This window comes from Thunnus albacares, chromosome 7 (genome assembly GCF_914725855.1).
Source record: "Thunnus albacares chromosome 7, fThuAlb1.1, whole genome shotgun sequence".
Taxonomy (NCBI): Eukaryota; Metazoa; Chordata; class Actinopteri; order Scombriformes; family Scombridae; genus Thunnus; species Thunnus albacares.
This window is the reverse complement of record NC_058112.1, coordinates 26423675-26495763: the sequence shown is the minus strand read 5'-3', so window position 1 is coordinate 26495763 and position 72089 is coordinate 26423675. Positions and strand designations below refer to the sequence as shown.

The following is a 72089-nucleotide window of genomic DNA, read 5'->3' as shown; positions in this document are numbered from 1 at the left end:
ATTGTTATTAAGAGTGGCGTATGGTTTACTTAAACCATCAAAGAAAGTTCTTACATTGATTGCAGCCTTGTATCTAAGGCCTGTGGGTGTACATTTTTACTGTTCTCACTTGTATGTATGACACTACACTCAGAAAACCAAGCGACAAGCTAGAGCACTTGGAATCTCAAATGAATAGTTCTTGCTTATCGCTCAGTCATATCATCAGGTAGGCTATAGGGTTTGGGGGCTGTGATGTGTATTAGTATCCTCTCCACTGAGAAGATACTATCAGATAAAAACAAAAGGATTATGAACAATTTTATACTTTAACGTTACTGATGAGAGAAAATAGTAAAGGGTGTAAATTGAAGGAAGGAATATTGCTCTCAGTATGCGTTGCTGCTGCAATTTACAGAGGGCACTAATTTGGCCTGAGGATATTACAACACACCAATAAACATTGTTGAGAGATAAATACCCACACGCTGCTGAATTAAGCTCCCAGCATGCTTTACAGATTCAGTGTTTTAATGTGGTGGGAGTGCACATTATTTTGTGGGTATTCCTGTTTAAGTGCTGTAGCTTACACTGCTCACTTTTTGGTGTGGCTGTAAACTCCACAGTCCCATTGAATGATGATGTTAGATTCAAACTAGATTCTATAGGAAGCTTGAAATCCCTTATCTCATGTATATTATATAGAGCTCCGCCAATACTGGAGTTTTGAGTCCAAGATCAATAAAAATTTGACTGTAAATGTGTGATCATAATACTGATAAAGATCTCTTAAATTTGGTTGTTATCAAAATAAATTGTGGCCCAAATACAAGTGTGTGTGACAAAGACAAAAACAACATGAAGGGTCTTAGTGAGGTGCGAGAGCCACTTCAGTGCTTCTCAGCACAGATTCAACAAGTCTCTGCAACTCTACTGGAGGGATTATCATTTTGTGTTATCAGATAATCAGTTGGCTTAAAATGTATTGACTGTGAAGGCATTTTGTAAACAATTCACATGATCGTTGTACTCATCAGACCATTCAGTGTTCCCTTGCCGCTTGAATGGAAGCACCTGAATTTTGTATTTGTCTCCACTCTTACAGGATATTCAGGTTTTTTTTGATGGTGCGGGTGTATGCTCTATCTTGACTGAAAATACATAAACTCTAAAAACCTGACTGATAAGAAATAAAATGAGAACTGCAAAATTGTTTTGTATTGTATACATTTTCTTCATATTCTGTATTTTATACAACTTGATGCAAAGTGTTGTGGACACTACTTTTGTCTATACTATTGAGGACGGTCAAACTTTCAATGATACAGAGCAGCAACCAACAATTGTTTACATAATCGTCTTGCTTAAGTGATGATTTCTTCTATAAAATCTCAGAAAATAGTGAAAGAGTCAATCAAGTCCAAGCTGACATATTAAAACTATTTTTTTCTGACAAACAGTCAGAAAAAAACTCAATGATGTTCAATTAACTATCAAAGAAGACACTAAACCAGCAAATATTTGCATTTGAAATGCTGGAGCCAGTGATGTTTCTGCATTTTTCCTTTAAAAATTACTTAAATGATTATCAGTGTTAATGAATCATTTTCTGTTGACTGACTAATTGATTAATCTATTAATTTTCAGCTCTATGCCACTGATTAGAAAATGAGAAATGTTATACATCTTGTATGACTGTGGGGCAGCTCTACAAAATATCTATGCCAAAAAGACGTCTTTTACAAATGTACACGTTGACATAGTTTGTATTTAATACAGTATAGCTTGATTCAATAGTCATACAAATGATACAGTAATAGGTTATAACAGAACAAATATAAAATTAATGTAGATAACTGTATATCCTGGGCAATCGTATGAAAACAGTTGTTGAATACCATAGAAAAATAAAATAGGGCACATTCTGCGTCCATCATTGAAAGGAAAAACAATTCTAAAATCAGAGTGCATGAGGATGGCAGACTTAAAAAATGCTTCACTACAAGCAAATTCAATATGAATTTTGTAGCAAAGAACAAATTTTTTTTTTTCACCCGGCAATAACATAATGCAAAGTATGACAGACAGACACTCAGATTTTGTACATGTACTCTATAATAATGGCAAGATACTGGGACCAGATGAAAGCACTGATTACAACCACAGTCTGTAGAACTTAAAAGTAACACAATAATATTGAAAATATACTTCAGACATAATTTCTGACTCTCACGTGCCCAAGAAGGACTTTATAGGGTGTAGGCACAGATTTGTGCATGCTCCATCAGCTATTTCTGCTATTCTATCATGAATTTCTGGTTTCCCTGTAAAATCCTCTTGATTTGTCCAATAAAGCTCTATGCAGAAGTTTACAGTAAGTCAAATGTCACTAAATGTTTTATATTCAAGCATTACTAAATTTAACAATAACAATCAAGTTATCCCAGCATCACATGTAGACCTACAGAATTACTATTAAGTTTTATTTGTCATCCCAACCTAACGCCATAAGGACTAATCTCAGCACATTGGGAATAGTTATTTAAAAGTGCTATAACATGATTTGTGTAAAAAAAAAAAAAAAAAAAGAAGTATTGCACTACTTATGAGGTCTTAACTGATGACTTACACAGATGTACGCTTCAATGGCATAGTCACTGCAGCAAGGACTGCTCTAAACAGGTGTGTGCACATGTGTGTGGGTGGGGGCTTAGCAATACATTCGCACAATCACTAAAGCATGATGGCACTGCTAGTGAGCAAAGGCGGACGCAGACACTAGTCACAGTCTGTACTGCAGGTCAGGAAATCTCAATATTAGGTGAGATGTAAGGCCTGGGTTTCAGTGGATACATGTGGAAAAATAAAACAAAAGAATTCACATGGAAAGTGATTTGATGAGTGATCACAGAGGAGATGTATTGGCCATTTGGGAGTTTATAGCCTGATCATTTGGGATGTGCTTTACCTCTCCTTACCGCCATTCAGTGGTATTTACTGAGGCAGAGGACAATGCATCATGCGAGCTCAAAGAACTTCTTTGCAACTAAATAAGTCAAGTAGCAGTTTCACCTCCTCGTGTTCAGTAGGACACTCCTGAGATGATGCAAAACTAGCTCGTACCATCTACTTGACATACACCTTGTGCTAAGAATGAACTGCAGTGTACTGAATACTTACTGGACACAGTAGGTGTAAAAACAATCCTATCACAGTGGTGATCACACTTCTTATCTGGAATAAAAATGGTGCACTTATTTAAAAAGGAATATTTCACCCCTCCATGTCAGTTGAAACTCCAATAAATAGAATTTATTGCAGCAAGTTTGGCACCACAGTTCCATCTGAGCTCATTTCAATACTTTTGAAAACATCTGAAGTTAGTTTAGCTCATGTCATAACTCATGTGGGGCAGTCATTGGGCCACTAACCATTTGGATTACTCTACAGCAGATATTAAGAGAAAGGTAAAGTGACTTTTTGGAGCATTTAGACCATGTTAAGTTAATGAGAATTCGACTGAAATGCAGGTAAAAGTTCAATTCAATATTTTGCTGCCATTACCTTCAATAGAGTTTCAACTGACATATGATGAGTAGATGATTTTTTGGGGGGATGAACTACTCTCTTATGGTCCCTAAACCATTGGTTTAAAGTGGAAAATAAAACAAAGTTATTGAACATTACCTCGATCACTTCACCTAATGTGCCTGACCATAGACCACAAAACTGCACAACACTGGAGCACTTTGTTCACTCTACCACCTATTTTCTGGAGATATGTTCAGCAAAAACAAAATGTCACAATGTTGGCGGCCAGGATGCTATCACATTGAAACTTCGTAATGTCAACACTCAAGCCTTTCTTGTCACTGCCTTGTCTTGGTCTGGCGTGCCAATGAAGAATGGCCTAGTTTCAAAAGACAGCCACTGTAAGGAAGTTTCTTTCCTGGGCTCACTAATTGGTCACACAACACGGCTTGGGGTTAACAGGTTGACTGCAGAAATCTCAGGGCTCATGGATTGGTTTGGGAAGTCAGGAATGAAGCTCACTGATTGGCTGGGAGCAGACCCTGCCTTTGGGCATGCTCCAAAATGGCATTGTAGCAGAAGTAGTACTGGTCTGGGGTTTGAATGCTGAAGGCCCTCTGTGTTCTCATGCGCCGCACCGTCTGGCATACATTTAGTGAGCCAACGTCCTGTAGCTGGGACAGACAGATGTCCAGGGCACAGAAGGTACCTACAAAGAACAAATGACACTTTTTAAAAGAGGGATTGACAATGATGCGCAGTTATTACCATCCTGTAAAAACTCTGTGTTAAATGTTAACTGACCCTTGAAGGTCATAATGTAATTTCAAAACTGGATATCAATGATAAAAAAATAGTTTTGGAGAGTTACAATCTCAGGACCTCACCTGTTCTCCCAATCCCTGCACTACAGTGGACCACCATTGGGGGTCCCTGTGGGTGTCCTGACCACTGAAGTCCCAAAGCCTTCACCATTTTCCTCTGCTGTCTCTTCACAGCTCCCAGGAAGTCAATGAGAGTCACTGCTGAGGTGGGAACACCGTAGTCAGGCCAGCTGAGGTACTGGAAATGACTCACTTGTCTCTGTTCACATGTCTGAATGGATAAAAAGAATATTTTGACAGTTACATGCTTGTTGTACATTACTCATAACTTTGAAAAAAATGGATTCTGCTCAGGAAATATGGCTTGATTGCACATTTAAGGTTTTAAATGTGGAAACAAGTATATTCAAGCAGTGTAGGTGTATTGGCCATTGAATCTACAGTATGCATGATGTGGAGTCACAGCAGAATATAGCTCAAACCTAAGTTATATTTATAACATCAGCCTCTCTTGCGGGGCCCTTGACATGCTGACCCTTGCCTACAAAAACTGGCTTCTAGGATGTCGAGTGTCATTTGTCTGGTATGGAGGGAGTCAGAGCTAAGGTGGGAGGTGTTACCAATCAGATACAGTCTACCAGTTAGACTGGTTGTGCAACCAAATTTGCCTCTATGCAAGTGCAAGTCATGGAAAAGAAGGTTTTGACTGTTGTTTGTGCCAACACACCGCAAATCAGGTTAGTGTATTTGGCCTTCATGGAGTCACTGAGTGAATCCTAGAGATGGCATGGCCTGCGAACTCCAGTTCTGGTGGGGGGGCTTCAACACTGAGTAATGCCGGAGACACCTATAGGGGTAATTTAGAGGGACAGCCGGCCAGGTAGGCTTTGTTCAGGTGCAAAGGTTGCTACTTGCAGTCTTGACCAAGGATGTCTGTGCCTGTTGTGGTGGCAATGCATGAAACTCTTCATGAAAACAAGCAGTGAAGGAAGACGTTAGGTTGAAGACAAAGACCTTTGTTGATCTTGGGGACTCAAAAGCTTCTGTGATTGAGGAAGCAAAAAAAACTCAGGGCATGGGAGGTATTCGAGGAGGCAACAGAGAAAGACTTTTGGTTGGTCTCAGACATTTTCTTACTAATTCTGTTTGTGATTTTCATGGACCACTTATCTTGGCGAAGACATTTATGCAGTTCTGTTGGCTTCACTGTACCTTCCAGCACATGCTTACGTGGTTTACAGCCAAAGTGGATGACAGTGGCATGACAGTTAGCACCTCCAAGTCTGGTGGTGGTATGGTACCATGGTACTCTGCTAGAAAACAGCAGATTGCACCTCTTGGGTTGGGAGAAAGTTGCTTTCCCAAGTCAAGGATTTCTTGTTCATGACTGAGGGAAAAATGGGGAATGAGATACAGACGTGGATTGGTGTGGCATTGGGAGTGATACTATGGCAGGCAGCAAAGCATGCTGGCGAGGCTCCTAAATCTACATTCCACATATCACATATTGCCCAGAGTGTTTGGTAGTGACCAAAAGAATGAGAATTACTTCAGCTTTCAATTGCTGGAAGTCCCTATTCAGCCGTAGGAACAGGGTGAGAAGCTCTATATCGAAATGGAGCTTGGCATAGACCAGCTGTTCCTTTGTGTTAAAAAGGAGTCAGTTGAGGTGGTTTAGGTTGCCCTGGATTATCACATAATCAGGATGCCTCATAGACTCCTCCCTATAGAGGTACTCTGGGCTTGTCCAGCTGGTAGGAGACTCTGGGGCAGACCCCACCGTGCTAGAGGATTACATATCCCAGCTGGCCTAAAAATGACTCAGGATCCCCCAAAATGAGCTAGAGGACTTGGATGAGGAGAGGCTATATTGCTAGGCCGGTCTCCACCGTGACCCAAATAAAGAGGAAAAATAAAAGGAAAATAAAGATGGATATCTTACTATCGGAATTTGTGGGCCAGAACTTATATTGAAAATATCTTTGGCGTTACTATGCATGCATGTATTTTATTTGCTCCCCAAGTTGTTCACTGACAAACTGCTGCTACATGAAAAACCTCCCCGGTATGTATTCCTGCTGTGGTCCATGGCTGTACCTCAGTGTTGTGCAGTTCAAGCGTGGTGTGGTTGTAATGGGTGTGGTGGTCCACCCTTTGGTTCACCACTGCCATATGGCCATAGACCTCCTGTCCCCCTTCCTCCAAAGGCCAATACTGTCCACACTTCCTCCGACTGCCCTCATCTGTCCTGCAGCACAGTAACACAATACACTTTTATAAAAACGAATTTTAGTCTCACAATTGCCAACTGGTACCTTTTTTGGCTCAAGAACTATGCACTGACTATGCCTTTGTCAATTTACCTGGTTGTCATGACGATAACAAGCACGTTTTGTTCCCAAACCATTCTCCAGAAATCACCATAGGTCTTTTCCAGTGGTCCTAGACAGTGCAACAAGAGATTCAGAGCAAACTTGACTTTCTTTTTTCAGTGAATTTAGTCAGTGATTAAATGAAATGGAGCATATCCATTTGATTGCAACCTAATGAGCTACACTCATACTTAACAATAATTAAGACAGGGTATTGAGAAAACTAACCCCCTTCCCTTTTCACAGCTCTTCATCTACTGTGAATGACTTTTACATATTCTTTAATCACAAAATTGACCTAATCACGGTGTGATTGTTTCTAGTCACTCTTTTGTATGCACCTGCAGTAACCTGGAGTCCACCAGCTTATTCTGTCAGTTTGAGACAGTCTCCCTAGATATCTTCAGCAAATTAGAGCATGTCATAAAACCAACATCCTGCCAATTTGACCACCCGTCTCCTGCAAAACTCATTTAGGAGCTCGTTCTGATAATAGAACCCTGTTCTGCCGACTGTCATTTATTTACCTGTCTCCCTTATTGCATTTTGCCATCTGTTATTAATTAAACTTCTGTTTAATGACTCAGCGGAATGCTGATGTCCTAAACAATCAATCAAAATGAACTTATAAATCTCATAAAAAGGCACTCAGGCATTTAAAGCCCTACACGTTCATGATAATTTTCTGTGGAAGAAAAGCACACTATGTTTCACACATCATCATCTCTGAATGCTCTAAATTTAACACTGGTATACCACAAGGCTCGGTGTTTGGCCTATTGTCATTTTTTTTTAATTCATATGCTACATCTTGTTTAGATTTTGTGCTGCTATGATGTCAGTGTACACAGCTATGCTCAGAATGCCCAGTCACACAAGATGTGTTAAGTTCCAGCAATTTAATGCCAAATAACTGAGATGTTGGCCCTACATCACAAACAGTACTGAGCTGCATATGTTACTTTAAATATCAGGAATTTTGCGATCAATTAGAGTCCATAGCTAAAAATAGTACCTTGGTTACATTTAATCATAATTTTAGATACAATTTAAATTAAATAATTGAGTAATTGAAATCATTTTTCTGTGTGCAGTTGAACAAATTATTAGAAAAAAACTCTTCTTTCAATATATAATGCAATTCAATACTCCCTGTAAATACAGCCTGAAAAATGATTATCAAGTTGAATCTCTGCCTTTCTGACAAAGTCTCAAAGAATATAAGCTTCATGAATTATTAGATGTAGGAAGATCTACCTATTCAAATGGTGAGGTTTGGAAAAAATGTACTGACAATGGAAAAATAACCTTAAATTAAACCTTACCTTACCTTAAACCTTAACTAAAGCTTATTCCATTTGACTGCAATGTAATGATCATCGACAACCAATATGAACCATTAACTTACAAGGGCATGAACATGGGTTAGCAGTAATACTAACAGTAATCCAGAGAGCATCAGCGAAAATATCTGACATACCTTGAGTACCAATGTATGCATTCTTCTGTTTGTAGCCATCCATGAAGCTCGCATTGATGTAGTCTGACCTCTGTAGGAACAACAAAGTTTTGTCACAATGATGGACTGAGGCTGTGCAGTATTTCTAGTATATCCAATGTCAGTTCAAGAAAACACTTCTATTGCCAACTGCCAGCTAGCTGATGAACTAGTGTGGCAGCCTGTTAAATTTTGAAGCTTGTCATGTTTCTTGGCAGCTGAGAGTGACCAGTCTTTTTCTTTGATATGAATGACACCTGTAATATGCTTACTTTAAAAAAAAAATCACCAACCTCATTCCTTCTGGATTTCAAACGAACTCTTGTTTGATCAAGGCACAGCACATCTCCATAGCGATTCCTCTCCTGATTGTAGGCTGCTCTGTAAACAATTAAAACCAAAGATTATTAGTGACACTTCTTCTGCTTGAAGTGTGGGTCAACAATATTTATTCGGATGAACAAAAGTAGCCTAAGCCATGACAGCTGTTTTAAGACGTGTATATGTAAATAATATGATTTTGTTTCATGGGGAAATAAGTGAACCAATCCATTGCTTTAATGAAATGTATAATGTGTAATAATTCCTTTTTTGAGGTAGTAAACCCATCCCATGATGTGTCTGATGTTATAAACTCACTGTGCACAGTGGAAGGTTCCAGGTGGAGGTTCTTTTCTGAGCTCCTCATATTCCTGATGGATGCCTGAACGCTGGAGCCTGCCGAGGTGTGTCAGCAGCTCCTGCGGGCGCATGGACTCAGGTCCCGGGACGTGAATGGAAGTATCTTCCACGGGTATTCCCACCAGCTCGTCCACTGGATCCACCCTGCCGTTCTGGCCCGCCAGTAGCTGCTGGTTCCAGCTGTAAGCATCCAGAGGTAGCAGGCCGCCAAGGTGCTGAGGGAGACAGTCTCTGGGGAGGTGTTGGCGCAGCTCGACCATTTTTACCATCTGAACCTGGAGTTAGAAGAGACGGGGGTTGACAGGACCCAATAAAGACAGAGTTAAAGGATAGGTTCGTGTTTTTACACAACTGTCTTACTACAATACTAACATACCATTATGTACATGGAAATGAGTCTCGGTTGCTGTAACAAATCTTACTGTCTGTACTGATCCTGAAGCTATTCTCTTAGACTATACTACACTAAGAGATGAGGGACAAAATCTGCAGCCCTCTTTTCATGTAAAAATACATTCCAAAGTTCAGCTGGAGCTAATATGACGCTTCACTAGTCTCAGTAAGCTAAATCAAGTCAGTATCTTCTAAAATTAAAGTCTGTTTGTATGTTTTTACAGAATAAAGTTCCTCGCTGAGCTGTGGAAGGAAGGATACATTCTGGTAGTCACGTCTAAATTTGGTGATGTTACCGTGGCTTTACTACTCAAGATGTGCTCAGAGTGAACTTCTTTTCTCTTTGCGGAGTCAGGACACTAATATTTTGGTAACAACTTTCTCTGACTCTGACTCATATATATATTTTTTTACATGTGACATCTCAGAGCACTCTATTCTTGCTTGCCTTAGTAATCTTGAAACACAGTTTACAGTAGAGAGTCAGGTGATATTTACAGCCTCTAAAGAAATCCATACTAATGAATTTTCTTTGGGGACAGTAGTGTTGTAGGGTGATCGACCCAAAGGGCTCAAGCATGCAGCAGGGTGGATTAGTGGTTAGAGAGAACCCTCTAATCAAATGATCACTTGCAACAATCAATGACAAAGACTTGCCTGCTCACTTACTGCATGCCACTCCAGATAAACTAAATGTATTTTCTCAAATCTCTTAGTAAAGTATAATCATGAACAATGAGAAGGCAGAGCTAAAGAGCAGATGTGAGAAATCAAAGTATTAGAAAATGAGCACCAAGCTCCTTCATTTACCCTCTCCCTAAGTTTCTCCTTGAGAAGCAGACTGAGCAGGTTGTAGGGCACTCGAAACCAAACAGGGGCCCCGACAATCAACACCTTCTTCAGCCTGGCAGGGAACGCCCCCTGGTGGAGAGAGACAGCACACATTTTAACAAACTGTAAGTCTGTCAACTGATTTTGACTGAGGATAATTCAGTTCCTACAGTCAATGTTTAGATCGATATGTAGACACAATATAAATGCCGCTGATGCGGATGTGGCCACAGAGGTGTCTGTGTTATTGACTCCAAATGACATACTACTGAGCCCTTAAAGCACAAATCACTTAGATGTGGGCGTACACGAAAGTAACTGACAAAATAAGCAATATTTTACAGCTATGGTGCATGTATTACATCTTTTTTATGCTTGTCAAACCATTCAGTGAGCCATTTGTTTTGCCCTTCGGACAGGCGTTAAAATCCTTGAAGACACCAACTGCATTTTAATCAATGTGCTTCTGCACAGGGTGAAGGAAATAACTCAGCAGTTATGCATCAACCTTGTCCTGGAGAGAAATGAATGATTTTCAACAGTGGCTGAAAATTCAACTTCAAACCCAAGAACAATACATAGAAGTGTTAACAGTGGGTCTGTCTGTATCTAATCCTGTCTTGACTACATTTACTCTACCTGTACAATAACATTTCCTGCATGTGTGCAAAATGCAGCCTTGTAATTCCAACCTTAAGCAAGTTGAGGATCTTCTTGCTCAGGTCAAGCTCAAAGTTTGTGTAGTTGGAGCCTGCCATGTCGTAGATGAACACCAAGCCATTCCTCTGGGTCTCAAAGCTGTGGACAACAAAACATGTCAGGGAACAACTAATGTACACAGGCAAGTTTTGTCAAACACAGCAGATTAGGGCTGCAACTACTATTTTCATTATCTAGTATTCCCCTAATTATTCTCTTAACTAATAGATTAATCAATTAATTGGTCTATGAAATGTCAGAAAATAATAAAAAATACCAATTTTCTAAAGCCCAATGTCTTCAAATTGCTTGCAGTCTAAAGATATTCAGTTTATTGACACATAAGACAAGAAAACAGTAAATTTGCACATTTCACAAGCTGGAATCAGAGAATATTTGGCATTGTTGCTTGAAAATGGACTGAAACTATGGATTGATTATTAAAACAGTTGCAGATTAATGTTCAGCTGATTTATTAATTCAGCTCTACTTGATTTGTCAAATATTTAAATTACTGGATTAGCCAAAAAAATTGTCGTTTCTCAACTGAATTTCCAGAATATTTTGCATATAATGATTTAAAACCATCTATACAAAGACCATCCTGTTGTACATATGGAGATGTTAGAGTAGTTGTAGTTGAATCAATTATAGTCACATTGTTTTAGTTTTACAGCGGATAGACAGTATTTTGCAATGAACAGCTTCAAATTCAGTATAGTTGCCACATGGAACTGCAAAGTGTCTGAAATTACTACCTTGTAAAAGTCGAATATGCTATGAGTTGTAGGAGTCCCTCAAGGACAACTGACCTACTAAGAAATAAACTGGGTGATGTATTTGGTTTCTGATAAAAGTAAAATTCTGTACCAGCCTCCGATACTAAAGCAAGATATATCAATCTAGCAAAGAATTGATGTCCTGTATTGACAACAGTTCAACAATGATTTTAAACAAAATGTAGCTATTTTATCACAACTTCTTTTCTATTGAGGCTATTCATCATTTATGGAGTCCTCACCTCTCTACGGCCCGATCCAGGAGGTAGAATAGGGCCTGAAGCACTACATGGTTGCCTGTCTTGTTGGGGTGATGAAGTTTGGCCGTGTACAAGGCAATGGAGGCCCCTGAAGGGTCCCGTACACTCTGCAATACACAACAACAACAACAACAGGTTACATCAGCATTCAACCTAGTGTGACAAGTTTATCCCCTTTTTCACCACCAACTCTCATTTCCTTTGACTAAACTGTGGAATATTGGGGTAATTCCCTGCCAGGCTTCACATAGCTATTAATAAACCTCTCATTATATCCATGAAATACGTCTGTACAGAAGGTTTTGCAAGTTGACTGAGTGGTGCTGTAATGTGGTGCTATAAGCCACTTCAAGGAGTGAACTGGGGGCTGGTTTTAAGCGTGACAACAAGGCTGCCAAATGGAAGCTGTGCAAAAATGAAGAATGAACAATGACCACAGGGGGGCACTTAAGTTCATATACTGGTTACTGGCATGATGCCAAAAAAGGGGCTGTCAACATTTCAGCAGGAGGAGCGATTCTTGTCAATAATGATGCTGCCTCTTACGGCTCCTTTCTTTCCCCCCCGAGAGGGACACAGAACATATTTTTCTAGTCAAATGTGATCAGTGTTAAAGCTACAGTGTGTCATGAGAACCAAAGATACACCGGAACCGTCCTTTGTAAGCAAATAAGCCTGTGTTCTCGGCCATGGGAGCTAAAAATACCTCAGACAGGATATGAAGCCTGCTGCTGAGGCTGGAGAACTCCGACGTCAGACAAGAGGATGTGCAGCATCAATGCCACTGTGGCACGTCAGTGGGGAAGGAAGAAGGGAAACGCAGGAGAATGGGAATGTGTGTGTGTGCAAGCTGGAAGGGGGGCATCTTTTATGGTTGTGATTTGGCTGACAAAAGGCTAAATTTATCTGGCTCAGGAAAGCCACTTGGCTTGAGCATTTGTCAGTAAGTTACACCCGAAAGGGCCATTAATTCCTTAATTACAAGAGCTTGCTTTTAGAATTCATACCCTAAACCTTCTTGTCAATGAAAAGTGGCCACTTTAGGACATTACTGACTGATTGATCTTCAAGTTAAGCTACTTCCTTGACAGGTCTAGAAAATCCTAAAATGCAGTTTATAATGCAATTTCTGAGAGGTGACAAGTGAGGAACAGAGAAAAAAAAAAAAGGACAAACATTCAATGCAAGACAATAGCAAATATTTTTCAGGCTTTGTCACTTCCTGAGTAATTTTATTAAAAAACAGAAGAATCTGACAATATTTTTTTTTTTGACTTGTCACAGAGGAGCTTGTCAATATATAATATGAAATAACATATCTCAGTTTGGACTTGGGAGACTACAAATTCATAACAGAAATCCTGCATTTACAAAGTGTCTGAATAGAGTCTGACAGACCTGAGCATTCACCAGGCAGGAAGAGTTTAACAAAAAGATGTGACTGGTTGCATTATGGGAAAGTGTTTTTGGAGCCAAAAGCCAGAAATTTTTTTTTTTTTTTTCCCTTCACCCCAGACTTTATGGAAGTGTAATACTGAATCACTAGAGGACTCTTTTAATTGTTTGGTCAATAAATGTTGAACATGGTGAAAATTGCTTGTCACAATTTCAACATGCCCGAGCTGGCATGTTGAAACAGTTTGTTTTGTCTGACCAACAGTCAGAACACAGAAATATTCAGTTTACAATCAAAAAGACCATGAAAACCAGCAAAAGTTCTTATTTCAGAAGTTGGAACCAGATCATTTTTGGCATTTAAACTTAAACAATTATTCGATTATCAAAATTACTACTGATTAGATCACAAAAAATAATATAGTTTATAAGCAACAGTTAAAGATGGGATTTCAAACTGAGATGGTCCATAAACCTGCAGTCAGTTTTTCTACAACTTGACATTAGGCCTGACCTTTCATTAAAGAGCTATGCTAAATGTAGAGGAAATTACTGTGAAGGCACACGGGCATATAGCACACAGATACTCTCTTACCAACACAGTGAACTTTCCACTCAGCAGCTCAGAGCGCAGAGGTTCCTCCTGTGGCTGAAGTCTGACGATTCCTTCTTTAAGGCGCGTTTCCTGAAGAAAACAGATCACAGCAGGTGAAGTCAGGACTTTGGAGTAACTATAGCAGGCGTCACTTTGAGCTGAATTCGTCTCTGTGAACAATAGAATTACATGCCTGACTTTCCTGCCAGGAGGATCCCTCTCTGCAAGGTTTCCATTCCCTTTTTCCCCCCCCTCTAAGGAGGCTGTGTGGGAGTTTCTTGAACTTATTGTGAAGCCAAGCTGGGGAGGTGTGATTTCCATTTGCTATTTTATTTACTTTTTATTTTAATACTGTGGAGTTGTGGGAGATTTAACTGTGATTGAGGCCTATATTGACCAGTGAAAAGTGGTCACACTGGAATGAGTCTAACCCATCTGGGAGAATAGTCTTAAAGCCATAAGAATGTTATTTATACTGATTTTAATAAAGGGTTTAGTTTTTACTGAAGCTTTTCCTTGACCTGAACCCTGTCTAGAGCTGAAACAATTAGTCAATCGATAACAATAAGATAAGGTCGAACTTTATTGATCCCTGGAGGGAAATTCAGAATTACAAAAGCACAAGAAACCTCTGTACAGCTGAGGAGAACCGCAGGGTCTGAGTGACTCTTTTCACATACACGCACTCATTTTATCCATTGTTAATATAAAACTAGAAGCTTTAACACTATAGATAACAGGCATAAAAACAAACACAAGCAAAAGCATTTGTATTTTAAATATGAAAGTGTTAAGAGTGAAACAAATGCATTTAAGAATGACTCAGAAACTGTTTTTTCTTGCTAAGCTATTAAACGCAACATTCAAAGATGAGCCTGATGCAAAACAAGAAGCAATTAACAGCTGAATTACATGTTTTGCCCTGAGAAGAAAAGAAAAACAATATTTACACCTATAAAGAATGCCTCATTAATAAAAACATCTACAGTATGTAATAAAATGACTAATTCAGAATCCATAGAAACACTTGTAAACTCAGCTTCAAAAAAAACTTTCCTTCCTTCTTTTTTTTTTTTACGTGTTATAAAACTTTCTTGGAAATAGGCACAGTTTTCAGTTATCAAACAGCTTTTTGGCATACATCCAGCTCTGTTGTGTTCAGTTCTTAAAATTGTGCTGAAATAAGGAGAAGTAGAGTGTTCTGTCTCAAAAAATGCACCGTCATCACTGAAACAGAACCTTATTTTGTTTTAAATTTTGTGGTTTATCAAAAGTACTGAGATTCTTTGAAATACGTAAACTACTCTCGAGGCAGTTACAGTAGATGGTGAGATACAAAAACTCATGATTTTTTTTTTTTTTTTTTCATGCCAAGCTCTACTCGCACACTTTGAATGCCAGCTCGGTCCTGTTTGTGTGTCCCCCCCCACCCCAACCAAACAAGTATTGCACTGGAAACTTTCCCCCCTTACTTGGTCCTGACAAATTACTTGTACCCAGCCTCTGTCCTGGTGCTGACGCAGCATTAAACCGAGTTAAATGAACTGTGGCGTAGCAGGGGGAGACTAATCCGTCTCAAAGTCACATTCGAGGCATTTATAAATGAGTCGCGTTTATGCAGGCCAACTATTCATTGCTGAAATAAGAACCCACCTTGGTGATTGAAGTGACTTCACTAAAAAGGTAGGAGGTAAAATCCTGCCATGTCTTGAAGCTATTCAGGTCATTAGAGTCTGAGCGAGACGTCTGGGAACTTTCCGTTTTGCTGCTGTGGATAAAACCGGAGCAGATCTAAGCAGATAAATCCTATTTTGTAATTTACAGCAGAATAGACCATTTAGGGACAAAATGAGACATAATCCTCAACTCCCTGGTAGTTTTTAATGTGTCTCGGAGGAGAAGGTGTTGATTATGTTATTATCTTATTTTCAGATCGTAAAGTAAATGAGATCTGCGGGCCTATCCGCTGGCCTTGCCCTGGAGGTTTCATCTTGATCATCATTTCATCATCAACAAGGTCACCAACTGTTTTTCAGTGATATCTGACATCTTTTCTCTGCTATGTTGGATAATGCTCTCTCCGGAGTGAGAAACCAAGCAGCCTAAACAGAGAGGAGGGGCTTTGCAGAGTTAAACATGAATAAAAACATACAGAAAAGCCACTTTTGTTTATGTACTATATCATTATGGCTAATTAAAAAACACTTTCTGTGAAAATAGGATTTGAACATTTTCTAAAGCCATCCATTCTCACATATCTGAGGGGACATGACTCCTCTGATTAGAAGTACGTTTTTAACTCGAGCCTGCTTCACTCTACAGTTCTCCTCCGGGAATAGGTTGAGAACAAACCAAAGAAACAGGAAACAAAAAGCAGAAGATCAGCAATACTCATTAGATATGTACCTCAAATGCTAAAAAAAAAAAAAAAAAAAAAAAAAAAACCTCTCCCAAAAATAAATAACCTCACATTACAGGGAAACCAGATGACAACTCTTTTATTTGATTTAATAAAGCACAAATTCTATTATTGTGTTTAATATTGGGTTACATCTAGGCTCAACATGCCGTTCCCAGTCAAAGTCTGTTGTGTTCTGCATTTACTCTAACCTCATAACTTCAACCATACCAACCAATGTTCTATTCTGATGACAACATAACACTTTTTTCGTGAAAAGCTTGAAGCTTTCTTGGAAAGCTGAATAAGCCTGCATGCTGCTTCTTGAAACATCCCCCTGGTGTATAATTCAGTGTGTGACTTGGTGTGTGTGTGTGTGTGTGTGTGTGTGTGTGTGTGTGTGTGTGTGTGTGTGTGTGTGTGTGTCTGGCCTCAGGTTTTTCGTGCATCTGCTTAGTCCATCTCTTACTTGGCTTGAGCTTCTGAAGAAATTCAATGAAAAAGGCCTTGTGTTGCTGTGCTGTGGGTGTGGTGAAGACGCTCTGCAATGAACTCTACCTTTCTACCTCTGAATCAACTGTCATCTGTGTTGTTTGACTGCCTTTTGTCCGTGTCTCTGTTTTTGGTTTTGAAAAAGGTGTTATAACATTTTTTTAAATATTGAATTTGGTGTATTTGGCATTGAAAATATAGGATTATATTTTTTTGATGTATATTTTATGATGTCCTGATTTTATTTTTTTGTCCATCTGAAAGTTTTAGAAAGTGTGTGTGTGTGCGTGCGTGAGAGAGAAGCAACTGCTGACTTTGCAGTTGTGTCATAATCTTACAAACAACAAGCTTAAATAATACGACTGGTTCTGTGGAAATAATTGGCAGATGTGCAGTATAATGAGCTAGAAAAGGAGCGATAGATGAGAAATAGTGTTCCAATGTGGGTGTAGATTCTTTCAATAATGTTAGATAAAAAAAAATGTTTAGACTGATGTGGTAGATATGTCTCTAAATTTAGATTTCTGAAAAACTGGAAACTATGTTTTCACCAAAACAACCTGACCTTGAGAACATTCAGTGGAACTAAAAAGAAGAAGAAGAAGAAAAAAAATATCACACTGTCTAATTACAGTGTTACTGTGTTAATTTTCTAACTGCTCAACAATGTTAAAGTTAGCAGCTTTGAATTTTTTTTTACCTTTGTGTAACATGAGCATCACTGTCACCAAGATCTCCCTTTACTGATTAATGAGCTGAGCTGATAAAGTAGTAGTCTTTCAGGAAAAACAGCTGTCTGCAGTGTAAAGTATTACGACAGGCGAGTGTATCTCTGCTTGTTGCTCTGTAACATTTGTAACTTTAGTGTGACGGTGGCCAAATGTGTTTTATACATGAGGTTACTGAAGTTAGAGGATGATTTATAACACCTACTGATGTATGAGTAGTGGTGCTGGGTATCTAACCTCAATACTTGAGTACAAATGAAATGTGCCATTAGCAATAAATATTTAAGAGTAAAATATTTATAGTTGCCATCAAATTCTTAAGCTTGTTTGCTTATTATTTGATCAGATATTTCTTGATTTAAACTTCAGACTGTATTGTATTTCGGCAAAGTTATTTATATTTAACACCCATTAAAAAAAAAAAAAAAAAAAAAAAAAGTTAAAGTAAGTTTATATTCCCTAAACTAAAGGTGAAAAGGTGACTCTGGTATTGTAATGCTACCAAAACTGTAAGAATTCAAACCTTACTGATGAACAAGTTGTTTTCAAGAGATGTGAACTTCCAATATGGCTGCCAGAGGAGGCCACGACACTTAAACGTGCTCCAGTGCTGTGTGTGCAGCTGCAATATGTTTGAAATCTGACTGTTTCCCCTCCCTCTCCTTACCCTGTAGCTGTGGAACAGCTCGATGGCTCGGAGGACGTCAAACTTGCGAGCCATGAGGAACTTGACAGCCAGTTCCCTGGACAGCGGCGACACTCCATGCTGACTGGTCCACTTGTTGATTTCCTCCAGAAACTGCCTGGTAGCCTGAAACAGACACAGATGTGGTCACAAACTTTGTTCTCACAAACTTTGTTCTCTCATAGTTGAAGGGTCAAACAGGAAGGAAGTGAAACTAGGCTTTAAACTTGATACATCCTCCGAGGTGGCCTGGCCTATGGTTGTGTTTAACATGCTGTTGCATATTCTGGAGGGCCCTGCCCACTGTGAGTGCATATACATACACAGAGAAGTACAAAATAAAAATGTTTGACTTGTAATTTGTACAGCCAATGAAAATGCTCAGTTTTACACAAGTTGTTCCTCAGTTTTGCTGATCATCTTGCGTGTTAACCACAGCTATCTTGGGGAAGGTTTTGGCATTTTGTGGAAGCCGTGGAGCGACAAAAAAAATTCCTGTGCATGGTTGAGCTAAAAAGAACAAGAAAGACGAAGGAGTGACGCATGTAAACGGCAGCACTTAGGTAAACTGGGGCGGTTTGGAGATTTTGTTCAGTGCAAGAACACTTCCAGTTTAGAGCCGACACTTTTATTAAGAGGAGTGCAAGAGCATGAGAGGTGAAGAAGATGGAATCCGGCTGAACTGGTGTCTATGACGTGAAGCTGCAATAATGTAAGGGCAACATACGCTTTTAATAGTACTTGGAAGTAAAGCCAGTCATATCTCCTAGTCTAGTTCTGAGACATCAAATAATAAAGTAGTTTATTGGCAATAAAATTGTGCTTTTTGGAAGAATGTCACTGAAATTACAGTTTTCAGGATTCATTTCTCACCTAAGCCTAATTTTGGTTTCGGGTCTTCTTCACAAGTAAGAAGAGGAATAATCATCCATCAAACTATGATGATAGTTTGATCGATGACAGTTGTTTCAGGATGAAGATGCTAATTAGTGAAATCTGGCTGCAACCACAGGTAAGAAACCAAGAAGAGCAAAGCAGAGTATAAAGAGCTAAAAATGACTACTGACATGATGGATTACCAATGATTACATGGCATTAACTACACTACACTTTAAAAGAGAAAAAAAAAATACTAAGAAAACACAAAAACTGAGTGTTTTTTAATTAGTATTTAGTGTGATTAAAGCACAATATTTTTCATTTGTTTCAAGGTTTAAACTTGCATCAGGTATTTACGATACCAAGTGTAGCAATTATTTTTTTTGTCCACTTGGGGGCAGTAGAAATGAACTGTGTACAACCGCAGAGTCCGGAGATAATTAGGGTCATCAATACTAATAAAATACACATAAAATAAGTCATGTGATCTATTGTTAATATGAAAATATATAGCAGCTTTAAACATGCAATAACTGATTTGTGGCCACTAGGGGGCAGTGGGGAAAAGTTGCATTGACAACATTGTCATATCACCATTTAAGCTACTGTGGCACTCTTTTTTTTTTTTTTTAATCATTATGATCATTCATTCAATTGAGTCGTGTTTCTGTCCACCTGATATTCACTATCCTTCATCTCTGTTTTCTGGTCTCTATAAACTCCTGAAAGAATTATCTGCCTCTTTAGCTGCTAAATGCTCCGCTATGTTCAGCAGCTAGTCGCTACCTGTGTCTTTTTACCATTCGGTGCTGTGCAGGTAACGTACAGTGGTTTCAGTGGTTTTTCTCTGAAAACAGATGCCTGCTGCAACTGAAAATGACATATGAAAGCCGTGACAGTGAGCCAAAACAGTAAAGTTGTGGGCTGAACAGCTTAACAATGAGTTTAAACTTGCTATAAAAGCTCCATAAAGCCAGGGGGAGCTGCAGAGTCGAGTGATAATTCTCTCTAGGTTCATCACTACAGCCTTTTTTGTGGCATTAATGTGGTGTCGGAATAATTGGAAAAATTAGTTCCCAACTGGGAAAATTCATGTGTACACCTCAAGTTGGAACAACAACTTGGAAAGTTATCAGAAATTCTGGTACACAACTTGCTGAAAGTTGACATCATATATGCAAGGTGACGAAAGAAAATGGTTGATGGTAAGAAACTTTTTATTAAAACTCGTATTGCTTGTCAATTTTTTGCTCACATGTAATTTGTAATATGGTATTAGGTTGTAACCGTTAGTTGCTGTCTGACTGTCTGATCAATGTGTTATAAATATATAAATACAACACATCTTATTTGTAGCGTCCATGTTGTTTCCACATTACGACTTAAAAGTTCATGAACACACCAAAGTCGGAAGTACGACTTCCCAACTTGGGAAATGGGCATGTAAATGCTGCCTTACATTACACGCCATTTGATATATTGTTATAAAAAAAATATTGATTACAGCTGCTTTAATTAAAAGGAGATTAATAAGAGAAAAGTTGGCTCATTTTCAAAATGTGTCTTCTTTTTAAAAAAACACAATGTTAAGATGCTCTTTGGTTAACTGGTTCAAATCAAATTCATCATGTCATCTGATATCATACACCGCACTTGTAATTTGGAAAGTCTGTTTACCATTAAGGCTTCCACTCATCTTGCAAATAACTTGTGCATTTAGCCAGCAGTCTTTCAGGGGCTTCCTGTCCTCCCCTCTCCCCTTCTACCCTGCCTCAGGCCCCCAAGCACCCCCCCCCTACCCACCCACAGCACCCGCAGAGTTAGCAAGTCAGCACCCAGTGAATCGTCAAAAGGCGACAGAGGAGGCAATGAAAGCTCACACTTTAAACACAGGGTTCCGCTTCTCTGCTCAGGCACAGCGGCGGTGGGGCATGCATGGGAGACAGGAAGTCAAGTTCTGGGATTCCACGGCTCTTTAGGAATACAAAACGATCACTGACGAGCGCTGAGCCTAAAGACAGGATGCCACTGTCTCTCCTCAGGAAAGCCAGTGCTTTCAGAGACAGGAGGGCCTGCAGCTTCTGCTCTGTTCAAAAGCCTTAACATGCAAGGGATGAGGGATGATTGCACCTGACAGGGCTGAGGTCGTTTCATATCCGATTCTCATGGGGGAAAATGTGGAGCAGTGTTTTTCTGAACTCTGAGCCTTACACTGTGTTGAGGATGTGATCTTTGAGGCTTTTAAGCTGATTCCTCCATACTAGCATAATTCCTCCATACTGACTTAAAAAAAGAAAAAAAAACACAACTGATGAGAAAATGTTTTAGTAAACTGAACTACGAACCAAATGTGACAGCATTATTATGACCTATGAAGCATTAACATGCCACAGTAATTCTAATTAAAACCCTTAATTGTCTCAGTCCAGTTTCACTATACCAACTTCCACTTAATTTATGGACTTAGATGCAACTGAAGCTTGCACTGAGAATGAAGAAAATTATCATCAAACCAAGACAGCCACAAGGAAAATTTCAAATCAACATCAATAGCTAAACTCTCATGTGAAGAACTGCTAAATGATTGAATGGATTATATCTTTCCCTTTTATTAGTTCTTCATTAGATTCTTGAATGTTTGCACAAGTGTTTTTTTATTAAAACTATGTTAAAGATTAGGCTTTAGGAATGTCAATGTCGGCCTACCAGACAATCCATCCAACTATTGGATGGATTGTCATGACATTTTATACAAGCATTCATGGTCTCCAGAGGATGGAATACTAATCTTGACTTTGGTGACCCCTTCACTATTCCTCTAGCACACTCTCATAATCTACTAAATGGATAGCTACAAAATTATGTACAGATGTTCACGGTTCACAGACGATGTATCTATCTAATGACTTCCTGATCCTGAGTTTTCTTCTAGCACCACCACGAGACCTTGAAATGAAATTAAGTGGAATTAAATTTACCAAAAGAACTGTGAAATCTTTTCATCTGATGTGATAAAAAATTCAGTTTGTCTAATACTTTGGTTTCATGACTAAATACCTACAACACTAAGAGATTCCCATCAGCCCGATCTCTACATCGTGTTCAGCGGTAATTAGCAACATGCTAATACGCTAAACTAAAATGGCAAACATGGTAAAACCTTATACCCGCTAAACATTAAGCTGTCATTGTGAGCATTTTAAAGCTGCTACCGCGGGTGTAGAGGCTTAGACTTGTTTACATGTATAAGCAGTGCAATAGATGCATATTTATCAGGTGCGATTAAGTGGAAATCACTGAGAAGATGTTGACGGTTGATGACATTGGGAGCCGAACTTGGACTTAAATCTTCTGCCCTGCTTGGCCAATTGGATCAAGCCGGACCGATACAGACTGTGCAGGCTTAGAGCTATGATTTGCCTTCTTTATTGCAAGAAAAAGACTAAGTAAGACAAACCTGTGATGTCAACAAGATATAAAATTTGGAGCTACTTCACAGAATGTTTGTTTTTTGTATTTGGTGAAACTGTAAAAAGCATCTGTGAGAGCCATCGGGGATTTTCTGAGGATAATGTATATTCTCTTTCAGTACAAATCTTTGTGAGCATTATAAAACATCCTATGCTCTTGAAAGAAAGCATCCCAACCACTGTTTCTGTCACTACTTAAGATTTATTTACAGTCATAAAAAAAATAACTGGACTGCACTTTACCACAAGAGTAACACATCTGACTTTTCAAAGCTGTGGTTTCATCTTTTAACAGAAAGTTCACAAGTCCCATCTAATGCGAATTGTCTGCTCTCTGTTGTTGCAGTATGAAGCGTTAATCCTTTGCTGTTCGCCAAAGATAACTTCCTGTCAGATTGCTGTCAGGTACACTCGGGTTTCCAAGATTTCAATGGCCTGACAGCTGCTCTTTCTCTCTTAGCCTTTTAAGGAGAGCCTGCCAACTCCAGGCAGTGACCCTCTGTTCCTGGAGAAGCCAGTCTTGTTTGGTTTTTCTGTACTAGGGGCCATATCCGCAAGAGTGGAATTTGAGGATGGACCAGTTTGTTTTCATGATAGCACACCGGACTGCGGTGGAAGACTCACTGCGGAGGAGTGACTTATTCAATTCCTGGTGGATGCATAAATATTTGCCTGACTCGTTCCAGTTCTGATACGGGAGGAGACGTTTCCTTGAAGTTCCTGATTATTCATCTTAAAACACTTAAATGTGGCCAACACTGTCTGACATGAATCTAAATAGACTAAGCAGTTCTTGCAAATACACTTTCTATCTGACCATCAACTCCCCCCCCACCCACCCACCCCACAAGTTCAGTTTTCTGTAAATCTTCAGTCTGTTATTCTGAAATGCTTGCTGAGTGAGACATTTTAAGAAGTGGTTACTGGCCTTCCAAAAAAACAAAAACAGCTGACATTGCATAATCCTGTTGGTTGTCAGGGTTGTTCATTGATGGTTGGGGTTTCTCATCGGTGGTGTTGACAACGACTGTCAATAACTAATTGATTAGGCTCACAGTGGTAGAAACCCGCTGTACTGCGAGCTAGTGGAGGAATTTCGAGTTGACGAGCCAAACAGCACTAACATCCGGTGTCCAGGGTCAAAAAGGTTGACGACCCCTGCCCCAAAGTACTCGCTACTAAAGGAAACCACTATAACATCACAGAAAATTTGTTGCCGCAGAGAGACAGTATGACATCACAGAGGACAAGCTGCTATGAAAACAACCGATTTCACGGAGAGAGAACCCTGTGATTCGGGGAAATGTCACAGAAACCATTCAACATGTCAAACAACTTACAGTTACAGAGAACTCTGGAGAAAATAATGGCTTACTAGGAAGACGGATTACACAGAAAATGTAAATAGCTTTGCTATTAGCGTCAGTGTTTCCACAAGACGCACAAATTACCCATTCCGCGGAAGAAAAACAAAATCCTGAACTCCCAAGAACTAAACAAGTTTACGGTTACTGTTATTAATAGTTTACAACCAAGGAGTGGAGTTTTCTGCTTCAATTAACTGGACAATAATTCATCATAACTGCTGATTTTTTTAAGAGAATCGTAACACAATGACAAGAGTCTTGTGAAGCCATCTGCTGTATTTTACTGTTCTATTTACTGCCGCTTAATATTTATTATCCATGTTCAGGTCAATTTATAGGCTGGCACAATACTACCAGCAACCTTGATGCTGTGCAGGCGTCTTCTGCTGCAGCCGGCCACCACAGGATTAGTACATTGTTTGGTTACTGCAGACCACATGTATCCCGTTGCTTCATGCTGTTCACTATGACTGCAAGTGTTGCATACAGAAAGTGTTTTCTGGTTCTGAAATAATGATAGTTACTACTGTGTACAATTTACAGTTGAGCAATATCACGATATGTATACATACACACACCATGAGATGATAAAGACTGCAAACTGTCAGAGATTTTGTCATACTGTTCATACCATGGTAGCTTTCCCTTTAATATCTCTGGTTGACTTCAGCCATTATGGGCAATGCTGCAAGTCAATGTTTGCTTTATGGCTTTGTTGGGATTACAAATGTGATGAAATACCTTGATTTTAGGGCTGCAACTAACTATCATTTTCATTAGCGATTCATTTTCTTCATTGGCAACCATTTTGATTGGTTAATTGTCATTCATCAGTCATTTTTTAAGCGAAAAACACCCAACGCTGGTTCCAGCTTCTCAAATATGACGATTTACTGCTTTTCTTTTGTCATATATGACGGTTAATTTAACATCTTAAGGTTTTGGACTGTAAGTCAGACAAAACAAGCAAATTGAAGACATCACAGTGTACTCGTGAGAAATCGTTAATGCCATTTTTTCCCCACTATTTTTTCACATTTCACTGATTTAGCGATTAATCGAGAAAAAATTGGCAGATTAGTCAATAATTAAAGAGGATCGTTAGTTGCAGCCCTATCATCGATTCATCGTTTGGACTGAAAAATGTCAGTAAATTGTGAAAAATGCCCATCACCTTTGTCCCTGAGCCCACGGTGACATCTTCAAATCGTTTTGACACAAATATATTTAACTCACTATCACAGAAGACATAGAAAACCAGCAAATATTCACATTCAGAGAGGCTGAAACCAGTGAACTTTTTGGCATTTTTGCTTTTTTAAAAAAAATTACTATGATAATTACTTGACTAATCAATTAATCCGTTCAGCTCCGCTTGGTCTGTCACATATTGAAGTCACTGGATTTGCCAAAAGCAGTAAACTGTTCCTCAATGTTAGCTACTGTATATTGATACCAGGATAGAAAATTTCATGTGATATAGAAAAATGTATCCACATTTCCCAACCTGAATACGATTCCTTATGGTGTAAACTTGTGTGTCACTGGCACACCTAGATTTTCTTTTGTTTCACATACAACTGTCAGGCTCCTTTTTTTTTTTTTATTAACAGGAATTGGTCATTAATGCATCAGTATTGACATGCTGTCTGCTGTGTTCACATTCCAGCCGGAGGGAGTCACGCCGCAAGACGATGACTGTATTAATGTCTCAGCTGAAGAAAATTCAATCAAAACATTATGGAAAACAGCGCGGGGCGACTGCAGCGTCACGATTACACCTTGATCCTCCAGACAAGGCTAATGCATTTCCTTATCATTTTTAAGAGGATTTAGGCCTGCCCTTGTCTTTCCACCATCTATTTGATTACAGATGCCATGCTAATCTATTTACAAATATAGGACTGCTGTTGCCAAGCGGCTTCGCTTCACTTCAGTGAGTCCCATTTGGCACGAGTCGATACCAAAACAGGAAGTCAATAATGTCACTCTCTCCCTGCTCCCCACTTTCTCTCACTCCACTGCTTCCTGGGAGTAGACGCAACACACACACACACACTCACTCTTTCTCTAAAGCACATGATAGACACACACTCACTCACTCTGTAACTCATAAACTCCCCCCCCCCACACACACACACACACACACACCACCCCCGAGTCTAGTGGAAATGCTTTTAACAGCTGCCTTTAGAATGAAGTTCCACTACACTCGTGTACACTCCCTAGAGAGCCACCCTGCCACACAAACACACACACACACAAACACAAGCACCCCCCCTACCCCACCCCACCCCACCCCACCCCCCCCATAAGGCTGTGGATGTAATGAGGGCGTCCGGTACCCTAGCGGGGGGCCCTGGCTCACACAGGAAATGGAGTAGCCAGATAAGGCTTTCTGCTGGCCAGATGATGAGAGGAGTCAGAGGGAAGAGAAGGCACAAGCATGAGCAGCACCAAAGAAGAAGAAGAAGAAACTAATGCTTCTAAGTCCTTTCCCAGGATATATTAAAAATAAACTCTGAACCAAAATAAATGTGAAGTTTATTAGGAACACCGGGCTAAAACTAAGAGAGCTGCCAGTACTAAATCCCACTTTCATGAAGGTTATACTGTTCAGGTTCGGTTTAAAATGTTTTAGAGAGATGTTGATCGAACTTTATGGGAATTTTGGAGGCTGAATCAAGAGAGTGGTGCTGTTGAATTGTTATAATAAGAGCTGTTTCTAATATTTGGCCTACCTTCACTGATATAAAAAGGCTGTACAAAATATTAGAAATACACCAAAACAAACCAAAGTCTCCAAAATGACCATAAAGGTGAATCAACACCTTTCTGAAACAGGTTCAACAAAGCTTCATGAAGATTTATTGCAGGGCTGCTGTTTTAAACTGTATTATTTTTAGCTATGTGTGCCTAATAAACTGGAAACTGGGTGTATATTCAGTAGGGCTGCAACTAACAGTTATCTTCTTATGAATTAATCCGCTGATTGCTTTATCGATTTATTGTTTGGCCTGACAAATGTCAGGAAATTGCGAAAACTGCCCATCCCAATTTCCCTAAAGCCCCAGGTGACATCTTTAATTTGCTTGTTTTGTTTGACCAACAGTCAAAAACTTTAAAAGATATTCAGTTCACTATCACATAAGACAAAGAGAAGCAGCAAATCAACACATTTAAGAAGCTGGAACTAGGAAATGTGTTGCTTGAAAAGTTACTTAAACAGTTATCCAGTGTTAAAGACAGTTGCAAATTATCTTTCTGTCCATCAGCTAAAGGATGAATCACCTGATCCTTTCAGCTGTATGAGCTCAGCAATTCAGGTTTGCCTATGATTATTCAAATTTGGTCACAAATCCTAATAAAAGTCTAATGAAGAGCACAATAAATGCTTTATTCTTCTTGACCTGAGTTCTAAAAGCATTATATAAGCTTATAATACCATTTTGAAAGGCTATAACTCTCCTCATTGGACCTACAACATCCAAAGTAATATCTAAATCAAAGTTTATTAAAGTGATGACTTACACAGCACAAATCTTTACATGTGATGACGTAATAAATGAGAAACTTAGCTTTTGGGAATGTTTCACATCAGTGTCAAAGTCATTTAGGCTTTAATAAGACATATAAATGCATTTCATGTCCTTGATACTGGTTTAAATGTATGAATGACTGCCTTATAAGATGATTATACAGTTTATGCAGCTTTTTATTGCCAAATCACTATCATGACGCTATAATACATTCCTGAATGAGCCAAATCCGTCCATAAAAACCCCCTCTCCTGTTAAAGTCACGTTCTGTACCCACGAATGGAGAACTGAGCGCCGAAATGAATTTTCTTTTTTTTTTTTTTTTTTTTTTTTTAAACATCAGTGGAGGCTGATAGTGTCGAGCTTTCGGCCTGTTTCGCAACACTTGAGCCCCAGTCGCTGGAGAGGAACTGGCAGTGATGCAACCAGAGCAATAATGCAGCCAGAAATCGATACATTATTTCCGCTCCGCATTCAGGACTATTTCGCAACCGATCCACCATTTGCGCACTGCCATTGCCACTGACTGCGACGCGCACACGCAAAAAAAAAAAAAAAAAAAAAAGAGCACACAGGGCCGAAACACGTCCAGGTGAGGCCGTAGCCGGAACATTGAGGCAATAAAACACAATAAGAAGAAGCACTTTAAAAGGGCCTACCTGTTCTTCCTCCGCCGATAAAGTAGCTGCCATGGTCCCCGTCAGTTCTCTGCTCACCTTTTTACCGAGACGCGTCCTTTTCATAAAGTGGAGAATGAAATGAAGCGGAGATGTCTGCGCGTCTGTCCCTCGTGTAAAAAACGGGGTTTAGGGGTTGTCCCTCTCGCTCAAAGTTGAAGGCATCTGAAACGCTGCAGTCTGAGCTCAATGTTTCTTTTCTCTTGATATTGTTTGACTGCGAAACACGCAGGCCAATTAGCCTGAATCTGCCATCCAAACTACAGGGAAAACCCGCTGATGTTGTGTCAGATTTCACCGAGCACAAGAAAATGAAGAAAGGGAAGGAAAAAAAAAAAAGAGAGAGAGAGGACAGCAGCACTCGAGCAGCTAGACGAGGCTTTGCTTCGGCTCGATGATAACTGGGTTCAGACCATGATCTGCTGCTCGTCCACCTAACCAGACACAGATCAGAGGGCTGCAGCTCCCCGCTGACTCCTCCATGCCATGAATTGCAGGTTTTTAGCCCTGAACGTCGCCTTTATGTTGTGAGAGAGAGGCGCACAGCAAAGCGAGCAGGGAGAGAGATTAGAGGTTGTTCTTCCTGCATGTTGCTCTACCCCCTGGTGGTTGAGACCAGAATATGCCAAAAGCTCACGACCTCTGCCTTCATTCATAAAAATAGGAAACCAAACAGGAAAATCACCATTTTGAGTGTCAGTTTGCATCTGGAGGCCCGATGAGGAGTATGAAATACAACAGGCTCCATCAGTTTAAAAAAAAAAGATAAAATAACTCTAAACTCTAAATCAGACACTTTTAAATAAAGGCACATCTCTCCCTTTGCTTTCTCTTTAAGTGTTTTTATCCAGCAGTTGGTTTATCTTGTCTTATCCTGACTTTTTTAATCATAGTTTGTTATATTTATCCTTCCTTTACTGTTCTCTTGTCAATTTTATGATGCTTTGCTTTTATTAAAAGCACTTTGTGTTGCATTTTTTTGCATGTATTTTACTATAGAAATAAAGCTTTACAAAAAAGTAGTTTTTTTTTGCACATTTTCATACAAAATACTGAACTTAAGTATAATCTTGACATACTTGTACTTAGCTTGAATAAAATTCAGATGGAAATATTGTGTTTTTTACAGGTGTAGTTACTGGTTGCTTTTCAGATTAAGCATTAAAATAAAAAAAAACATGACAATCTTGTAAAATACAGTGCAATGTTACAGATCATAACCTTTTTTGACCCCTTTACAAAAAGCTGTTTAAGATGTCTATCTCTTGGTAAAAGTTCAACTAAAAAGACATTTTTATCTCTAACCATCTCATTATTCAAGGCCCGATGAGATAAAACTCCAATATTTCACAAAACAGCAAAGATTATAGAGAATTCCAAATAAATGAATGAAGTTTGTCACAGAACCTGGGTTTTTTTTTGTCTTGTTTCCTCTCCCATTAATCATCTCATGACCTTACAGATTCATCTTGTGACCTTTTGAAGGGGATTGAACTTCCTACCAGTATGTAAAACAGTTAAAAGAAGCTCCACTCTGAACAGCTACAACAGTAACATGCACCTTACTAATGTCGCATCAGTATTAACAATCTAATAATGCACTAAATGATAAGATAGCAGTCACATGTAGTTGTACCTTTGTACTTTTAGTTAAGAAGTCTTTTAAATGCAGGACTTTTATTTGTGATTGGAGTATTTTGTCTATGTGGTATTTTGGATTTTTACTTATGTAAGGATTAAGGATTTTATGTTAAGTAGCAGTAGTTCTACACATTTTACATTGCTAATACATAAAATACAGTGAGAGGAAATAACTAATTATAGGAGCATGCCCTTCCTTAATAGGTGGTTGCAAGAATAGCAATTTAATTAGAGAAACTCTCAACTCATGCATCCCCCCTCAGGCTATGTCATAATCCAGTACACTTTACAGGAATTGCATGACATCACAGGAAACCGAAAATGCCCGACAGTACGATAAAGTCGCTGTAATACGACCCACAAACACACTGCAGGTCTCAACAGGCATGCAATCAGCTGCTGGTACATTTCATCAGGGAGGTTAGTTCAAGTGCAGTTAGGAGATTGCATTTCCTGCAAGACATATTGATGGACTTTAATTCATACCTTGATGTGTTTTTAATGAGACTGTAAAAAGAAATGCGATGCCGAACAGAGAGTGATGGTAAGATTCCTCGATGCTACATTACAAATACCTTAATATACCTGTAGATAAAGAAAGAAAAGCCTTTTGAGACAGGTAGGCTATTCATTTCTCTGACTTTGAGTGTTTTTGTAAGAGAGGGTCAGAAATTATATGTACATTCACACGCTGTTTATATATCTTTTTTTCCCCCCACAGAAAAACAAGCTCCTACAATAGGGGAACTGTAAATAATGAGGCGTGAGAAAGTCTGGCTTGAAAACCGAGGGAAAAGGGAGTGGACAACAATAGACTTCCTGTCAAACCAGCTGACATCACGTCATTTGGGAAAATGTGATTGGTAAACCCTAAGCCCTGCCCACGTAATGTCAAAAAAAGAGCTTCCTTTAAGTCTTCTGTGTGCATCAAACATTAAAGAGATGAAATGTTGATTTAACTGCACCGTCAGAGAGGAAAATAAAGGTATTTATAGGTACCAGAAAAAGATCAGCTTGTAAGCTGTTGCATAGTATGCGGATGCTGGTTCAACATGAGCAACTCCAGGCCTCATAAATTAAGTCAGAGGTGACTAATGTTCATGCAGAAGCCGCATGAATATCACATTTAACTGGAATTATTAGTAGCACAAATGTACTGAGGAAATCACTGTGGAACCAGGTCTGTGGCTACCAATGAGGACACCGATGTGATGTCTTCAGCAGAGTTTCTGGGAGTTTGGGGGGTTTTTTAATGACCTGAAGAGGAGTTTACTTTCTACAGTTACACACATTATTACATGAGGAGTTTTTAAGGCTGATTCTGATGGTTTTTAGACTAAAGAGCTTTGAATTTGATTAGCTGATTGTTGGTTTGTTTTACTGCAAAAAACATAAAGTTGAATTAAATTATACAATTAAATTATATTCAATTGAATTACTTCTACTCTTCGAATTATACTGCGGCAGTGTGGAGAAAGCTTTGAACCAGCGTTTAGGAAGATACATTTTACAGATGATATAACTGAACAATTAAAGGAATAGTTCTACATTTGGGGAAATAAGCACATTCGCTTTCTTGCCGAGTTAGATGAAAACATTGATAGTATCAATTTTCACATCTCTCGACAAGATAGGAAATAAGCTTTTTCCTCCAAATGAACTATTCCTTCAAATTAATGAAAAACAAACAAACAAAACAATTTAAATAATCACAAATGTTTTTTGGTGACTAGTTAAAACTTTCTTCAGGGGTGAAGAGGTGCCTCTGGGGATCTGTGTTTGTAAAAACCTGGCTATAACCTTGTGTGAACCCACAGATGAATATGCAAATTAGCCTCATTTTTTTTCAGACCCTAATACCCAGGAGGTTTTATCAACCACGTAGGGTACCTACTTCCTCAGAGGTCTTGTGACAGGGTTTTCATAGAGATCAGTGTGTGTGTATGCACATACATGTGTGGGAGACCAACAGCGCTCTGAAATGTGTAACTGTGGACTGGCAGGTGCTCAGTTCCTGGAAAGCGATCTGTGCTGCTGACTAATAGCTGAATTCTTGCAGTAACCGCATGCCTGACTTTGCTGTCTTTGACAGACTTCTCGGTTTAGAGGTGACTGAATGTGAAAGAAAAAACATCCGACTGTACTCAAGGCCAGCATCTGTCAAACATTTTGCTCAGAAATACTGAAGAATAGAAGACGAATCCTAAAACAAATTGGAAGCATTGCTTGTGTTCTTGCTCTTTTTTCTCCTCTGAAGGAAATTCAGACTAGTTTAAAACCCGATTTATCACAAAACATATGGACGCTGTGATAACCTACATAATTATTTATCTCCCTTGTCTCTGTCTCTGATCAGAACTTGTGATACCCATAACTCTATAATCTATAACTTTAAAAAAAAAAGTGCTACAACCAAATACTAATATCTACTATCACACTGTTAGAGATGTTGCTTTCCAGGAGTTATTGCATGATCTGGTATTGTGGTATACCAAGTTTCCCTCAGCTGCATCATGCACCTTCCTCCACTTCAGTCGGTGATCTCCTACGTTTCCCAGAATGAGTTATAACGAGCCCCACAGACGGGATGTGAACATGTTATTTTCACCTGTCAGTGTTCCGTGTAGGTGGTGTGATATCATCATAAAAAGCAAGAAAAGGAGAAAATGAGATTTTTTCTTTTTTTTTTCCAGTGTAGAAAAAATGAGTCGTGGCTCAAACACAAGACACATCATGTCTTTTGGCTGCAGTGCGTGTTGGTTAAGTGAAGGAGCAGTTGGTGAAGATATTAGAGCCTTTTCTAGCATTTACCTCTCTCTGTATGATCATAGTTGATTTTTCAACATACTCTTTGATTCTAAAGAGAAAAAACAAAATCCTGTACTCTTTAGATGACTTGAAATTTTATACTTCATCAATAGCAGTCCTGGAAATAGCCTCAAATGTAGTCATGTCTTATTATTGGACATTGAGACACAAAATATACCACCAAATGACCCAATAAACCAAGAAAAAGTGTTACAAAACTCTGAGTTTAAAAAGGAATCACAATGTTTTGGGGTCAACCAAACTACTACCTCAGCTAAAGTTACACTAACAATTAATTTCAAGAGAAACAGACCACAGTTTGTAAAAGTGGGACACAGAGCCAGGAAGTTTAAAAACTTGAACCTGAAACTTTACTTCGAAATTGTCTTTTAACTAGAACAGGAAAACAAAAGTAAAAGGAAAATCATGTCATCTCTCTTTCCAAGAAATTGTGAATTACTTGCCACAGCCAAGATCTGATAACCTGTAGCTATGAACTTAGGTGCTCTTTTACAGAGGATGTGTTGGCATGCATCGCTCAAAGTTCACAACCCCATAGGGCACTTTCACGTCTTTTCCTGTTGATTTCCGCCAAGCTCTTCAGTGTTACGCAAATGGCACGGTAACCTCAGCGCAGAGGGGAAGATGCTCATGAATACTGCTGATGAGCGCTGGTATCAGCAGTATGAGTCATGTCTTACCATACTGGAACATCAGCTACTTGCAGTCATATTGACAGTGCATGTACAGGCAGGTCTGATGTGCTAGCAGGGGGTTTCAAAATTTGAAGCAGTTATAAAATTGAATCCTTGAGCCTCAAAAACATCCTTTTTTTCTATCAAAATTTTATATATTTATATATATATATATATATATATATATATATATATATATATATATATATATATTTAGTCTTTGTTTTATTACAGAGGCAACACTGTTTAGTAATGCACTTGTAAATCAACAACATGAGCAGGGAAATGACTTTCTACAATTTCTGGTAAAGACTTGTCATGCTAGCCCAGTGAGGCTGTACTTGGGACAAACATGCTCATAAAAACAAAATTAACATGCAGATGTTTAGCAGTGCTTGCCATGTTCACCATCTTACAATAGTGTTATTAGCATGCCAACATTTACTACTTAGTGCTAAACACAAAGTACAGCTGAGGCTTGTGAGTCATAGTGGTGTTACTGAAGAAATGAGGAATCATCGTCCACGCACTGAGGAAATCACCCTTAAAACAAAGTCACTAGACTGACCAAAAATTCCTCTATAAAATAAATCATTTCTGGAGAACTGATCTGACTGGAATATTGTGATTGTGATTAATCACTTTTCTTAATATTGAAGCTTCAAATAATAGATATTAAAATGTAAAAATAACAGAATTAATGTAGAATCAACACCAAGGAAGTATATTTAAATTCAAATACTATTGTTTAATAGCATCATTTTAAGTTTGAACACAGATTCTCTACTGTGAACTACAGATTTCCAGTAAAACCATCAAGGTCATTGACTGTCAGCTTGAAAGGTATATTTCTATTATGCAGTAACAGATATAAGGACAAAGCCCAGGCCTATATGTTAAAGTGCCAGTTGAATTTAAAACCATCAAGGCCATTAAAATTAGATATCAGCTTAGAAGGCAATAATTTCTTATATGCACTATTATAAATAATTAACAACAATAAATGTGTTCCGTGTTCAAGTTGCCAGTTGAATTTCAACAAGGTCCACAATAGTCCATGCAAATATGAACAAAAAAAACAAGGAAAGATTCAGATTCACACAAGGAAGACACAGAGAGAGAGAGGGCAAGAGTTTAAAGGGACACCTTTACCCCTCGCTGAAATTTAATCTAACTTTGGAGCGTTATTCAGCTTCCTGAAAAGCTAGCATGACATGGTTGGTACAAATGGATCCATTAGGTTGTCTAGTTTCATATGATATCAGTATCTTCACTCTAGCTTTGAGCTCGCTACAGCCTCTGAAAGACAGTAAAGGTGTTAAATATTTCAAATTAACATGTTAATTTTGACAGCACTACGTTCAACAAAACTCTATAAATCCAATGACCAATTACTAACACAGGAGCACAGACAGCCAATAAAAAAACATTTATTTAGGAACATACACTTTAAAACACCTTAGAAGCAATTTTAAATTTAACATTAAATGGTAAAAGTCCACGTCTCTGCTGCTGTTCAGCATGATAGCATCTCACAGGGTCTGACCAGTCGCCTCATCTGTCCAAAACACTACGTGAAAATGCAGTCTGATAGTTGTAGAAGAAAACCTGCAAACAGCTGACAACAATGAGGATGAGAAGTTTCTTATGTGAAATCTGTTTTAAAAATGCAAAAAAGACAAAGTGCGCAGAGCAGCAAAATAACACATGACCACAAAATGTACCAAGCTGCACCTTGCTCTAGATCTCATACAGTAAACCTCTCGTCAACATTTTTTGATCGTGTGTGACTACTCATGGTGTTGTGAAAGTAATCTGCATGACAGACTGTGACATAATAATCATAGTGGCTAAATATTGTCCAGTCATTCTCAAAGAACTAAATCAGTTTCTGAGTTTATCAGAAGGTTTAAGATGTAATTGGCAGGCTTGAGTTTTAGCCATAGAGGACACATATACAGCATAGCTCTACTAATCTGCACTCTGAGGGCGTCCTGAGCAGTGCCGGATTAGAATTAGCCATGCTTTGCAATTGGTCAGATCTGCAGAACCATTCAGGAGACATTCTAAAGAGCCATATGTGGGCCGCCATCATTCAGAAACACTGAGTTAGCGATTTGCATTTCTTAAAGCCTCCCACTCAGATCTCCATGTGTGCTTCCCTTATTGGCTTTTGATTCAAGAAGTTCATTGCGTCCCCACCGTCCTGGCTCGGGGTGGACAGGTACTCTAACTCATAGCCTCCACTTCTATTGGCGGGGCGGACTTCACTCGATGTTTTTTTGTGCTCCAGGATCTGCTGCAGCTGGTGGCTGGCGTACTCAGGCTTGGTGGTGAGGGCTCCGGTGGGAACCTCGATACCCAAGATGTCGGTGACCATGTAGGGGCGGAGCCAGCCCACCAGAGGGGTGCTGCCAGGGGTGTAGTGGGTCTGCCGGTGGTAGAAGAGGAGACCATCCACCTGCAGCCAGAAACACAGAATTAAACTAATCAAAGTCTGATTAGAGGCAAACAAAATGTGTCCGTATCATATAAAGTTAATGAATAATAACACCTAGCATTTCAAGTATTTATATGACTAAAACTATGTGCAGTGTTAACTACAGCAGCAGAGAAAAGGATTTGTGGAAAACGGATAAAGGACTGAAGATCTGTTCTTACGCTGAAGCTGTATTCAGCTGCCAGGGCTTTCTGAATCGATTCTGCTGTGCAGTCTGTGTTTTGGAGGCTCACAAACCGGAACTGTTGGACCAAGCAAAAATCAGTGCACCATGTTGTTACTTCCAAACACAATTTGTCTTCATGTCAAATGTGAGAAATTGCTTTTGCAATGGCAAGTTTACTCTACAAGGACTAAGCCAGATTTAGCCCCAACGAGGCTGTACCACACAAACGCTGAGGATTAGGAAGTGGAACTTGAACTCAAAGTTCGCTCAGATTTCCTCAAAGCACCATAATCTTGAATATTTGTGTGCAATAATCACTTCAGTGCACAATTAGTCCTGAAGACGGTAATGAGTTTGCCTTTAATTTTCCCTTTTCCTCGTTTCCCCCTAGGAGTTCAAGGTTCAAGTTCAGGACTCTATTTCTCCCGTATGGGGAATTCAAGTGCAGCTACGCATAAAGCACAACAAATACAAAAAGCAGAAACGATTGAATAAACATGTTACAGTGTCTCAAATAACAATACTAAGGAAAGAAGGAGCATGAAGTGGAGAGGCTCTGTTCCTAGTGCTGTTACTCACAGGGTTGCGTTTGGCGATCTCTGATAGCCCGTCCGTCTCCTGGACTTTGGACTGGAGCCAGTAGAAACGGAACTGGGTCTGTTGATGAGAAAACAAGCACTGTAAACAAAAAACTCCTTTCCCAATCCCGAGCCAATGAGATGGCAACGTGGCAAAAAAGCACATCTGTGGCCCAGACTTTGCTACTTAAGCAATTAGACAAGCATTCCTGGATTGCTGGAGGATTAGAAGCCAGTCTTACCGTGCAGTCATAGACCGGGTGGCCTCTCCAGCACATGACGTCCAGGATGTAGTACGTTCTGTCCACCTCACTATAAATGCAGTCCAGGATTGTGTAGTCTGCATGGAGCAAATACAAAGGCCCAAATTTACAGTTATGTAGCATACACAGGTATAAAACATACAGTGCTGATTTCCATGCAAGTCCTAAAACTAGATAAAGGGACACCAATTAAACAAATGAGACAAAAACCTTATACTTGTTTATTATTGAGGAAAATGATCCAATATTACATATTTGTGCGTGGCAAAAGTATTTGAACCTCTAGGATTATAAATTCATTTGAAGGGGAAATTAAAGTCGGGTGTTTCAACCAATGGGATGACAATGAAGTGTGAGTCTGGGCAGCTCTGCCTTATTTAAAGAAGAGAAATCTGGGTCTTCACTATCAAAGTCCGAGCTTCACATTACAGGTATGTGGAAGTGTATCATGGCTTGAACAAAAGGAGATTTCTGAGGAACTTGGAAGAAGAGTTGTTGATGTTCACTAAGCTGGAAAACCATTTCTAAAGAGTTTGGACTCCACCAGTCGGCCGTCAGGCAGATCGTGTACAATTGGAAGAGATCCAACACCATTGTTACCCTCCCCAGGAGTAGTCAAACAACAAAGATCACACCATGAGTAAGGCGTGTAATAGTCGGGGAGGTCAAAAGGACCCCAGGGTAACATCTAGGAAACTAAAGGCCTCTCTTGCAGTGTCTACAGTCGATGTTAATGAGTCCACCATCAGGAGAACATTGAATATAAATGGTGTGCATGGCAGAGTTGCAAAGAAAAAAGCCACTTCTCTCCAAAAAGAACATTGCTGCCGTCTATGGTTCACTCAAGACCATGTGGACAAGCCAGAAGGTGATTGGAAAAATGTTTTGTGGTTGGTTGAGACCAAAATCGAACCTTCGGTTTAAATGAGAAACATTATGTTTGGTGATGAGCAAAGACTGCATCAGCATAAAACCTTAACCCATCTGTGAAATGGTGGCAGTAGTATCACGGTTTGGGCTGCTTTGCTGCCTCTGAACCAGGACAGCTTGCAATCATTGATGGAGCTATGACTTCAGAGCTGTACCAGCAAATTCTACAGGAAAATGTCAAGGTATCTGTCTGTGAACTGAAGCTCAACAAAAAAGTGGGTCATGCAGTAAGACAACGATTCTAAACACACAAGTTGCTCTACCAAAGAATGGTCAGAGCAGAGGAAATTTAAGTTTTGGAATGGCCGAGTCAAAGTCCTGACCTTCATCCTATAGAAATAGGCTGTAGAAGGACCTGAAGCATGCAGTTCATGCAAAGAAGCCCACCAACATCTCTGAGTTGAGACTGTTCTGTAAGGAGGAATGGGCTAAAATTCCTCCAAGCCGATGTGCAGGGCTGATAAACAGTTACTGGAAACGTTTGGTTGACGTTGTTGCTGCAAAAGGGGGTCACACTAGTTACTGAAAGCAAGGGTTCACATACTTTTGCCTCCCACAAACATGTAAGATTGGATAATTTTCCTCAACAAATGAATGAATAAGTTTAATGTTGTTGTCTCATTTATTTAATTGGGTTCCCTTTATCTAGTTTTAGGACTTGTGTAAAATTCTGATCACGTTTTAGGTCATAATAATGCAGAAATAGAGAAAATTCTAAAGGGTTTGCAAACTTTCAAGCAGCACTGTACATTATCATTTATAATCTCAACTACTATATCTTCTGGTATATTTGGCTGTGCAAATTACATTCAGGTTCTGTAAGAAGCTTTTGTAACAAAAAATTCCCAAACCAGAGGAATTTCAAGACACTCAACAACCCCCACACACCACCCTGAGGACGGTGCAACAATGAACAACCAGTGCCTCGAGACATTTGAGCTACAAAGGCCAAAAAAACCTTCTTAAGTCAACAAACAGCCAATGACAAAACTGTATCTCTGCTCTAATTAACCCTTTAACACCCAGCTTTTAAGGTTGGAAAAATGTTTTGTGCATAACTTTATGCACATTTATCAAAAAGTAATCCTGACATATTTGGTACTATTTGGAAATTTGAGATCTCCACTAGAATTTAAAATAAAGTTTTATGAATAAATCTTCTAAGTTGGAAGTTCTTTCGATGTTGTTCTACATCTGAAGGAATATAACTTGAAACTGAAATAAATTTGTGTGAATGGGAGCCAGTGGGAGATCCTGCTGTTGGTGGAAAACTTTCTTATGTTGCTAAAATACCTATCGTAGGCGTTCATTTTAGTGAATCAGTGAGTTCCAGATAAAGCGGGTCCACCTACCTTTTCCCATGGCAGAGTTGTGTCTGTTCCCACCGGGCAGCAGGGAGGGGAAACGGTTCACACAGTAGCCGCTTTTAGTGTACGCTGCGGTGGAACCCTTAAAAAACCCAAAACAAAACATTAAAAACAGAGACAATATACGAGCAAGAGACAAATGTTACTAAAAGGTCAGATATTTGTGTATGCATAGCATTATGACATTATGGCACCTACTTTTGAAGCAGCAATACTTAGACATTTTGGGAAATATGCTTATTTCGCTTCTTGCTAAGAGTTAGATGAGAAGATCAATACCACTCTCATATCTGTCCAGTAAATATAAGGCTGCAGCCAGGAGGCATTTATCTTAGACTGCAAGCACAAACGAAAAGCCTGGCTCTGTCCAAAGGTAACAAACTTTGAGACTGCCAGGCAACCAGCAGCTCTGAGGCCCCTTTACACTGTGCGACTTTGTGCGGCTGTTTGAGACAAAACTTGACAATTGTGAGAAAAACGTGATAAAATCTTTGGTCTTCGATTTAAAATGGTGATCCTGGATCGCACTGTGAGACAAAAACCAAAACAATGGAGGTGAAACTAAAAAGAAGTTTGTGTGACTTTGCCACATTTTCAAAACCTCTGCAAGAGGATGATGTGCCTCTACTTTCATACACTTTTTTCTATTTACGTCACAGTGCTAAGATTCACCACATATTCAGCGCACAATCTGATAGCCTGAAATTGATATTGTGCAATCTGACACAGATTATGGCCAAGATTTCATTATAGGTGTCTTGCACATGCAATCAATCAATTCTGAGTTTTTATCAATTTAAAACTGATAAACTGATCTGAACTAAACAAACTGAAATTATTATCCCAATATCAATACAAATATCCTTCTAATAGATACAGTTTATATTACAATTAAACTCAGTTTGTTAGTTTTTAATTAAAATCTGCTTGGAATCATCATTTTAAACAACAGAATTAGATAAAACAGTAACACAATATGATCATAATGTTGTGAAACTATTCCACAATAATACTAAATTATCTCCCAGAAATAATTTATGTACATAACAACTTCTGTATATTCTATAGAGCTCCCTCAATGCAATTAAATATGGTATAAGGTGTAACTCATATTCACACGACAAACTGATGACTGTAATTGCTGGGGTCATGAGAATTATGGGACCTAAAAATGAGGTCATGGTTGAGAAAAAGTTTTTTGGTATAGTCCCAACAGGCATCAAGCCCCCACACAGTCCCAACTGAGCTGCACAGGAGCTTTGATAGATAAAAGAGATAAAAAACTTGGCCAACACTGACAAATAAATCTGAGCGCTTGCACGCACATAAAACTTGTCTCATTCAATTTTCGTCAAGCAACGGAAATCATCTGTTGTCTCCGTTTATCGAAGGATCTTCAGTTCTCGTTTTGTAAAGAGTGCAGAGCTGTGATGTTTTACTGATTTGTCGTCAATGAGGTCAAGATCTGAAATAATACATGAGGAACCAGATGACTGTCGGTGCACAGTCAATATGATATTATAGATGGTTGCATCACAGGGTGTGGAATGTGTGACACTGTTACAACAACAGGTTTGTGTGTGCCAACGGAGAGGAAAACTCTTGTCAAGAGCCAGTGCGACAATAGGATAGACAGTTACCAGTAATTGGTATCTAATGCTGATAAGCATTTTCAAGCCTTTTCATTGCTCATAAACCACAAGACTGATATATGGTGCGAGGTTAAAGAGGCACTTGTTTCACACCTAACGCTTCTGCAGAAAAACAAATGTTGCAATGTTGAAACAAAGTAAATTAGAAAAAAATCTCAAATTCTGACTACATTTCTCTCACAAGAACATAGGGTAGTTGTATTTTATGTCTTGGTGACAAGAGAAGACACTCTAGTGGATATTAAGGCTTAAAAGGGGGTGTGTTTGATTTGACTGACATGTCTGCCGTGACTCAACACTGAGCTGTGGTGACGGCCACTTGGTAGTACCTCCTCAGCTTCAGCCTGGCTCCAACCTGCCTCTCAAATCTGGATTTTCTGCCTACAACTACTGGCAAGTGTAAATCCAAACTCCAGACTCTGAGCATTTTCTGTAAATTGGGGGTTCCCAATACTTTTTTGCTTGGTGGACTGTGCAAAAAACCAATGGAAACAAAAAAAGAAAGTGGTTGGGGGGCCATGACCAAAATAATAAGTCAAATGTATGGCTATTATAAATATTATAACACACACACTGGTAACATTTTGCCATGGTGAGCTGCCACGGGTATCTTGGTGGGTCTCATTCTTCTCCCACTAAAATGGCACAGCTAACCAACTGAGGCTGGTAGCCAGTTGAGGTGAAGAGATCCAAAATGTGAAGTTTGTATGGAAATACATCTTATCTTTATGGATTATATTGATGCCAAATAGACAAGAAGACTGTTGACATAGGAATTGAAACATAAGGAATCATTAATATGTCATATTTATTGAAGGGAGTTTGGCGTAATATTTTCCCTGGAGAGTGCAGGGGGCTTCAGTTTAATTCAAACTGCTAACGTATATTTTTTATGTTTTGTCACTACAGAAACACTAACTAACTGCTAAAGTATGATAAGGTTGTCTGACCTTGACTAATGTAAGTTATAGGTTTGATTAATGGTTTACAGTGTACTAATGTGTGTTTATATTTATTACTGACAGTATCTGATCAGGCTAATCATCAGCTTATTGGACTCAGTTTCTAACAGCAGTATGCAGTAAATGGTTGCCCTTTGCGTGTGTGTTTTTAAACTACTTTCCTGATTAAACATGATGTCTTTGATGGTGTTATTAATGACTCCTGATGAAACTTAAAAGCTCAGCATTCTCATTGTTAACATTATTCATCCAGAAAAAGCTAATATTTCTCTCTATAATATGACGCTCTCATTCTGTCAGCTGCTGTGTCTGCAGTGTACTTAACTGTTTTTTCACACATGATTTCAGGCCAGTTAGAGGAGTTAAACCTGTGACTTTCTGCCTTTGTGTAATTATCCAGGCTGCTGCTGTTTCTACTACATTTCATATAGTTTGTGGGGTTTCCAAAACAGAAATACTCCAACATCCAGCAGCTGAATGAAAGTGCTGTGTCCAGATAGTTAATGGTTGAAGGTGGTTTCTGTGGGCAGCTGTATAAACTGTGTAGCTGTTTTAATGTTGTAAAAATACCTCGTTTTTCACACACATCCTGGAAAATCTTAAATAAAAATTTTTTATTTGTTAAAAAAAAATTGCAAAGTCTTGCAAATAGTGATCCCTAGTCTTTGCAACATCTTATAGTTCGTGACTAAACTCAGTGACTTATGACACATTGTCTTTAGATGTGAGAGGATGTTAGACTTAGTATTTTAAAAGGCCTTTTCAAAGTCTTCCAGTGTACCGTAGGCATAATCCAACGCCTTGGTGACTTGCCTGGGAAGTACCGACCCCTCCGGTTCACATTGCCCCCACGGCAAACCTCTTGTTCCACAGGAAACACTGAGTCCTTTTATCTTCCTTACCTCTGCTGAAGAAACTCTCCAGCAATCTCTAAAACTGTTAATGTTTTTGCTTTTTACTCATGTTAGCAAGTAGCAAATGTAATAGAAAAACAGCACAGACAGACTTGAGTAGCTAAGTGGGTGATGACTGACTGCTGTTGCGGGTTTGACAGGGAGAGATGAGGACAGTTGCAGAACAGACAGACTGTGCCAAGTTCAAGGAGACGGCACAAATATCCTATAAAGTTTTATTAAACGTATCTTTTCCAGGCAGCCCAGTAGCAAATGTTGTGAGGCCCAGTTACCAGTCCACAACCCGGGGACTGGGAATCACTGCTAGCAATGACACACAAAAGACATTGGTATCTTAGCTAAATATAGCCCAAGATGGAGGAAAATTTTTAAAGATACCCTCCACACATTATTTAAGACATAAAATGCTTTGCTTTGAGTAATAATTTGCATATTTTTGCTTGCTATTTTTTAAATTACATCTCCTCTTTGATAAAGCTTGTAGTTAAGGCCGGCCAAGGCTTGCCTTGGACCAACCCATAGTTATGCTGCTATAGACCTAGATTGCCAGGGGACTTCCCATGATGCACTGAGTTCCTCTCTCCTCCTTTCACTCGCCATCTGTACACATTCATGCCCCATTAGTGCATGTTACTATCTTGGCATCTTCCCCGGAGTTTTTGTTTTCTCTACTATTATTAGTCACATTTCTGTTAGTATTATTGTTATTATTGTTGTTGCTGTGCTTCTCTGTGTCTCTCTCTCCCCTCTCCCCCTCCCTCTTTCTCTCTAAACCCAACCGGTCAAGGCAGATGACCGCCCACCTAGAGCCCGGTTCTGCTCAAGGTTTTTTCCAGTTTAAGGGGAGTTTTTCCTCGCCACTGTTGCCACGTACTTGCTCATGGGGGAATATTGGGTCTCTGTAAATTAAAGAGTGCGGTCTGGACCTGCTCTATGTGAAAAGTGCACTGAGATAATTTCTGTTGTGATTTGGGCGCTATATAAATAAAACTGACTTGACTTGAGTTGAGTTGACTTCCTCATTGAAAACACAGAATCTGTGAATATGCAAATATGGTTTGGTTCAAAAGTTTAACTGGCGGGACACAAGATGTCTCCTACTTCTCAGTGAATATGCACTGGAGGCTTCAAGTTTCCAAATCACACTTGTGAAAGGATTGTTTAGGATTGGCTCTAGACTACTACACGTAATGTCACGAATCCTGCTCATAGATACATGCCTTTAATTTGGATTTAAGGTGAGCACAGAGAAACTTTCCACCTTCAGCAGATGAATGTGAAAACAGCCTTCTAGTGTCAAACACTATACATACATCATTCTGCACGGTAAATCTCAGAGATGTAAAGTGCACTAACAGTAAGCCAAACACTTTTTTTTTTTTTAAAAAGGGGGACTTTTAAAATTAAAACGTTAACTCCCACGTGTCACGAGAGGCCTTTCCAGCACAAAACCAGACTTCACGTCATTTATTCTTGTACCACAATCTAATGACATAATTCAGGTTTAGATGAGAGTAACCATAACTTCTCTTATTTCAAAATAGGTGAAAAGGCGCAGTGGGGCTCAACACAATCATTGCAAAACTGGTGTGGCTTGTGTACGTGCATTTGTGTGTGTGTGTGTGTGTGTGTGTCTAGTGCACACACACACACACACACACACAAGGGTGTCAAACCCCTGTTCTTGTTTGTGGTCATGTAGCAGGTTTACAGTAAGTATTGCAGTATTTATTGATGTTTTTTAAATGAAATGCCAATAACTACATACACAGCTGCATATTTTGTCCCACAGTCACCATTTTGGTAAAAGGGCTTCACATAATGACTCAGGCTTAAAATGATTCAAATTGTATGATTCATACAGTACTCATATCACACCTTAGATACAAGGATCAACATCTTTATAGTACTATGAAATCACTTCAGCTTTACTGCTTTCGTCATAGATTCAGGAAAGTTTTTATTTTTTCTTAACTGTACGCCCACGTTAATTTATTTTGTGTAGGGTTGCTCAGACTGGTTGGTTCATCTTACTCACTCATTCTCCCCAATACCAAGAATGCAGTGTTGAATTTACAAGCAATAAAAGTGAAATACAGTAATCCTCTCAAAGTATTTATTCAGTACAGCCATGATAATGCATTCAAATTAGAAAAAGGTCCTGACTGCTGTTAATCATCAAATTTGGAAAGTGGTAAGACTTTCGATCAGGGCTTGAAGATGACATATCAGAAACAGCAGAGATAAGAAACTAATTCATCAGTTAATAAGAAAACTCTTAGTTGTCTTTGACTAACGTTGCTACATGTGATGAATTCTTAATGTGGTACCTTTAAAATAATTACCTGCCAACTCCTTGAATTCTGAAATTCAGGAAGAGGAATGAGAGCTCAGGTGAAACAAAAGAAAAGCAGTGAAAGGTTCTTACCTTGGAGGCAACAATGAGAGATCTTTTCCCGACAGGACAGACCACCATCATCCAGTCAGTGTCCAGTTCTGATGGCACATCTACCAGCCACTCTGACAGCATGAGCTGAGGAGGAAGAGGAACCTAGTAAACAAGCTCTGCATTTCATCTTCATCGATACTGCATTCAAGAGTCAAAGACTGATTACGGAAAAGTCTGTCAACATCCAAGAAGCTTGTACAAACAGAAGTACGTGATTTATTAGAAAGTCTCATGCCAGGGTCAGAGGACTGTAATTCTAGAGACTCAAGCGCCCTCTGCTGGCTAAACTGAAGAATGCAGCTGTCAGGAACTTGACGTGCTGTCCTTCACACATGAATAAGAGTGACATCTCTGGGTAATAATACGTCAAACGCTAACCTGGTTAGCATAATGTTTTGGCAGCTTCCTCCTCTCGATCTCCATCTCCTCTTCCTCTGCTTTGCCATCTTGCTCCCGTTCCCCCTCTTCTTTTTTCTCCATGTCCTCCTCCCCATCGCTGTCTGCTCCTGTCCAGTCCCCATCAGCCAGACGCCGTGCATGGTTGACATAGTTTAACCTTTTACTGAGATAAAAAGAAAAGCTCATGCAGACGCTTTCATTGTGGGGTTATTTCGGAAATTAATACATCCGTGCAATATGCCTGTACACAAAAAACATGAAATAACTGAAATTTCATCCTGAACTGACACCAGTAAATCTAAACCTCAACTAATCAAACAACAATTAGGGCAACTGCAGCACATTTTTCAATGAAAGTATCATTTGTAACGGACAAATACTGAAATGTTCAGACATTTACCTTTTCTGTAGGTCAAGGAAGCGCCGGCGTCGCTCGCTCTGCTCCAGCACGCTGTACTTGCTTTTGTACTGGGCCAGCCGAGGGTGGGGGCAGGCCGTACTGTTGGGCTCCTTGGACACAGCAAAGCTGGCCGAGAGGGCTTGGGTCAGGTCATCCATGGGGACTCTGCGAAACAACGCAGCAATGAATATGTAATGTGCTTTTTAATGTACTTCCCTTCTTCCACCCACTTATACTGAAAGACAATGTGGCTGATGAATTCATGACTAAGCACTATGCAGATATGAATATTAAAATAATGTCATTATTAGTGTCACGCATTTTATACATTCATTCTAGTTGGAGCAGCTTGCAGTAGTACTAGGCTACTTATTTTAAGCACAGCTCTAAACACCTCAGATATATTATAGACAACATTTCTGTTATGTTATAATGCATTTTGGGTGGGATTATAATACTGGGATGCAGGCATTTTTTGTGTTCATGTCACTGTATTCTTGTTTTGCACCATTTCATCCCAGCTTGCCTAAAACATCTGAAACTGAAAGCTTTTCATAATGTAGCACACACATTGAGAATATAATCCCTTGTTGCTTCTTCCCTTTCAGGTTATGATTTCTGCTTGAACTATCCAGTCTCTTCTAGATTTGGGCTGACAATTATTTTTATTATCGATTAAACTGTTGCTATTTATTTTTTGGACAGCTTAGTCTATAAAATGTTAGTAAATGGTGAATTTCACAATTCTCACACTCTCACAATTTCCCAGGCCCCAAGGTGACATCAAATGGCTGTGATTCAAATGGGGTTTTTTTTCATCCCCAAAATATTCAATTTACAATATCAAAACAGGCAACAGCAACATATACTTGAATTTGAGAAGCTGAAACCAGCAAATATTACACATTTTTGATTGATAAATGACTTTTGTTTTGGAGATTGGACAAAATAAAATCATTTTAAGTTGGGCTCAACACTTGAGATAGTTGTTTTCCATAGTTTTGACATTTCATAAACCAGATGATCAATTCATTAAGCAAAAATATAAACGACAGACTGATTAGGGTTGCAACTAAAGATTATTTCCATTATCGATTAATCTGTTGACTATTTTCTCAATAAATCATTACGTCTATAAAATGTCAAATTGTGAAAAGTTTCCCAGAGTCAAAGATGATGTCTTCGAAAGTCTTGTTTTGTCTGATCAACAGTCCCAAACCCCCAAATATTCACTTTACTATCATGTACAACACAGAGCATGAAATCCTCACATTTGAGAGGCTGAAACCAGCAATTTTTTTGCCATTGTTGCTTAAAAGAATGACGAAAACGATTATTCGATTATTAAAACAGTTGCCGATTAATTTTCAGTCGATCAACTAATCGACTAATCATTGCAGCTCTAAAATTGATAATGAAAATAATCAGTGGGTGCAGTCCTGCAGATAGTTTCCTGTAAAGGGATGAGTTACAGATCAATATTCTGTGCAAAATATCGTGATAGTATCATGAAGTAAGCACAAAAACATCTAATTTGACAGTCATTGTCAACATCTGGTTATGCCTATTTGCTCCTGTCTGTTTATCCTCAACCAGTGGTTCCCTAAATGACTCCCAGTACAATGTAAGACGCTGAGAGGGCCTCACTTGGTTAGTTAATTTCAATACTTTTCCATAAGTCACACACTGAACTGTGACAAAACTTAGCGAACGTTAACTTAACGTCTGTTGACAGCAGCTACGTTTCACCCACATCAACCTTCGCACAAGCTATAAACACATACGACAAACACACTGTAAACGGTTGATAAACCTTCATTTATCTCCTAAGGCTCTAACAGGCTTTTACGTTAAAAAAAGCCCGGGGACTGCTAACGATACATCTAGCCAGCCAGTTAGCGGTTAGCATTGTGCTAAAGCTGCTAGCATACACTGGGCCGACCAATCCCTAGCAACAGTGGTTCTAGAACGTTACGTAACTGCTAACATTTCTACTTCCTAACACATAAATATCAGGTGCAAATGAAGCGCTGGACATGAGGTTTGGGTTGATAATAGTTAATAAATTAGATAAATAGATACCTTGGACATGCAGGGAGGTTGAAGCTGAGGCGTCACGCTGTCATCTTTCCCACCAGTGGCGACTTTTAGTTGGCCGACTAATGGCAACAAACTAACCCGGAGTGTTTTGCAGCAGCAAATGGAAACACTGAAAGTGCAAATTATACATAACAATGAAATAGAAATACATTGTACTAATACCACACTATGAAAATAATCAATTAAAAGCCCTGCATTGAACATTTTACTAAAGTAAAAGTACATAAGTAAGCATTAGCATGCACTAAAAGTATCAAAACTAAAAGTACTCATTATGCAGAATGGCCTCAGTAAGTGTCCATTACATGTTATTGGATCATTATTATGAATATATTAACATATAAGCTGTATATTGATGTATGCTGGCCGAGTTGATTTGAACAACTTCATGCACTATTTGGTAATATAATGTATCTGTAACAATATATCATGTTTTATAAACTGATTATATGTTTTGTATGTAAAGTCTAAAACTTAAGCATAGCTGTTAAATAAATGTAGTGGAATAACACGTACAATATTTCTCTCTGAAATACAGTTGAGTAGAAGTATGATGTAGCATAAAGTACAAGTATCTCAAAATTAGTGTTCTACTGCATAATTGACCTTTCCTCTGACTCTGTGTTTGTATGCTTTTATATCAAATGGTGCTATAAAAACTACATTTTATCGTAAACTTGAACATCTTGTGGTTAAGAGATATTTGATCAAAGTGTGAACTAGGGAAACATAACAATACAATGACGGGTTTCGTTAAAAAAAAGTCTGATTGCTCTGTTGTCAGATTATCAAGGCTATAATACACTAATGTATTTAGGAAGCCAAAGTCACCAACACATATTACTACTACTAGTAATACCATGGGCTTACTACTAGGCCTACTAACCTACAACAACTACTACTACTACTACTACAAATAATAATAATAATAATAATAATAATAATAATAATAATAATAATAATAATAATGATGATGATGATGATGATACTAGATAATAGCTATCATTATCATTATTAACTTCATTATAATTCCTACCTACTTTAATCCTCATTATCATAATTTGTAGCCTGATTACATTAACTATGCCCTGAAAGTTGTGTCCTGTGTTGTAGGTTATACTCTGTTTCTTCTGTTGGGGGCGGTGTTGAGCCAGTTTCTCCTCTTTGAAAGACTATAAAGGAGCTGATGAAAAAAAAGGCGAACTTGCCTTCAATTGTCCAAGCCTAACGTCATGGAAAGTGTTACTTTGTTGCAGCGGGCACAGGAATAAACCCAAAGAAATAACACCGGCCCGTGATGCGTGTTGATACTCTGTAGACTGAGATTGTTTGGTTGCTGATTCTGCTTTTTGTTTTACTTGGAGGGTCGACTGAAGATGCGCAGGGACCTGTTTACAAGGAAAACGCAGCAAGTTTGTGTCTGAGGGAATGCGGAGCAGGCTCAAAATGCACAGGGATACCATTACTCATCCCTCTGCTTTTCTTCACGTCAGGCCACTTTTTCAAGGAAATATTTTCACCCAGGATCATTTCTAGGCTGAGAAACAAGTGTCCGTTTAAGTGAGCAACGCGAGGTTTGCAGTCCAGTTTCTGGGGATTAAAACCACCGTCGGTGATTTTGCAGGAGCTTTTTTGGTGAAACCAGCTTTGTTTTTGAACCTGTTTGTGATGCGAAAGGAGGTACATTCTTATTCAGTTAGGAGGGAGTTCATGTCTTATAGAGCATTTATATGCTAAAGTTAATGTTCAAACTTCAAATTGAAATAGTTATTAAGACAATAGAGCGATGCCCTCAAGGGGCTGAGGATGCCTGTGGTATTTTAGGACATTTAGATTGTTTTGGCGGATGTCAGTAATTTTCTTATGTAACTGTTGACTTCTCCTTTGTTCACTGAGTATCGGGTCATAAAATTTTAATAGGCTATCTTGTGCTGTTGCACACCTGATCCAACAGCTGCCATGTAATTTGAGAAAAGTTTAAATATTACAGTGAGCTAGTGTCAGATGTTTCCAAAACAGCATGCATCAAGACAGTAGCATCAGTACAATCTAGGCACTATGTGCATGTAGAAGTTTCTGCTTTAGGACCCACTGGAGTATCAAGATGTCAGTGAAAGCCAAAGCCATCTATACGTTTCAAAGTGAAAACAAAGAGGAGATCAGCATTCAGGAGAATGAGGAACTGGTTATCTTTGATGAGAACTCAGTGGACGGCTGGTTTCAGGGGGAGAACAGCCGAGGGGAGAGGGGTCTCTTCCCAGCATCTTATGTGGAAATTATTCGCACTCGTTCAAATTCTAACGTGACTGACTGCTCCATCAGCCCGGCAGGCTCTTTAGGAAATGACTCCTCCTATTTCCCCTCAACTCCAAACACCACTCTTCACATGCAGCAGAGTTACTATGACGACGACGATGATGACTGGGACGACTGGGACGACAGGTCCACCGTTGTGGATGATACCGACCACAGTAGGAGCCCTGGTGCCAATGGACATCCCCATCAGAGCCCACTGTCCAACAACCCCAATGTATACTACCGGGCTAAACCGCATATGGAGAGACAAGACAGCATCTCCAGCTCAAGGAAAGGCAGCATGGTGGGCAGGAACTTGAACCGATTTTCCAGCTTTGTCCGCTCAGGGGTAGAAGCCTTTGTGTTGGGTGATGTACCCATGATGGCAAAGATAGCTGAATCATACACCATCGAGATGGGTGCCCTGGGGCCCCAGTGGAAGGAGAGCCCACAGCCTTTCTCCTGCTCCGTAGAAGACCCCACAAAACAGACAAAGTTCAAAGGCATCAAGACGTACATTTCGTACCGGGTCACGCCAAGCCACACAGGGCGTCCTGTCTACAGGCGCTACAAACACTTTGACTGGCTGTACAACCGCCTACTGCACAAGTTCACTGTGATCTCCGTGCCTCACCTGCCTGAGAAGCAGGCCACGGGGCGATTTGAGGAAGACTTTATCGAGAAGCGGAAGAGACGACTGATACTGTGGATGAACCACATGACCAGTCACCCTGTCCTCTCCCAGTATGAAGGCTTTGAGCACTTTCTGATGTGTGCTGACGACAAGCAGTGGAAGCTGGGCAAAAGACGAGCTGAAAAGGACGAGATGGTGGGCGCCCATTTCATGCTGACCCTCCAGATCCCTAACGAGCACCAGGACCTTCAGGATGTAGAGGAGAGAGTCGACACCTTCAAGGCCTTTGCTAAGAAAATGGACGACAGCGTCATGCAGCTCACACATGTTGCCTCGGAGCTGGTGCGTAAGCACCTGGGTGGATTCAGGAAGGAGTTCCAGCGGCTGGGGAATGCTTTCCAGTCAATTAGCCAGGCATTCATGCTGGACCCTCCCCATAGCTCAGATACCCTCAACAACGCCATCTCCCATACAGGCCGCACCTATGAGAACATTGGAGAGATGTTTGCAGAGCAACCTAAGTATGACCTCTTCCATATGCTGGACAAGCTGTCTCTCTACCAAGGCCTGCTCGCCAACTTCCCAGATATTATTCATCTACAAAAAGGTAATGAACTCAGCAGTTTAAGTGTGTGAGAGATTTCTCTGCTGTCTTTATTCATGCAAACTCCAGTGAAGTGGAATAACACATATAAAATAGTAAAAAAATGATGACATCCATTGTCAACATGGATGTTCAGATGCAGTCTTCTGCTTCCACCGTTGGTTCTCCATCTCCAACCTTCAGACCAAATCATTAGGTTGATCAGAATTTAGGTTTTTATTAGAAGATGTTACGTTGAAAGAAGAATACTAAATACTGAAACAGCCACAAATGTCTGAAATTCTGTATCAAGATGTTGAGTATGGTGCTGTAGCATCCCTACAGTTGAGACAAGAACAACCATATGGGAAAGTGTAGCAAAAGCTTCAGTCAGTCAGTCCTAGTTTAGAAAAATAGAGAACATGTCTGCCAATAGGAACTGTGAACATGTCAATCTGTGCTCATTATTTTGTTATGGATGACTGATTAGGTCAAGCTTTGCTTCCAGCATCTCAGTTCCTCCCCTCCCCTCTCTACAGACACACACCTTTTGAAATCCATAATGAAACATGGTGTTGGCCTGTTTAATGTGTCAGTCTTGGATGAATATTAGGTCAGCATTTTTGCCTGCAGCATCTCAGGTCATTTGCTCCACCTCCTTGACCCCCATCCACCCAAACACGCACAAAAAAACACATATTGTGGGTGTGTTTTTTGTTGTTGATCGTAAATTCCTCTGGGCTTTATTCAAAACTTTAATGAGACAAATGGGATCTAGAGCTCTCCTCCAGTATAATATTACAACCAACAACCATGATGTGACAAGGAAACTTGAGTAACATTGGCAGGGAGTGGCGTATGGACTGAGCAGCCAGAATAAGCGCCAGGTTATCAGGTTGCGTTCATAATCTTTCTCATCTTTATTAAGTTTTTGTATTTATCTGTTATAAAACCAATAACCAGTTGAACCCATGAATCAATGGTAAAATTACAGCTCATATTTGAGTGAACAAGAGCAGATTGCAGTTTCTCAGGAACAGACAAAGAAGTAATCCTTCAGATTTATTTTCGTCAGCAGTTAACTTTCCAACTTGCAGAGATGATGTCTCAGTCTTTTTCTTCACAGTTAGTCATGGGTAAGGTTTCTGTAGGAAACATTCATTTCTGTGGTTGTCTGATCAATATACAGTACATATCGATACTGACGCCACTACCCAATTCATCTATTATTTACATCAGATGTAGTTTTGTTGATGCTGCCAGAAATGTAAATGACTTCCTGGTCATGTTTGTTTTAATTGTTAGGTATGTCCAACACACCTAGTCTGATGTGATTGTCCTCCAATGAAGCCTTGAAGCTGTGCAACATTGCCACTGTTGTACATTTTGTTTGGCAAAAATGTACAACAGCAAAATGATATTGAAAAATTGTTGAATAGTGATAGACAGGAGTTTAAAATGAAATCATTATTTTGTGTCATTTAATTCATAATTCAAATAACTTGGTGTTTGCTTTCTTTAAAGTCTTAATGTACTCTGATTTTGTGTGGAACATCAGTGGATAAAAAAATGTCTTATGGAAAAACATCCACTGTGTTTCTTACATTTCACACACGATTAATCAACCATTGATTGTTAAGGTGGTTGTCTATTGATTAAGGAAATCTGCATCCCTATGTGGGCTCAACAATCACCACCACTTATTATTCACAGCTGTAAATACCAACAGTGGCAGGCAATGCTCTGAGCATTTACTGGACATTGTTGTACTAGTACCACTACTGGAATCAGTGACATATTTTACTCTAACGTGTTAGCATGATGATGTTAGATTAGTAACTTTGTCAACCTTAAATCATAAAGCATGCCTTTGTCCTGTAACTGTAACATTCCTGATTTGAATGTGATGTCACGGTTGTGTGTTTGACAGCTTATTTTCATAAACCACATGGTAAGATATTAGTCCTGGTGAGGTCTGCATCTCAGACGTCATCATCTGTTAACTTCGTAAAGTTTTTGCCCAAGACAGTCAGAGCACTGGCATATCGGCATTCTGTATCAGCCCCCAAACAAACAACCATATGTGTTGATTGGGGTTTGTTCAGGAGGAAGGAAAAGGCAGCTACCAGTGAAGAAATATTGCTGCAAGTAAATGTTATTATCTCCTTCAAACAGCTGGCATTCATTATCACAGAGGTCATTTGTGATAAAATTCAGTCACATTTAGTCACTCCACCCTGGAATAAATGAGAAAAACAGACCCATCTGAAAGATATTAAAGGGTCAGACCACTCTAGTACAAAAAAATGCAGCATATTTTATTACTCAACCCTAGTGGTGATAGGACATGCACACAGGTTCAGTTCAGATGTGATTTTTCAAAGCACAGAGCACCACAGAGGAAAATCCTTTCCACCCCCATTACATTGGGTTAAGAGAGGTTGATATCTTGAAAACCTGGGCGCATAAAGCTTATCTACTTGTGAATAAAAGAAGTAATACAATATTACTTTTTTTGGAGTCATTTATTCAGTAGAATTGATGCCAAATAGAAATTGATCAGGTATGTCCTGTGTAAAAGGCCAAACTTTTACTTTTAAATTAAAATTATGCTAAAAGTACAGATTATAGAGTGACTGTTTGGAACATCTAATATTTCTGAAGATCTTTAGGAGAATGGACAGCTGACCTTACATGTAATAACCGTAATAACCTATTTTGCGGAAGATGATGTCAACATACTCTTGCAGGTCATACATTGCTCCATGTAGTTTTGCTTTTTGCAGGTTATCTATACTCTATTCTTACCTTTTTATTTATTTTCCAAGATGGGTTATGTATTGAACCTCGACACTTGCCTGAAAGTTGGTATTCATTCATTAATTTGGTCCTTTTTAGTACCAACTATAACTATACAACTATATATAATGTCTGTACCACTGAGTATTGAAAACTTTAGCATTGAAAGTTGCTGTTGAATGTCTTGTTAACTTACTATTTAATCAAATAATTCTTGATTTAAACAATTATTTTTGCCAAGTTCGGGCTATTTTAGGTTGGTTAAGTTCTTGAGATAACATCTAAGAAGTTTGTTACTTTATAAAATGCTTTTATTCTTCGAAAGCAAGGTATTAAAAACAGTGTAATTCATGAACCTGTACAGAAACTAGCGAAGAGACCACAAATACTGTATAGGAGGAGGTTGAGCAGCGGTGTTTTTGTGCAGGCAAAGACCTTTTCCCTCTGCTGAGTCTTCCCTGTCGGTCCAGACAACTTTCCTTGATGTGACTTGTGTTCTGCTGAACCAGATACAGCTGTGGCAACACGTAGAACACACAGAACTGAGGTCAACCTTTTCCGGTGCTCTTCTCCTCCTCCTCCTCCTCCTCCTCATCTCCTCATTGCTTCTTTCCTGCCTGACTTTCCCCTTCGCTGAGGTCTATAGGAGCTGGCTTTTAAGTGTGATCCTGGTGAGCCTGTGAACTGCAGGAATGTTAACCATGTTTGAGATGTGGTGTTAGGCAACAACTGCATGTGGCCTCGATAAAAGGGATCAAGAGAGGAGAAGGTTTTGGCTAATGTCAAAAAAAATGTCAGAGTGTGTGCAGCTTACATCTCTATCTCCTCTTTTCTCTGTCCAGTTTAGGCTTTTCCTCAACTGATGTTTGAGTCTCTTTCCTTTTGGACTCTGCTGTTACTCAATCTGCAAGTCAGTCTATCACAAATGCTCTACCTCTGTTTCATTATCCCCGTCACGTCTGTCTGCTTCTTTTCATCTTTTACCCCGCTGTTTCCCCCTCAAGACACCCATATCAGAACTGTCAAAGTCTGTCTGTGCAGCTGCCCTGGTTTCAATAAGAGCAGAGAAAATCTAGTCTGGTCCATGGGCTTGTATTCCTGAGAGTGCACTGCTTTGAACCTCTGCCAAAACTCCCCCCATAGTTAGACTTTGATCTCATTTGAATACAATTGAAAATCTTGATCTGAAGGGCTAATTGCATTGTTACAGAATAAAGGGCCTCTGATGCTTTTGTGTGAGGGTACATGTGAACATTACCCGCTGCAACCGCGCTGCCTGTTACAATTACTTGTTTGTTGGTTGTCCTGGTGTCTGAAATTTATGGTGCTGTCTCCTCTTGAATGATTAGTATTTATTTTGAGTAATTTTACATAATCATAACCTGAGCATATGTTGGTTTGGTATCAATCTAGTCTCACAAAATAAATGTGTTGTCTAGAAGTTAGGGTCCATCGATAGCAACTGTTACAGGTATTTGCGTGAGTAAAGCAGGTATCATGTTCTGTAGATTTTGTACCTGGCAACAACTGACGCACTAATCTGAGCTAAAGCTTTGATCCAACACAAAAGAGAGCACAATAGAGTGAAACCAACCCAACCCTTTTGTAGGTATGAGACCGACCTGATCTGATCTGATCACATGTTGCCTAAGAGGAAATCTGAGGCGTTGGAGGATCTGCTTCACCTGTGTCCACAGAATGACATGTTGAGGAAAGTAAGGCAATAGTGACTTCAATTATTTTGGACAAACCAAAAAATATGAATTTATATTGTGGGATTGTTAGAAAAGGCCACACTGGAGTCATTATAGTGAAGAATCCCGAAGCAGAAGGTTATAAATATAAAACCAAAGCAAAAGACAACAGCTGTTTCCTTTTAATCTTTTTTTATTTTTAAATTATACTGCTATAAAGCATTGAAAGTATGGGGCTTTTTTCCCTATCTTTATTCAAGAGTGTGGTCTTTCAATTTGAGAGCATGGTTTTTTTGATTTCACGTTCAGATTTTGTAATTCTTTCCCTCAAACTGCACAGGATGCTCTTAAGAAGTAAAGCGGCGTATATGCCCGCAAGGAGGAGGGGATCGTTTCATTGGTCAACTCTACACCTGGCATTTTATTGGTCGGGGCATTTTGACAGGGTTGTTGCACAAAAAAAATCCAAGAGCAGAGCAGAAATCTGTGAGCAGACATTTCACGAGCACACAGAAGCAGCCTGAGGAGGTGCGAGGAGAAGGGCTGAAGCTGGAGCGCAGGAAATCAAGTAACAATGTGTCTGAGTACAAGCGTACAGATTGAGCAGAAGCAGAGCAAATCTAAGCGTAAGCGGGGACTATTTGAGTGGGTTTTGAGGGGGAAGAATGACAAAATCTGAAAGTGAAATCAGTAAATTATGCTCTCAAATCGAAAGCCCACGCTCTTGAGTAAAGATATGGGGGGAAAAAAAGCCCCATAAGAAAAGGTGTTGTTTGTCTTTTCTTCCCTCCGCTGTTGCTGATAGTGGGATAAAACCTACTGTGAATCACACCAGAGCAGAGCATTATTCAGTTTAAGAATGACTTAGCTCCCCCTGGGACGCCTCCAGCGTGCCAGTCAGACTTCTAATCTGGACAAGAAGTGAGTTTTCCGCCATATGGCAACACATTACAAAACCACTTGCAGATTCTATCAGTTTTAAGGAAAAGATATTCTGTTGCCAGTTCTGAAGAAATGTGTGTGCCAAATGCCCCCCTTGATCTTGCATTGCAACTTAAAGTTTTGGGATTTTGCCTGCATGCACACATGAATGTCTATTTATGTTTTGTCTATTTAGTTCTCCGTATTGTTTCGTTTTTCAAAGTGCTGACCAGGAGCATATGGCGTGTTTATATGGTCTCACAAACATGTTACGGATTAACATTCCATACGCTGGTTGTAACACACAAGAAAATACCACATTGTCAGCAGGTAGACAAAACCTCAATCCGTGGAACCAGGCTTCGGTTTCAGAGGCGTGCAGTGGCCCAGTTAAGGCACCTTTTGAATGTTGATTGTATGTTATTTTGTTGGCTACAGTCCCCTTAGCTGACTGTGGTGACTATGGAGAGCAAATGTTTTCTCTCTCTCCTGTTTGCGTACTCATAAATCTCGACAAAGGCTAGGCCCTCGTCTTCACTGTCTATCCACATGCTTCTGCATTCCTGTCTATGTTGGCCCAGTGCACTGCTGTTTCACACTAAAGGAGATTACAGATGTCTCCAAGAACTCACTGCCACCGCCTCCCTCCTCCTCCTCTCAAAGAACCACAGATTTTGTGGCATTAGAAAAAAGGTGGTAAGAGAGGAGGCAGCTGATATCACAAAGACTAGCACCATGACTATCCTATGTCATTTTTATATTCTGTTCCGTTCACGTAACTTACTTAAAGTGAACATTCCCAGATAGCAAAATTGCTATGGCCCACACCCGACACTTTTGGCACCTTCGTCCGGCCCACATACCGCGTGGAATGATGGCACTTGGGCGGTCCGCTCCTGTTTCCCAGATCTGAGCCACAAGCAAGCCATAGCAATGCTGTATGTCAACCAAGAAAAACCAGATAGACCAAAACTGGTCCACATCCAGAATACACATAGCCAAGAGCACAGTATCTTTGCCAAAAAAGGCCCACATTCTATTTGGGTTATTTTGGCCATATTTGCTATTTTTCAGGCTCACATCCATTTTGTCTGGGACAGAAGAAGGCCAGCAGTGCCACATCATTGCCTGGTGCAGCCCACTTCCGTATGCTATCTGGGTTAGAGGCACCTTTCAGTGCAGTCTGCCACAACACCACCATCGAGTGTGACCTCATTTAAAGTAGAGTTTGGTTATGGCGGGTGATTTTCTGTATTTTTCTTGTCAAAGAATCTCATGTGCAGAGCAAACCGACAATTATGATTATTATAATTATTGTTATTAGTCTTTGTAGCCATTTCTAAAAAAAAAACTACCGTCTTTGTCGTGAAGGAACTTGTCACCCAGTGCAACAGTGTAGCTCATTGACATGTTTTTAATTGTTTTTGGACAACAACGGAGGTCTATGGCACAGAGGAATAAGATATATCAGGCTCTGCACATGAGATTTGTTGACAATATAGCCATATCCATAACGTCTCTCTGCCAATGTATCAACAGTAACTGGACATAATGCTTTACAAGGGTTCTGTAAGTCAGTATATCATGGATAGCTACCTAGCCTAGCAGACCTCCTATGTTTAAACTAGTCATAATTCAGCCTCCTCACCTATATCAATGAAAACACTTCATTGGCACCGGCTCTGGCCAAAAAGAGAGGGGTTATCATCATGCACGCACTGTGTTAGCCAATCAAACTTTTGATTGACTGTTTGATTTTACTGTTTGCCTCGCAATCGTTGAGACAGGAGATAAAACAATCGTCACTAGGAGAACATGAGACTTGTAAAATTCTATCTCCTAATTTGATAATTTGAAGGTGACATGAAGTGTTTTCACATCTGATAAGCCTTCAACTTCTTTACTCAAGCTGGATTTCCTGGATTGTCTCACAGATAGCAACACTATTGCAGCCCTTTGCATTTTTTTTTAAAAGCTACTCTAATTAATGTTTTATACTAAAAATGAATGTCTGCTTGTAGGATCCAGCATTTTTTCTTTCTAAGAATATCTTCGCTTCTGCTGTCACAGTGTTTACCATTTTCTAAAAATATGCCTCTTGCAATGTTCCCAACTTCGTGGAAGTGCAATGCTAAATGGCTGGAGTGCCCCATTAATTGGAAAACTTGGAAAGTGTAATGCATTTGTCTGTATATTTGTTACTATAACCCTGTGATACACTGGCAACCTGTCCAGTATTTACATACCTCTCACTCAAGCTGAGTATCACAACCCTGAAAAGGATAAGCTTTTTTAGAAAATGGGTAGATGGATTGCTAGTAAGTTAGCCTGTTGATGCTCCAAGTGCTGGCATGGAAAATAGAAGTTATTGCCATCTGCATTTGTTTATGTTTGGTTCTATTCATTCTTTGGCATCGGGTTCACCAGTTAGCTCACAGATAAATTTGTTTTCTTGGCTCTTTCTATTGGGAAAATGAGATTTTTACCTCCAGTGCAGCTAAAATAAAGCTAAGCTAGCCCATACTTATTCTGTCTCTGTCTTGCTAGTAAGATGAAAGATTGTAAATGTCTCATTAGTTTCTTAATCTTTTCACTCCCACAACAAGAATTAAGCTTTAACTGTTAGAAAGACTCTGGGTGACTGCCAACTGTAGCTGCAAGTCCTGGTAACGCTAACATGATGCTTGGGGTTGGCATGGAGACATCATCCCTCTCTGGTCTTTTTATTGTGTCATGATGTTGTTGTGTGTGCATTGCCAAGCAATCTTTAAGGTTGAGACAATGGAAAATCCTAAGTAAAATTCTGATCATCCAAACCTCTTTTTTTTTTTCTCAAAGGAACATCTGTTGCATAACCCCCCCCAAAAAAAGTCTGATGTTGCAAAATGATTTACCATCACACTCACAACCAGAGTCAGATTTCAGGACATCCCAGCTTATAAAAGAAATTAAGAGAAATTAAATTTGACTACACAAAGGAATTATGATGTCACAGTGAATGTTGACACAGGTCATTTGTTTTATGTGATTTTTGATGACAACTGATTATTATTATTTTTTTTTTTCAACGTTTGAACTTTGTGAGGTCGTTGGCTGACTTTGAAAAGCCTATGTTAAAACTTGTAATAAAGCCAGTCATTTTGTTCCAAATGGCAGCTGAAAATCCCAAATATTTTTTCTCAATGGGGAGTTCAGCTCATGATTTCAAACTGACAAAAAAACCTTTGTTTTCATTCAAATGTAGGAAACCTGAGCGGAAAAGTGGATGATGTAAATCCTTCTGCAGATGAATATTGTGAGATAAACATGAGGCTGTTATCAGTGGTAATGAATTACACTTCCCTTCAAGTTCAGTGCTCAGCATATCCTACAAAAAAACAGACATGTCGTGATAGCAGCATGTCTGACACAAGCGTTGATTTATAACACCATCTGCGGAAACGTGAAATATAAAACAGTTTTAGATCAGATTCTCCCTACACGTAAAATAAAGAACATCTGTCCAACATCTCTTCGCATAGCTTCAGTTAAGAGCTTCGATGTGAGCTTTGGAGCAGGCAGTTATTGTAAGCTTCATGTCTTATTTCTGTGCATAATAGTTGATTAAAGTCATGGCAAAGTAGTGGATGTGTGCAAAGTAGGATAGAAAGTGCAGAGGAAGTTGTCGGGTCACAGGTTAAGTATTTTTGGTAACTAGTTCTCCGTGCATGCTAGAGATGGTGGTTCTGTTTTGAATATTCTTCATTTCTTAAGTAATGAAAAAACAAAAAAAATGGAAATATTTGGTTTAGTTTATAATAATCAATCTTCGGAGTAAAAATATTGCCAGAAAATAAATGGACAAAGGATATTTGAGATGTCTAAAGTTGGTTGTGAGCACATTCCAGCTCAGGACAGTTCTCTTTTTATCTGTATATCTGATTGGCTGCTGTAAACACTATTACTGTTAGCTTACTCAGCAGTGGGGTTTTTTCATGTTTGTGTATCCTCAAGGCTTTTAGACCCACTTTAAACACTGGCAGAGTCCTCTTGACCCTGTCATGCATTCTTGAAGCCATGTCTCAGTTCCTCTTCTCTTCTCTTCTCTTCTCTTCTCTTCTCTTCTCTTCTCTTCTCTTCTCTTCTCTTCTCTTCTCTCCTGTCCTCTCCTCTCCTCTAGCTTTCCTTTCTTCTACTGTCAGCTCTTTTGCACACTGTTGTTTATGTCTTTCCCTTCCTTTTCTTTTCCTTTCCTCCACTCCATCAAGCTTGACTGGTCAAACCAACATTTAAAAAGGGGAAATTTTGTAAAATGAATCACTTTCAAAGAAATCGCAGCCGTCAGCTGATTCATTTTGATACATGAGCTCGCCTTTGAGAGAACGGAGAACCAGAGAGTCCGAAAGCAAGGATGTTATCGAAGCTAATTAGCTGTGTTGCTCCATCCACTTTTATTTAACCCCTTCCTTGTCAGAGTATAAACTGCTTCATACACGAGGAATGGTTTGCAGAGTAATTAGACATGAGTCAATGGTACAAGTACATCTTTTTAATAAAATGTGTGAGCTTATTATAGAGACCGAGCTAACTAGTGATGATATTCAGTTAGCAAGCCAGCTAGCTCAGAGAGGATGAATGATTGTACAGTCGCTGCCAGCGGGGAGTAAATAGCACAGTAGAGTGAAAATAGAAAGAAGCTTGGAGAGCTACTGTGACTGACTAGCGCTAGCATGTTCCTGGCTTGTTTGTGTGGTAGCTGTTAGCTCACTAGCTACAGTGGTTCAACTAACCCAGCAGGTAGTTCCCATGGATGTATTATAGGAGATGGATACTGGACTCTGCTTATTCACTTGAATGAATATTGCTCGCTCAGTGCATAAGCCAAAAAACTTTTCTAGCTTTTGGGTTTGCTTCATGTTGTGCGGCTCACTGCACACGCGTATAATAGTGTTTCTCCTGCTGGTCCCATTGACTTTACATAGGGATGTCATCACACAATTCAAAACCACTATCCTAGGCATAAATATATATATATATAGCTCCTGGGATAAATAGGCAACAAGGCTGAATGGTGCCCATAGACTGTATATAAAGATGGGCATAGTGAAGTGTGACATCACCCATTGTTTGCACTGGAGCCGGTTTGAAGCCCAGAGTTGCTGCTTATAGTCAGTGCCATACTACCTCAGACCAAAGCGAATGATAGCTCACTGGGGTGCACACTTGAGCTAATGTTAGCTACTTTAGCTCAATTGTGCTAACAGATGCAGGTATCATGATCAACTAACGGCAGAAGTGGGCATCTAAAAAAAAAAAAGACTTAGTACTTCTAGAGAGTAGTTGAGCCTTTTTGAATGGGAGTCAAATGGAGCCAGCATCTAGCAGCCGTCGGTAGCATTTCACTTCAAGGTACTTCCGCATTGGCTTCAAGCTGTGGTAGTTGTATCCAGCCGTCTTAATATTCCCTGTGTTCCCACACTTCTAGGCATGCACATATTTATTTTGCTGTTACACTTTCTGGCATGACAGGGACTCGCCTAAGAGAGTACACATCTTCTAATGAGCCTTTTCCTTTGCTATTTAAAATCACATTTTTTTTTACAGATCACCAGAGAACAAATATCTCTTCAGTTCACTGTGGTGCTTGATACAGACGTCAGCCCCTCTGCAAGCACACTCACACACAAACACACACATCAGAGCCTTCTACTAATGGCCACTGTTTTGTGGTGACAATCCTCATTTGTCCTCAGTTGAAAAATGTTACTGTTTACTCGTCTGCAGATCTAATGTAGGATCTACTAATCCGTCACGTTAGTTCTTTGTGCATTCTAAGTCTTTGAAGCAAATTAAGAGAATTGAACACACACCTTTTCTAATCTGTTTTTTGACATGAAAACAGTTTTTTTAGACTTACAGTATCTTAACATCTTCTTCTTCTTCTATACATGAGTAATGGCTGTTTTTGTCAGTTAGTTTACCAAACCACGGCACATTATCTTGGATTTGAACTTGTAATGCCATCATCTGCCAAATATTTTCCTTTTTACTTATGAAAGAGAGAAATTTTGCCAAGTCTTAAAGGAAAAATGGGTGGTGTTGTGTGTTTTGTGGTTTGCACTGAAGCAGTGAAGTCATTACATACTAGTGGCTCTGCTTTCACATATTAGCCCTGTACTGTTTCACTCCCACACACATGCACTCATTGACAGGATTGTGAAGCAATAAACGATTTTCTTTCTTAATTGGAGATTTCATTCAATTTAACCTCAAAAGAGGAAGCGAAAAGTATAACTTTTTGAAGAAAGCATATCTTGATTTTGTGCTGGTCATCTCAGTCCATCCCTAATAGTTTCTTCATGTCTGTGTTTTGGAAATATAAATATGATAGCAAATACCAGTTGAAAGGGCTTATTTTTTTGTAAGAAAAATGAACTGTAAAACGGTGTGATTTGTCATAATAAAAGACATTTTGACTGTTTTTTCAGCTTATTAGTTGTCCTGATGAATTGAGTGATTCTACATATGTCTTCCTATAGACATTCCTTACAGTGCATGCCAAACTGTTGAGTGTCAACCCATGTTACGTTATTTTGATAGACTGTACACAGATTGTAGTGGTCAGCAGATTTACATAAATTGGCCTCGACAGAAGAGGCTCCACTCCACTTTAACGACACTTACACTTAAAGAGAAGGTGAAGCATCATTAAACGGGAAGATAAATTTAAAGAGCTGCCACTGGAACCATGGTCCCCGATGAGACTGAATTAAAATTCGACAAATTTGTCCTCAAAAATGCTGTGTGCTAATGTATGTATGTGTGGATCTTGCATGGTCATTACAAGCCATAAGGAATAGAGAAATGCCATTAACTCTATTACATAAATATAACATTATGACATACATAAGCACCCAAGCAACCCATACTGTAAACACATCCTACTATCTGAAAGAGGCACTTCAAATGTAATGTTTGCTTCAGATGGCCAGCAGATATAGAGAAGAATTCCAACACTTCCTGATTTAGTCCTGCAGTGACCTCAGGACCCCCCTACCCGGGGGGGGGGGGGGCTGTGGGAATAGGGAATTTAGCAGATGCCTGAGTTCAGTCGCCCAGAGGATTGTGGTCATAGTTAATCTCGACCGTCCTCATTCTTTTACCGTCTGTCTCATACTCACACATACTGGACTGTAAAGCCTTCACTTTCTCTTTGTTGTTAGCTCTCCTGCACACTGTTGTCCTTTTTTTTCCCCTTTCCTTTCCTCTCCTCTCCTCCCACTATCACCGCCCACGCCTTCTTAATCCCCCACGGAGTACTAATATCCACCCAGCACAGACCCATGAAGCTGTCACATGTGAAATAGTTAAATTCTTTCTTTGGCCCCAGCCATGAAACATGCGGTAGCCAGTCTGGTTGGGTAAGATAAACAAATCTGGTAACTTTCCAGACCACTGGCTATGTATCATAGAGCATTTGTTAACCAGGGAAAAAGAGGCAGAAAGCCTATAGTGAGAAGGAGGGAGGTGGTTTGTTGAATAATGGTTAAACTACACATCTTTGCTTTTTATTCTGTCACAACTATTCTTTTTGTTGCTTGTATTTTGCAGCTTTAATGGTACAGTTTTGTGTCAAGTTAGAGGGGAGATGTCGCTGCAAGAAAGAGCACATCAACCTTTCTGCTGATTGAAAAATGTTGAGAGAGGAGTTGGATTTTAGAATAGAAGGAAACCTAAGCAGCTTTGGTTTTTTATTCTGTCACATTTTTACTTTGTGTAACTTGTATTTTGCAGCTTTAATAGTGTAGTTTTGCATCAAGTCAGATAGCAGATTTCACTGCAAGGAAGAGGACATCATGCTTTCTTTATGATGAGATTTTGTGTCGGTTCATCCAAAAAAATGTGGAATCCGCCCCCATTCTTCCCCCTCTCAAAGTACACACACACACACACACACACACACACACACACACAACCACAACCCTCTTTCCTTTATGTCCTACAGACATGCTATCTGGTGATGCACATTCTCCTCTCATGTGGAAAACAGAATACATGAATGTAGGTCAGAGCCACAGACTTTGGTCTACACGCCTCTTCACTGGAACAGACTGGAAGTGCTGTTCATGCTTTCCCAGACTTCTGCCAGGAATTCCATACGAAATCCAGGACGGCATGAACTCACAGATACATTTAACGGATAAGACCTGTACACTGCAGCAGCAACATTAAAAGGCAGGGCAACTAGCTTGTCCGAACTAGTCTGGTGAGATAGATTATCTACACAATGTCCGACTAAAATCTGTCTGCAGACTGGTTTCAGGTTTTATGTGATTGAGACAGACTTACTAATCTGATGGGAAATGCAGTGTGGCGACATGCCATTGGGCTGCTACAGTATGTTCTGCCGATTGGAAAGTGACGTCATGGCAGTCTGGGTAAATGTGGTTACAACTTGTCCTCATCACACTGAAACTAGACGTTTGGTATGCAATGAAACAAAAAGTAATTGTGTGGTGTGTTCCCTGCTAAGGCGTACAGCTTTACAGTAGTTAACTCCTGGGAGGAAAATTACGATGTTGGCCTTTACTGCTTAACTGTTTTTTCATATAGCACAACATACAGTAATATAGACCCACACAAAGAGCTATAAAGATGTATCTGACTACAATTACCTTAAGTTTTGGGGTTTTATTATGAACTTTTTTTATCACAAGCACATATTACAGCTTTCCAATTACTCTATACATCAGCTTGTTGTCATTAACATCAAATTGGGAGGTACTTTGCAAGTTTTTACATTGGTTTAGAATAGTATATGTTGGGCTGATGTAGTAAAATTAAAGGGTTAGTTCACCCAAATTCCAAAATAAAACTCATTTTCTCACTTATCTCTAGATAGTTTTGATGCTTAAAATATTCAATATCCAGTATGAGTGTCCCCATTACTCATGATAATCCCCAGAACACACTCTCAATGTTTTTTATAGGGACTGTTTTTTGGTAGAGAGTAGTTCCAATGGAAGCGATTAATGGTGAGTTCTGCAGACTCTGTTTTAGGGAAGACATGTTGCTGTTCAATTTTTTTAATGTAATTTTTCAGTGTATTGACCACAAATAAAAATTCCCTCCTGTTTTATCTACCGGGAGATACGGACAATGAAATAAAACCGAAACTATGCACTCTGGATTGTTTTGAGACAAAGGTGGCAAAGGTTGGAGAACGTGCTAGTGCAGTGTATACGGTCTGTGTGTGCACCTTTGGAGTGTCAAATCATGATTTGACAGATAAAAGTGTCCATAGGGATTTAAATTTTATACCAGGATGGAACAAAAAGATGAAAAATAAAGGTTGACGGTGATGGTGATTGTGATGGTGTTGATAATATAGGCCTGGGGCAATATGCTTATCTCCCAGTTCGATACTATCGCGATTCTTTGGTGCCGATTCCATTCAGAATTAATTCTCGATTGAATAAATAGAAAAGGGAGCACTATTTTCAGTCTCTTGCTCCAGTATACTGTGTGCCAAACCATTCACTGGTGTCCTTAGTTCACTGAAATACAATATGAAACAGAGCTGACAGATAAGATAAATGGTGCGCAGCCTCTTTATTTTAAAACAGTTAATTTGTTTGAAAGCATTTTACAGTCTCCTGCCTGTATGACAATAACAAAATGAGGGAGAGGCGGAGTGCTCCGCTGTGTTCTTATTAACGTCATGTCTCCAGCAGTGGAGATCAGCCTCTCTGCTGCACTGTTAGCTCCGGGGAAAGCCATCACAGTCCAACATGCTTTCTTCACCTCAGAGTTGGTTTGTTTAATGCTGCAGCGTGTGTTGGTCTCATCTGTTACTGCTGGAGTTTGCTACTCTGCTCTGCTAACAATAGTCTCTGAGTGACGGCGTAGAAAGTTCGTCTCGCAAAGGTTATTATTCAGTCATTAAATCAAAGCGTGCTCACAATTGCTGCATTTTTTGAGCATGAACTACAAGATAACTCTTGCATGTGCGCGCTGTATACTGTCCGGGTGCTGCGCTGCCCTCGCAGTTCAGTTCCGCCTTTTTCGTTCCGTCAACACCACGTTTTGTTTGCATTGTACAGCACCTTGTAACTGGTTTTGAAAGGTGCTTTATAAATAAAGTTTGCTTACTTACTTACTTACTTGCATGCCGGAATTTTCCACAAAGGCGGTGGCCAGTCATACAAAGGCAGCTCACCTTTGAGTGAGATAGACAGGTAAAACCCTGGCAAGGCTACATTCCAAGTGGTACGTGTTACGCCCTGCTCTAGGGGAGTGAGGGTGCAACTTAAGGACAAGAAGCAGAGAGCAAGATGCAAAAAGTGAGCAATTTATTGCTACATACAGTGAGTAGTATTTACATTCAGTGGGAAAGACCGTGATTTCTCAGTAACTCATTTAACCCTTGGTCAATGACGCTGGATTTCAGGGTAAACCAGAGGCCAAAACATTTAACAAAACCAAACTATCTTACCAAAGCAAGGTCTGACTAATCCCTAAACAAATAAAAGGGAATAAACAAACGACATTTACTAAACCTAACGCCCTAAACTATACAAAAAGATGAACAAGGAGGGACGGGGCTCCAACCCCTGGCGTCACCTCAAACCCGGACGTTAAATAGACCAGCATCTTGAACCAGCCAATCCGCAGCGGTTGTGGCACTGGAGTTCAGCCAATCCGTGCTGGAACCGGCACCTGTCAATAAGCACACAGATCCTCAGAAGAAAAGAGAGCTCTTACTCTCTTAAAAACAATATTACTCAATACTCAGGGTTACACAATACACAGAAACAATATAACTAAGGCCGGGGCCATACGTACATAAAATACTGTTTTTGTTGTATTTGGGTGGAGGCAGAAACCACATTAGAGCCCGACCAATACTGGATTTTTGGTGCCAATGCTGATATTAGCGAGTAAATAAATATTCCAATATTGATATATTGGCCAATCTTATATATATATATACAGAATATATACATAAACACACATTTTTTGCAATGATTCCTCAAATTTGGTTATCAAACACTTGTGACAATATGTGACATATGTTTGTATATATGTGACATACGTTTGTATATATTAAACTTGAATCAAGAAAAAGGATAAAATATTATTATGATATTTATTATACATATTATAAATATTATAATTATTATTATATAAAAAAAAACATTGGCGCATGTCAGACAACATATACGTTGATACTGATATATCTGTGATAGGCCAAGATCAGCCTTTAATATCGGCTGACTGACGATATATCGGTCGGGCTCTAGACCACATACTGCACCACAGAGGTAAATGTTTTAGGTCATTTGAGTGAACTGACCTCTAAACTGTCAGTGTAGCTTCCAACCTGATTACTGTTGCAATAAATTGTGCACTGACACAATTTACCAAAAGAGTGGCATTTTGTGTTTAGAATATCACTTTGTTTTTAGAGTAATTACACTTTTTTTTTCTGAACCCAGGTGCCTTTGCCAAGGTGAAGGAGAGCCAGCGGATGACTGACGAAGGGAAGATGGACCAGGACGAGGCCGACGGCATTAGGAAACGCTGCAGGACGGTCGGTTTTGCCCTCCAGGCAGAGATGAGCCACTTCCATCAGCAGCGAGAGGTGGACTTCAGAGACATGATGCAGGCCTACCTCAGGGAGCAGATAGCCTTTTACCAGCGTGTTGTCCAGCAACTGGAGCGCACCCTGCGCATGTACGACTGTCTGTAAAGACATCAAACCGCTACCTGGTGCAAGATGCCAAAAAACACACACACAAGACAAAGGAAGGAAGGTCAACGGCTTGACTCTTTTTATCAAGGCCTTTTGTATTGGTCCTGTTGGGTTCAGTTTGAAAAGACTTGCATAGAAATGAAGCAGTAGTTACTGGAAAGACATTCAAAGCCAGTCATTCTTTCACTTTGATGGATTCAAAGACACGTTTCTTGTTATTTTAAAGACCTACTGTACCTTTTTATTTCTAAAATACACATCACGTCATAGGCAGTGTCACAGCATATTGTTTATTTTACATAATTTAAGGCGTTTGTAATGTTAAAATAAGAGTATAGGTTTCAAATTCATAGCGGTTTCTATAGTTGATTGTTCTATAGTGTAACACATTAAAGCCATGAAACGGGTTCTGTTTTGAAATTGTCCCCTTCTCTCCAACATCATGCACTTTGGCTCCTCCAGGGACTGATTCAACTTACTTCCAAAATGTAAAAACAAATCAGAATATTCTGGTTTATTTAACAACGTCAAAGAAACATTCCATAACTTTTTTAAAAGATTTTTTTTTTTAATTAAAGTCACTGATTTTTCTTGTGAAACGTGAAAAGGTTGTGTCCAAAAAAAAAGTGCAGCGTATACAGCATAGTAAAGAGAACCGTCACCATCGCCTCTTCTGGTTCATGTCGAGGGCTCGATCTGCTCAGGTGAAACACTGACTTAACTTTGCACCATGTGGAGGACTCACTGATACTGAATGTCATTCAGTTTCATTTCCTTACTTTTTGTCATGAAGTAAGTGCCTTAAAGGATCCGAGGCATTCTGAAGATTGAAATGGACCGTTTGTCTGTAGCGTGGCTTGTTTTTACCGAGCGAATTGTTGGAATGAGTTGTGTTTAAGAGACAAGTTTGCACACGTTTTTATATACTAGTGGGTCATAGAGTGTATGTGGTTGATGTGTTGATGTGTGGGTGAGCGAGTGAAATGAGTCAACTACTGTGCTGATCAATTCCCTTTCCTATGGTGGAAAAACAAAAAAATTTGCATCTTTATATGTAGCAGCAGATTCATCTATTATGAAAAATAGGGTTTGTGTGAGGCAGAACATCGACTTGGCATTTCGTTGTTTATATTACATCACTTATTTGACTTCCTAATACCAGAGTTTTTGTTTTCATGTAGTCTGGGTCAAAAAGAACAGAATGTTTTGATGTTAATTATCAAGTATTTTTAAACCACATAGTCATGCACAAAGAAAACTACTTTATATCAATCAGATTGTTTCTACTCTGTAGCTGTAATAACTTCATAATCCGTAATCCATACTCCTTTCTTTGTGTACTCATTTCTCCACACTGAATGAGATTGAATTGAGGATTCAAATCACTCTTGTCAGTGTTTATTACCAAATGAGTTGTTCCAGTAACATTACTCATCCTGTTTAACAAGAGAACAATTTCATGGCAGCGGTTTGACGAGACTATCTTTAGCGTCGTGTCGACCTTAGAGATTTATGTGGAGCCTGCGCTGCGTTTATAAGCATTACCTCAAGAAGTGTAGGGAATGTTTTTTTGTGAGTTCGACACGCTTTTTTTTTTTTTCTTCAAGCCATTCCTAGGTGCGAGACACTGATTCTTCACTGGGATGGAAGAGGGTTTGATCTCTCAGTGGTGTATCTGGGTGTGGATGAAAATTGAAATGAAAATTAGTTTTTGTGAAATCTCTGCCTGGTTCCTGTGAATTTCAGTCTGTTTTAAGTCAGAGCCTTATTATGGTTCTCTCATAACAAAGGAGTGCTGATTCAGAGTCCACGTTTCTCAGTAAACAAATGGTCTGTGTGTGTGTGACTCAGATGAGTGTTGTCTCAGTTACTGGTACTGTTCATTCCACATCTGCAGCCTTTTAACTCTTTGCTGTCTATATGTGGTGGTGTTTTTTGTTTGTTTACTTTTGAACAAACCTTTGCTTTTCATACGTAAGCTTTTTTTTTTTTTCTGTCAGCATTTGCACTTGCAGTTTCTCCAAGACCAAAGAAGTCAGACATTTTCTACTGGGCTTCCTATTTTTTTTTTTTTTTTTTTACTCGGTTCGGTTGTAGTGAATTAAATTTGCTCTCTGGTTTTGTAATTGAATCTGTTCTACTCTGAGGAAAATGTGCAGACAGCATTTGGAAAGACTTAAAAAAAAAACATTCCACAAAGAAACTATAAAGGACACCAAAGGCAAAGGCAGATTCTGGGCAAAATGAAAAGTGCAAAAGGAAGAGTAAAAATCCATTCAAAGTGCTTGCTGCTCCAAACAGGTTTCGTAATGACACTTTACTCTCATGTTCCAAAGCTGCATGATGAGTTAAATGTAAGGCATTTCACACAGGTGACTGTTTTTAACATGGATGTGTGACCTGAAGAGTTGCAGGGACTTTATAATTTAGTTTCAGTCTCTGAAATAACAGATGGTGATTGTCAGTGAGTAATTTGTCACTTGATTTAAGGGAAGGGGACATAAAAAATTGAATAAAAATGATGGTGATCGCTGTCTGACTTTGTCATCTTTGTGGATTCATGTGTCTGAAATATCAACCAGCAATCAAGTTTTCACACACACATAATATCTGGACTATTTAGGTATTCTGTTTCATAGTTGGAACATGTGTTATTTTATTTACAATAACCCACATCTCAGATTTCGGAAAACACAAACACTCACGTAAATCCGGGACACCGAATGAACATTTATTCATCACGTCAGGATATTTGTGAACAGGATGTGATGACACATACAAACAGTTTGTGTTGAATATATCCAATACGAGGATAGTTGGGAGCTGTTTAACAAATTCCTGTGTGCATGTAAACACATTGACTCGGTGACACCAACAAAATAAATTAATCACAAAGAAATACGTGCACATCTGATCGGAAGCCTGAATAAAGACAGCAGTTTTCTTCAGACACTCACAAGATGAATCATACTTACATATTTCCTCCAGCACAGCCATTTTCAATTTGAATTGTTTTTCCATGAAATTTGCTTCAGATATTCAAGGACAAAGTAATCATTCTGTGTACCCTTAACTTCTTATCTAACACCATCATCAGGTCAAAAATACCAAAAACCTGCAAATTTAATGATATTGCCATCATCCTCCTCTTTACTTTGTGTTTAGTGCTAAATACCGAATGTTAGCATGCTAACAGGCTAAACTAAGATGGAAACCATAGTAAACATTACACCTGCTAAACTTAAGCATGCTAAATTTGTTATTGCAATCATGTTAGCATGCTAAAGTTAGCATTTAGCTCAAAGCACCACTGTGCGTAAGTATAGCCTCACAGCGCCAGTAGCATGGCTGTAAAACTCTACTCTTAAAATATTTGTTCTCTTTTCAGTATGCCAATAAGCAAAAAATTAGACTTGACACTGATTTTGGTGGATGCAGAGAAAGCCTTCGACCAACTAGAATGGACTTATCTTTTTAAGGTATTAGAAATGTTGAATTCCCAGAAGTGTTATTACCATAATAAAGATGATTTT

At 39.4% G+C, this 72089-nt stretch overlaps 3 protein-coding genes across 3 annotated transcripts; 1 reads left to right on the top strand and 2 right to left on the bottom strand.

Annotated features, from left to right (window-relative positions):
- Positions 1-1729: 1729 nt before the first annotated feature.
- ptpn9a (protein tyrosine phosphatase non-receptor type 9a) lies at positions 1730-28669 on the bottom strand. Its single transcript, XM_044357892.1, has 13 exons — positions 28055-28669; positions 18123-18266; positions 13838-13927; positions 11830-11954; positions 10802-10907; positions 10089-10199; positions 8844-9160; positions 8498-8585; positions 8187-8256; positions 6698-6776; positions 6432-6582; positions 4398-4605; positions 1730-4219 (listed from the first exon to the last, which is right to left on the bottom strand). The coding sequence occupies exons 1-13, from the start codon at positions 28136-28138 to the stop codon at positions 4029-4031; spliced, it is 1764 nt and encodes a 587-aa protein (XP_044213827.1). The 5' UTR covers positions 28139-28669; the 3' UTR covers positions 1730-4028.
- A 5961-nt stretch (positions 28670-34630) lies between these two features.
- On the bottom strand, positions 34631-47998 carry snupn (snurportin 1). The gene is made up of 9 exons (XM_044357007.1): positions 47879-47998; positions 45797-45961; positions 45376-45559; positions 44977-45081; positions 39006-39102; positions 36703-36800; positions 36462-36539; positions 35878-35958; positions 34631-35677 (listed from the first exon to the last, which is right to left on the bottom strand). Exons 2-9 carry the CDS (start codon positions 45952-45954, stop codon positions 35357-35359), a joined length of 1122 nt encoding a protein of 373 aa, XP_044212942.1. The 5' UTR covers positions 45955-45961; positions 47879-47998; the 3' UTR covers positions 34631-35356.
- Positions 47999-49030: 1032 nt separating this feature from the next.
- On the top strand, positions 49031-71090 carry snx33 (sorting nexin 33). Its single transcript, XM_044356865.1, has 2 exons — positions 49031-51432; positions 68300-71090. Exons 1-2 carry the CDS (start codon positions 50001-50003, stop codon positions 68551-68553), a joined length of 1686 nt encoding a protein of 561 aa, XP_044212800.1. The 5' UTR covers positions 49031-50000; the 3' UTR covers positions 68554-71090.
- The last annotated feature ends 999 nt before the right edge of the window (positions 71091-72089 follow it).

Bases quoted from the DNA above. Each gene is read 5' to 3' on its own strand.
- ptpn9a (XM_044357892.1), bottom strand. From the start codon at position 28,138: ATGAAAAGGACGCGTCTCGGTAAAAAGGTGAGCAGAGAACTGACGGGG. The intron at 11,955-13,837 runs GTAAGAGAGTAT...TGTGTATTGCAG, and splicing joins GTGGAAAGTTCACTGTGTTG to AGTGTACGGGACCCTTCAGG. The intron at 4,220-4,397 runs GTGAGGTCCTGA...TGTTCTTTGTAG, and splicing joins TGCAGGGATTGGGAGAACAG to GTACCTTCTGTGCCCTGGAC.
- snupn (XM_044357007.1), bottom strand. From the start codon at position 45,954: ATGGATGACCTGACCCAAGCCCTCTCGGCCAGCTTTGCTGTGTCCAAG. The intron at 45,560-45,796 runs GTAAATGTCTGA...TTTTTATCTCAG, and splicing joins TTCCTTGACCTACAGAAAAG to TAAAAGGTTAAACTATGTCA. The intron at 36,801-39,005 runs GTAGGTGGACCC...TGCTCCATGCAG, and splicing joins CAACTCTGCCATGGGAAAAG to ACTACACAATCCTGGACTGC.
- snx33 (XM_044356865.1), top strand. From the start codon at position 50,001: ATGTCAGTGAAAGCCAAAGCCATCTATACGTTTCAAAGTGAAAACAAA. The intron at 51,433-68,299 runs GTAATGAACTCA...TTCTGAACCCAG, and splicing joins TATTATTCATCTACAAAAAG to GTGCCTTTGCCAAGGTGAAG.